The 72,089-nt window shown below is 39.0% G+C and overlaps 2 protein-coding genes and 1 pseudogene across 2 annotated transcripts; all 3 read left to right on the forward strand.

The window, feature by feature from the left end:
* Positions 1–15,380: 15,380 nt before the first annotated feature.
* On the forward strand, positions 15,381–16,603 carry LOC102406983 (olfactory receptor 2A2-like). The gene has a single exon (XM_006073344.4). The coding sequence runs from the start codon at positions 15,671–15,673 to the stop codon at positions 16,601–16,603; it is 933 nt and encodes a 310-aa protein (XP_006073406.3). The 5' UTR covers positions 15,381–15,670.
* Positions 16,604–37,123: 20,520 nt separating this feature from the next.
* On the forward strand, positions 37,124–38,054 carry LOC102412562 (annotated as a pseudogene).
* Positions 38,055–54,807: 16,753 nt separating this feature from the next.
* LOC102412229 (olfactory receptor 2A1/2A42) lies at positions 54,808–55,749 on the forward strand. The gene is given in 3 exon segments (XM_025290755.3): positions 54,808–55,087; positions 55,090–55,376; positions 55,378–55,749. Coding segments are annotated over 3 exon segments (939 nt in total).
* Positions 55,750–72,089: the final 16,340 nt, after the last annotated feature.

A 72,089-nucleotide genomic window follows, 5' to 3' on the forward strand; every position in this document is an offset into this window, starting at 1 on the left:
TATCCCTACTATAAAACCAATTTCTTAGTTTGAAATGTGTTTGTACCTGGCAGATTTTCAGTGAATGTTTTTGCTTTTATTCTCTTCACATTTATTTAAGTCAATTTTTTAAAATAATGAAAAATGAAAATATATAATTTTTAAATTTTGCTAAATGCAAAATAAAGTCAGGAGAATCCTGTCAGTGTTTATGTTACAGAAAACACAGGACTTCCACAGACTTTCTCTAAGCTGCAGTAATTTGGTTATTTTCATCCATATTTCAGCATTCTAATCTTAGGATTCAAGTTAATATTACTGAGGCTAACAGAGTCTTCATATTCATGCTAATCTGGTTTGTGCTGTGTAAAAGTGGAGAACTGATGGTTTTCTGACAGGAAGTTACTGGAAGGGCATTCTAAGTATCCCTGACTTGAGTTTGTAAGTGGTCAGAGTCCACTGAGGTATGAGGTATTGGAGCAAAGGGTATCACTTCTGCAGCAGGTCAGAGAAAGCAGTGATCTCTCTCTGTAGACATCAAAGAAGGTGGGAGATGTTCTAAGACTAATGCAGATAAGGATATAGCCCTCTGATAATCATCTTGCAATATGTTTATTAATGTTGTTTATTATTTTCTTACTAAATAAACCTTTCTAAACATATATATAATTGTATAGAAATTTAAATGGATTAACTGACTCTTCTCAATGGCATATTACTATATGATGTAGAATGTGACAAATATTTTCATTTAAATTACAATAACAACATGCCTAGACTGTAGAATTAACTTTAGATATATTGAATCTCTTGGAAGCTAGACTTAGAAGCTAATAGCAGATAACTGGGCTTCTTGGAGAGATGATGAAAAAAGGCATTCGTGAGCACAAGTCTGGAAGCCAAAGACTCAGGCAGTGTTACCAGGGAATGACTACTTGCAAAATTACACTGGCTAATGGAGATTAGATTGATCTGCAAATGCATGAATTTGTTTAGGAGGCAGATTCTTCATAAACTCAGTTACTAAGTCCCTCAGCAGACAACTCGGGACAGGAGAGCAGACCAGAGCTAGCAGTTAAACCAGCAGCCACCATGTAAGCTCTTAATGCTTTTGCTGACATTTATAACATTTGATGTTTATGCTAAGGTTAGTTGTAACATTAGGACCTAAAACTTGGGTGTTAGAGACGTGCACTAAAAATGGATGCAGGCCTTGAAGTCATTTTTACTAGCTGGCTGACAACTTGCTTGAGAGCCTCGTCAACAGTCATTCAGTAGAGAAATCTCTGGTTAATTCTGCCTGGTACACACAGAGACTTGTCACTCTAAGAAGTTAGTAAATCGATGCCTGAAATATGCTGTATTTGCCCATTTGTTTCCTTTTAATTAATTTATTTATGTTAATTGAAGGATGATTACACTATGATATTGTGGTGGATTTTGCCATCCATCAACATGAATCAGCCACGGGTGACCATTTGATTTTTAACTTAGGGTTTGTTTTTTAAATCAGTGTCTGATTATCTGTTTGTTTTACTCCAACAGCAGTGATTAAAAATAAGACTTTTCTGCAGTTTCAGGCTTTGAAGGATGACTGTATTCCTTGGTGAGTGTCCCTGAAACGACTTTGTACAGATTATATAGCTTACCTCCCATCCTCAATGTGCCTTCCTGTTGTTAAAAATATGCTGAGCACTTTTCATGTGGTAAATGTGCCAGAAATTTTAATTCATTTACATAGATTTACCACATAATTCTCAATACATAGTGATGCACTTAAATATTTTTCCTTTTTATTTATGGTGAACAACAGAGCTAATATTTGATAATATCCCCTAGATTATATTTTATCCAAATACAGAAATTTCATCAAATTCCTTCAGGTGCAAGATAGATAAAGTAGGCTAGTAGGTTGAATGTAAGTAAAGTCAACTTTTTAAATTAAAAAATTAAACTTTCTTTTTGCTTAGCTATGGATAAATATCTGTGTTGCTATAAATTTAAAAATCATTAGAAAATATTTTTTCTAAAAGTTTGGCAATCGCCCACTTCATTTAGAACCAGAAATTCACACCTGTTCCTCTGCCTAAGTATGTTCATCAAATTTTGGATTTCAGAATGATGAATAAAGACTTTATAGCTGATGCCGTGGGTGCCCTGTCCATAACACCTGCCCTCCCACTTCAGTGCACACTACCCTATTTCCCAATGCCAGCACCTCTATTTGTTTGCCTGGACAGGTTCCTGAAAACCAGAGACACTTTACTACCTTCTTAAACAGGGAAAAGGAGCCCTAATATCAATACTTGATCCACCCACCTCAAGGCACTTATCCAATAACAGATACTAGTAGATATATAAACATCCTAGCTCCCTTTCAACTAAAGGTAGGTTAACACTGAGAAACATATTCTACTCTGGCTCCAAGACTTTCCCATTGGGATCTCACTTCAGTTACAACAATTTGATCTACTTGGTCATCCAAACTTCAGTGACTGCATTTTTCAGTTGTCCCCCTTTGCCAGTCTTCTACCTGTGTTTCCTGGGATTCAGTTCAGTTCAGTCGCTCAGTCATGTCCGACTGTTTGCGACACCATGAACCACAGCACACCAGGCCTCCCTGTCCATCACCAACTCCCGGAGTCCACCCAAACCCTTGTCCATTGAGTCAGTGATGACATCCAACCATCTCATCCTCTGTCGTCCCCTTCTCCTTCTGCCCTCAATCTTTCCCAGCTTCAGGCTCTTTTCAAATGAGTCAGCTCTTCGTATCAGGTGGCCAAAGTATTGGAGTTTCAGCTTCAAAATCAGTCCTACCAATGAACACCCAGGACTGATCTCCTTTAGGATGGACTGATTGGATCTCCTAGCAGTCCAAAGGACTCTCAAGAGTCTTCTCCAATACCACAGTTCAAAAGCATCCATTCTCCAGCTCTCAGCTTTCTTTATAGTCCAATTCTCACATCCATACATGACCACAGGAAAATCAGTAGCCTTGACTAGATGGACCTTTGTTGGCAAAGTAATGTCTCTGCTTTTCAATATATGCTATCTAGGTTGGTCATAACTTTTCTTCCAATGAGTAAGCGTCTTTTAATTTCATGGCTGCAGTCACCATCTGCAGTGATTTGGGAGCCCCCCAAAATAAAGCCAGCCACTGTTTCCACTGTTTCCCCATCTATTTGCCATGAAGTTATGGGACCAGATGCCATGATCTTCGTTTTATGACTGTTGAGATTTAAGCCAACCTTTTCACTCTCCTCTTTCACTTTCATCAATAGGCTTTTTAGTTCCTCTTCACTTTCTGCCATAAGGGTGGTGTCATCTGTATATCTGAGGTTATTGATATTTCTCCCGGCAATCTTGATTCCAGCTTGTGCTTCCTCCAGCCCAGGGTTTCTCATGATGTACTCTGCATAGAAGTTAAATAAGCAGGGTGACAATATACAGCCTTGACATCCTCCTTTTCCTATTTGGAACCAGTCTGTTGTTCCATGTCCAGTTCTAACTGTTGCTTCCTGACCTGCATACAGGTTTCTCAAGAGGCAGGTCAGGTGGTCTGGTATTCCCATCTCTTTCAGACTTTTCCACAGTTTACTGTGATCCACACAGTAAATGTTTTTCTGGAACTCTCTTGCTTTTTTGGTGATCCAGTGGATGTTGGCAGTTTGATCTCTTGTTCCTCTGCCTTTTCTAAAACCAGCTTGAACATCTGCAAGTTCATGGTTCACCTACTGCTAAAGCCTGGCTTGGAAAATTTTGAGCATTACTAGCATGTGAGATGAGTGCAATTTTGTGGTTTTGAGCATTCTTTGGCATTGCCTTTCTTTGGGATTGGAATGAAAACTGAACTTTTCCAGTCCTGTGGCCACTGCTGAGTTTTCCAAATTTGCTGGCATATTGAGTCCTGGGATTACTTCCTAAGAACTGCTTGTAGTGGAATAACTACCTCAGGGGTTGGCCTCTGTAGGATCCCAACCAATGCTTCTCTTAACTGGACCGATGTTTATATCTATTTAATGCATAATGGGAAGTGATATTCACAAACACTGGTAATTTTGAACATGGAGAGAAAATTGACATGGTGAATTTTATGTTTACATATATTAAAGATATTTATAGAAGACTTATTATTTAGCCACAAAATGCTTTGTTGTCAGAATATATTGCACTACAAGTTCAAATTCTTTTGTATCATTTCATTTATATTACAAAGACTAAATAGTGTTAATTGATGGTCATAGATTTTGAAATCAGAGCACCTTTTATAAAAATCCTTAATGACTATATAATTTGGGGAATGTGCCTTTGACTCATTTTTTTTTATTTCTAGAGAAAAATTTTGCATATCCAAATAGGCCCATTGTTTTCATTGAGTAGTTTTCCAAAACATATATTCTGTTAGAAATAATTAAATTAAATCATTTATTTCTAAAACTAATTATAGGAGTCCTGCAATAAATATTTATGTGGTCATATGGGTTGTAAAGTCAAGCAAAAAGATAAGTCCTTGTTTCAATCTTCTCTTACAAGCAATGATAGAGTTTTCCTTTGGAAGGTATGAAAAAAAGTAATTATAATTATTTTAAGAATATTTATATGTAAACTTTATATATCAATCTAAATATGTGTATGACATATGTATGTATCTATGGGGGGACATATCTGAAGATAGAATCCATGGGCCATTGTTATGTATATGTTCAAATATAGTCAGTTCTTCTTGACTTTTCCAAAACGGGGGCACTATATTATGTTCTCAGTAGTAATGTATCCCTGTTTCATATCCTTGCCAAGTCCTTGTAGTTTCAAACCTTTCAATAATGTCCATCAGTGTGTTTTGCATTTTAATTTCTTTTTTTCCCCAGATTTAAAAATTTTCCTTTTATTTTATTTTTTTTAATTTAAATTTATTTATTTTAATTGGAGGCTACTTTAAAATATTGTATGGGTTTTGCCATACATCAACATGAATCCACCATGGGTGTACACGTGCTCCCCATCCTGAACCCCCCTCCCACCTCCCTTCCTGTACCATCCCCCTGGGTCATGCCAGTGCACCAGCCCCAAGCATCCTGTATCCTGCATTGAACCTGGACTGGCGATTCATTTCTTATATGATATTATACATGTTTCAATGCCATTCTCCCAAATCATCCCCCCTCCCTCTCCCACAGAGTCCAAAAGACTATTCTATACATCTGTGTCTCTTTTGCTGTCTCGCATACAGGGTTATTGTTACCATCTTTCTATCTGTTTGGAGACCTAGGAAGGTTAGTACCTCTTAATCTTTTAATGTGCTCAGAGGTTATTCAGATATTCTTTCATGTGAAATGTTTGTTCAAGTATTTCACCCAGTTTAATTTGGGTTATCTATCTTTTCATTAAAAATGTACAGAAAATCTTTAAGTATTCTGAATATGAGCCCTGTATTGGTTATGTGTTAGTTGCTCAGGCTTGTCCGACTCTTTGCGAACTGTAGCCCACCAGGCTCGTCTGTCCAATTCTTAAGGAAAGAATTTTGGAGTGGGTTGCCATTCCCATCTCCAGGGGATCGACCTGACATCAGGGATCGAACTGTGTCTCTCGGCAGATAGATTCTTTACTACTGGCGCAACCTGTATATGTTATATATGTTGTAAATATTTCCTTCCACTCTGTGGATTTCATTTTTGCTCTCTTAATGATGGCTCTTGATAAACACAAGTTAGGTTCTTAATTTTATCAATCTATTCTTTCAGTTCAGTTCATTTCAGTCACTCAGTCATGTCCGACTCTTTGCGACTCCATGAATCGCAACACGCCAGGCCTCCCTGTCCATCACCAACTCCTGGAGTTTACTCAAACTCATGTCCATTGAGTCGATGATACCATCCAGCCATCTCATCCTCTGTCATCCCCTTATCCTCCTGCCCCAATCCCTCCCAGCATCAGGGTCTTTTCCAATGAGTCAACTCTTCGCTTGAGGTGGCCAAAGTATTGGAGTTTCAGCTTTAGCATCAGTCCTTCCAATGAACACCCGGGACTGATCTCCTTTAGGATGGACTGGTTGGATCTCCTTGCAGTCCAAGGGACTCTCAAGAGTCTTCTCCAACACCACAGTTCAAAAGCATCATTTCTTCGGTGCTCAGCTTTCTTCACAGTCCAACTCTCACATCCATACATGACCACTGGAAAAACCATAGCCTTGACTAGATGGACCTTTGTTGGCAAGGTAATATCTCTGCTTTTCAATATGCTATCTAGGTTGGTCATAACTTTCCTTCCAAGGAGTAAGTGTCTTTTAATTTCATGGCTGCAATCACCATCTACAGTGATTTTGGAGCCCCAAAAAATAAAGTCTGACACTGTTTCTACTGTTTCCCCATCTATTTCCCATGAAGTGATGGGACCAGATCTTTAATACTGTTTTAATTCTGTTTCAGAACTTTTTTCTCCCTCTGACGTTTTCACTATAAGTCACTAATATTCTACAAAGCTTTTTTAATATGTGATGCTTATATCTAAAATCCATCCGATTTTTTTTAGTGTGTTGGGAGAAGTCATGGTTCATTTTTATCCCAATAGCTAGCCAACTGATTCAGCATTATTTATTAAAAACACTGGTGCCTTTATCTTGGTTCAAGTATGTATGTGTGTGTGCATGTGTGTGTACACATTTCTGAATTTCTGAGTTAAACATGCTATTTCTTGTGTTTGTTTATCCTTGTTCCAATACAACATTGATCGAAAATGTAAAGTCACTGTAACCTTGTAGGTATCAATATTCCAGAGTGGGTCATTTTATTGATACATCATTCTTCTTCAAGATTGCTCTGTCTCTTCTTGAACTTTGATAATTTCACATCAAACTTATAATGAGATTCTCAGTTTCTATATGTGAAATTTCTTCTTGGATTCTGGTTTTGACTTTATTGACCCAAAAGAACAGTTTGAATAGATTTGCAGTCTTTACAAAATGCTCATTCCATAAACAGGGTATGTAAGTCCTCCCAGTTTGTACATCATCCTTGAATGCTGATTTTTTTGAGTGTACACCTGTAATAATAGATCATCCATAAAGATTCTGTTCTTAACATAAACAAGTTTCATCAGTAATTATATTTTATTTTCCACTTTAAATCCTAGCCCTTCTTTTTCTTCCTGTTGCATTATTGACAGCTAGTTCTTAGGTCACATTAAAAAGAAGTGGTTTTAGGGGAGCATGTTAAAATCACATCCTAACTCTAAAGGAAAACTTTTAAAGTTTTACTGTTAATAAAAAAGTAATGTTTTTGTTTGAATAGATAAAAAAACTTGTCTTCTATATAAAATTTGCTAAATTGTTTTATAATGAATTTTCTTCTTTTGGCAAATTGTTCATTTTATTACAACTTTGTACTATCTTATATGGGTTTCCCTGGTGGTTCAGACAGTAAAGAATTCGATCCTTAGTTCGATCCTTGGGTTGGGAAGATCCTCTGAAGGAGGGTATGGCAACTCAACCCAGTATTCTTGCCTGGAGAATCCTCATGGACAGAGGAGCTTGGTGGGCTACAGTCCATGGGGTCTCAAAGAGTTGGGCACGACTTAGCAACTAAGTACAGCGCAGTATCTTATGTATATCCTTCTATCCTTTGGTCTGATATCAATATTGCTATTACCAGTCACTATTGGCATGAAACATTTTTTTTCATCATTTTACCATCAATCATCTTTTTTGGTTTTGAGTTTACGTGTATGTCTCTGTGTATTTGTGTTTAAAAGTGACTCTTGTAAAGGTTTGTAGGTGGATTTTCTGTTTTTAATCTGATATGACCATCTCTATCTTGATGAATATATTCAATTCATTTACATTTAATACATTAATGGATACACTTATTTTTGTTATTGTATTTTGTGTTTTCTGAATATCAACCATTTTTTTCTTTTTCTGATTTTTTCTTGCACTCTGCCTTCTTTTTTGATTGACAATGCTTTAATGCTTCATTTGTTTGAACTATAATTTTAAAAATCATTGATTCCATCATTTTTTGATTCCTGGTTTTTTGAAGTGTTAACATAAAAATGCATGATGTACAGTAATAAATTTAGTATCATTCAGTATTTTGAGCCTCTTCAAGCCTCTTTATTTTTAAATAGTCTCTTTTCCTTCATTTATGTTTTTCAAATTTTACTTTTACCCTTTTTAAATATAAAAATAATTATTTCATACCCCATAAGTTATTAAATATAAGATTATATTTTATTACTTTGTTCAGTATTATTTGTATGTGTTTGATTCATTCTGAATTCACTTCTACTGTAGTGGGGAATACTTTTTATTGGTATGCTAAATAGTTATAGGCTCTAAACATTTGTAATTTACATGTGAAATAATTTCATTTTGTTCTCATTCATTCAAGAGAGTTCTTGCAGTTACAAAACTCTTGACTGACAACATCTCTGCTTCTTGAGACATTAAAGATATTACCTTTTTGTCTTCAGATCTCGCTGATAAGAAATTTACTGTTCGTCAAATTGTTGATCCTATATAGACACTTTTATCTCTAATGTTGTTAATATTTCCTTTGGATCTTGGGACAATAGTGCAACAAAATATTTTAAGAGACAAATGAAACTATCGCTTTTAATAAAAATTGCAAAACTTAGTAAATAAAAACTAAGATTGTGTTATGGCAGCCCTAGGCAACTATTTTTTGTAAAGAGGAAAAAGATAGGCAAACATTTGTTAATTTATATTTATTGAGAATTTATTCTTAACCAATCTTAACCTCAAATTGTTGATCTAAAGATTTATTTTATCTTTAATTATTAGAAGGTCTTCAAGTCCTTATGTGTGCATTTACCTTTACTGTTTTGTTTCAGAATGCATTTTTATCAATTTGGAAATTAAGTCTTTGTTCAATTTGGAACATTTTTGGTAAAATCTCTTCAAATATTGCCTTTTTTTAAAATCACATCCCTTATTATCTCTCTGGAAATTTTATCTTGTTTATGTTTCACCTCTCCGTTTTTATCATGCCTATAAATTAGATTTTCAAGAAGGTCTCCCTCTGTTTTCTACCTGGCACTAATGTAGTGTTACAGGTCAATTTTACTTCAAATAACAAAAAAGCAAAGTCGTAGAAAAAGACATCAGATTTGTAGGACTGAAGGTGAGGAATAGTTGAGGGGGACTTGAATGAAGGTGATCTAAAGGTACAAACTCTTAGTTATAGGATAAGTAAGTCTTCTAGGAATGTAATGTACATGAAGAATATAATTAACACAGCTGTATACTACATGTGAATGGGAATAAGAGAGTTAATCCCAAGATTCTCACAAGAAAAAAATAGCTTTATGTCTATATGAGAGGCTGGATGTATACTGTGCTTATCATGGTCATCAGGTCACAAGGTATGTAAGTCTAATTGTTATGCTGTACACCTTAAACTTATAGAGTGTTGCATGTCAGCTGTAACTCGATACAATTAGAAGGGAATAAATGAATAAAATAAAATATCCAAATGAAGAAGCTACCCCTTGTCTATACATGTTGAGATCTAGGTAGATTCTTTTTAATATAAATTTATTTATTTTTAATTGTAGGATAATTGCTTTACAGTATTGTGTTGGTTTCTGCCAAACATTAACATGGATCAGCCATAGGTATTAAATATAATCTTTCAGTGCATTATTTCCCTCTTTTAATCTCCAGTATTTTATCCTCTTTATTGAGTTTTAAAAACTGAATGACACTGCTTATTTCCTGAATGCCTCATAGATTCTTTTTTCATGTGCAGTGACTATTTTGTACCTCCATTTTCTTTACTACTTATAATTTATTGAAACTTTAGTAAATGCAAGACTTTCATTGAGCTATTGGAATATTTAATCATGCTTAATTAGAGTCTTTATAAGACTGTTCAACACATTCAGTTACAACTTGGGTGAACATAAGGTTTCACTGTTTAACGCATACACCTTTAGCACTAACTGGTTTGTATTTGAATATTGTTTTTTTAATCACATACTGAGTAGGAGAGTTTTATTAGTATTATTCAAAATTAATTTGATTTTTCATCCTGTCTTCTCCCTGTTTTGTGATGATGACTTTTTGTTTTTCTTCCTTCTATTTCATAATCTCCTAATAGAGAACCGGATCTCATAAGGCATTTCAGGCTCTGATAAACCAATGAGAAAACAAGCATATTGAATATTATATATATATGCCTTTAATTCAGCAACTCTATAGGTATTTTCAACCTCCCTTCATATTTTTATAAATGGATCTCTTTATGTGTTGGGACTTGCCTTCACCCCTCATCCAGGTCACTTACAACTCTGACAGCTTTCTGCCTGTGCAGAGTCTGGACTTTAGACAGAGGCAAGGCATCAGGACCTTTTCAGATTCCCTCTGAGCATTTACCCAGCCCTGGTCATGTATGTCAGATCAGATTAGATCAGATTAGATCAGATCAGTCGCTCTGTCGTGTCCGACTCTTTGTGACCCCATGAATCGCAGCATGCCAGGCCTCCCTGTCCATCACCAACTCCCAGAGTTCACTCAGACTCACGTCCATCAAGTCAGTGATGCCATCCAGCCATCTCATCCTCTGTCATCCCCTTCTCCTCCTGCCCCCAATCCCTCCCAGCATCAGAGTCTTTTCCAGTGAGTCAACTCTTCACATGAGGTGGCCAAAGTACTGGAGTTTCAGCTTTAGCATCATTCCCTCCAAAGAAATCCCAGGGCTTATCTCCTTCAGAATGGACTGGTTGGATCTCCTTGCAGTTCAAGGGACTCTCAAGAGTCTTCTCCAACACCACAGTTCAAAAGCATCAATTCTTTGGCACTCAGCCTTCTTCACAGTCCAACTCTCACATCCATACATGACCACAGGAAAAACCATAGCCTTGACTAGACGAACCTTTGTTGACAAAGTAATGTCTCTGCTTTTCAATATGCTATCTAGGTTGGTCATAACTTTCCTTCCAAGGAGTAAGCGTCTTTTAATTTCATGGCTGCAGTCACCATCTGCAGTGATTTTGGAGCCCAGAAGCCTTCTAGTTTCCCAGCAGTATCTGGGAGCTATTCAAATCATCTATTTACCAAATCATCTTATTTCCAGTTCTTCCACTCAGGGTGTTATGTTAGTCTATAGTTTACCCCACCTTTTATTACTTGCCTCATGTGGCAGCAGCTGATAGTTTTGCCTTCAAAGGCTTTCAGCAATTGCCTCTGGGTAGCCACCTCAGCGGTGGGAGAGTTTTGAGTTTATTATATAAAGAAAGTTCTTTGAGTGTATCCTTTCAGGACAGGCCAAATCCAACATCTAGAATTCTGTGAGTATAAAGTATGTTCTGCTCCTTTTGGTAGTGAGTGTACATCAGAAGGGCAGACTATCTTGTTTAGATCTGCTCCTGAGTTAGGGAGTAGGGGATGGTATCAGGGCAAGTTAAAATGCTACCAATCTTTCCGGTTGATTTTCAGGTTTGTTTTCCATATTAAGCAAGTGTGTGGTTGCTATAGCTTTTGATTAGATTCCAGAAATCCAAAGAGGATTATTTTGACAGATTTTTCCATTTTATATGTTGCTTTTCTAGAGAGAACTACTTCTAATTCTTCTATTCCATTTTTCTCTTACCTGTGTCCCTCCACAGAGTTAATGTTTTCTTGATCTTCTTACTCAGATGTACATTTAACATGTTGATTTATAAAGACATGTGACAGGCTTTAATCCCATACAATTTTTTAAAAGAAGAATCCTTACATTTTTGAATAGGAATATGAACTGCTCATGGGCTAAATTTATCAGTACAATTAAGTAATTAATACTGAGTAGAAAGAAAGTCTAATGAAAGTCAGTAGTTACACTTTTCTGTCAAAACACATGGAAATTAGAACCTTTTAACTTCTATCAGCCTATGCCCCACATGTGTGCTATTGTTATGTATTTAGTTCAGTCTTATTCTAGGTACCAGAGAACACCACCAGTATTCTTACCATCAATATCTGCTTATTTTACAAATATATGCACTACCTTCTTTGCTCTTTATTTCTTTTTACACTGTGAACTTTCTTTCTGGGATTACTTCTTTTCTTCTTGAAATGAAATATTAGAATTTCCTTCAGTCAGAAGAGTTGAATCCAGGCTGGCTCTGCTCAAGAGTAGTGTTAGTTGTTTTTAATAGATGAGTATGGTGTAGGGTATGTAGTCTCTCATTTTGCCAGAAACTCAAGTCTAAATCTCAGAGTTTGTAAACTGTATCCTTCAAATTTGAACCTTTGGTTTTTAACTTTCTACTTCAAAAATGGGGAGATTTTGTTTTCTTATGATTTTTCATACTTCTCCAACAGCTGGTTTTTTCAGTTTTTGTAATACTATTTTTACATTGTAAGTGAAAGAAAGTGAAAGTGCTAGTCACTCACTTGTGTCTGAGTCTTGGCAGCCCCATGGACTGTAGCCCACCAGGATCCTCTGTACATGGGGATTCTCCAGGAAAGAATACTGGAGTGGGTTACCATTCCCTTCTCCAGGGGATCATCCCAATCCAGGGTTTGAACCCAGGTCTCCTGCATCGCAGGCAGATTCTTTACTGTCTGAACCACCAGGATTTGGGTTATTTGTGTTCTGTTTATCCACCATCATGCTCACAGTTTTGACTGTTTCTTCTCTATTTAAATGAATAATGTTGCACAATAGTCCTGCTCTCACAGTTTATGTACATATCTGTAATTTACAATTGATTGAGAAATAATTTTTCAGAATATCTAATTGGGCATATTTTACAAATTCCTGTGTATATATGTATTTATTTAATAACTATTATTGTAATCATATTACTAAATATATTACAGTAATGACTACCCCCACCCAGCTCCTAGAGCTTCTGCCTGCTGGGCTGTGGCAGGTGGCTTCTTTTCCTCAGCAGCTTTCTTGACATCGCTTCCCAGTGTGGTTGAGTGGTGTTCCTTCTCAGCCAATAGACCAAATCTATTGTTTTGAGAATAACCTGGCTACAGGCTCCATATACAGATATTTCTTCTGAATAAGGCTCTGACATGGCCAAAAAAAACAAAAGGACCTTATAACCTAATAGATAAATGTATTCATAGAGTAATGACTGATACTGGAAAACAGAATTCGGATAACAGTTATAGTAAACTCTTTGCCAAAACAGTGTAAGAGCTTTGTAATATAGTTATTTCTTACTAGATCTTTCCTACACTATCATCTAATATGCATAATTATTAGACTCAGGGTTACTGATCTGATAGAAAATTTGTCCCAACACAAAATAGGATAGAATGAGTGCCAATCCACTTAATAAACGCACCCCACTCCAGTACTCTTGCCTGGAAAATCCCATGGATGGAGGAGCCTGGTAGGCTGCAGTCCATGGGGTCGCTAAGAGGCGGAGGCAACTGAGCGACTTCACTTTCACTTTTCACTTTCCTGCATTGGAGAAGGAAATGGCAACCCACTCCAGTGTTCTTGCCTGGAGAATCCCAGGGACGGGGGAGCCTGGTGAGCTGCCGTCTATGGGGTCACACAGAGTCGGACACAACTGAAGTGACTTAGCTGCAGCAGCAGCTCAGTTACTGAACTGCCCCAGTAAAGAATAGCATATCCTTTGTTTACTGAGCTGCTATTATTTTAATGACTCTGTTGGAAAGAAGAAATTTTATTTAGGCTATTTTAAACTAGATAGGTAAACAGAAAGATAGATAAATAGCTAGGTAGAAAGAAAGAAAGAATGAAAGGAAGCATGGAAGGGAAGGAAGAAAGGAAGGAATAGATTTGACCAAGAATTTCCATGTCCTGGAAATTAGTATAAGAAAAGAAAATATACGTAAAAAATATATATATAAAATTTAGTCACTGTAACATTATAATCCAAACAACCTAGTTAGAAGGTGATATACTAAATAAAATGTTCATATGCAACAAAATAGTTACAGATGTTTAAAGTATATTGCAAAAAAATTATTGATATGAAAAAATGTACCTGATGTTATTCTAAATTAAAGAAGACAGAGGATAAGATGGCTGGATGGCATCACCAACTTGATGGACATGAGTTTGGGTGAACTCCGGAAGCTGGTGATGGACAGGGAGGCCTAGCGTGCTGCGATTCATGGGGTCGCAAAGAGTCGGACACGACTGAGTGACTGGACTGAACTGAACTGAACTGAGATACACAGTATTGTTCATATAATTTTAAATATATATGTGAAAATATAGGTACAGTGAAAAATGGAAAATTGTTTATAGAAATTATTAACAATCATCAGCTTTGGACATATATTTCACATATGTATTTTCTCTTCAATGTTTTATGAATTTTTATGTTTCTCTAAGATACTTAGAAAACTTGATGCTAGAATCTCATATGATGTAGATGCCTCTTTACCCATAGTGTAAACCAGATGATTGAAACATTAATTTATAGGTCTAAAATTTCCAAAAGACTATAATTACCTGAAAACCAAGAAAATCAAAAATGGTTAGCAGGATAATTACTATGATTTGAGGATACTAAATCTACATTGCCAAAAAAACTACTGTATAAGATTGAGATCACTCTTTATGATGTAATGTTAACTTAGTAAAATAGATTTTGTTCTCCAAAAGAAGTCAGTAAATGTGTTAGGATTAAACAAGTCAAGGTAAGAATCCATTATCCATTTAGCAATCTATATACTGTCCCAAATTATATTTATCCCTATTGCATGGGGATATCAGAAATGTGGCAAAAGTGATGATAAAAAATTATTATTAAACACCCAATATAAGCAGATATTTTTAATGATTCTTCAATACAAGAAGACATTTTTTAAGTGAAATAATTGCTTCCAAGCTGAAGTGGGAAATGTACAAAATGAGTATAGGATAGTTTGTTAAGCCAGAAGAAAGAAAGTACTTAAAATTTTATGGATTAAAAACTTTATAATGGAAATAACGTGGAGGCACCACCTTAGCCAATGATCCACAACAACATCAACGTTACTGGGACAAATTATCATTATCTGTGTATTAATGGAGGGCATTAAGAAGGACACTTTTTTGTGCTAAAAAATGTTTAATCTGAATTACAACATGGACAATAAATGGAAAAAATGCATTGAGAAACACTTTACAAAACAAGAACTCATACTCTTCAAACATATCACCATCAAGACAAGAAATGCAAAGAATGTAAAATTAGAAGAAATGATTAGTATATGTGATGTTGAATTTGAACCTTAGACTACAAGGGCAGGAAATACTGTATTTAAAGTAGTGAATCATGTTAATGTTACATCTCCTGTTTTCGGTAATTATACTGAGAATACATTAGCAAGTATACATGTTATAGAGAAAATATTCCAAAGGGTTTAGATGTAAATTGCCAATAGGTGAATAAGGTTTCCCATTAGTCTTATGTAGTCTCCAGAAAATTAATACTATGTGCACACAGAGAAAATAAATGATAAGGCAAAATTGAAAAAACAATTTGGTAAAATCTATACAGTAGTATAGTTTATAGTCCCTGATACTTATCTGAAATTTTGGATTACTTCACATTAAAAAAAAAAGGCGAAGAAACTTAGAAAAAACATCAGTAATGCAGGGATAAGCATACCAGCTTCCTCTTCATTCCTTTCAGATAAATAACTCCTATTTTCATTGTTATCCAGCTGTGACCTTACCGTCACACTTCACTCCTTGACAGACTGTCTTTAGGAATGGAGGGTAATCAATCATGGATTGCAGAATTCATCCTGGTAGGATTCCAACTCAATGAAGATTTGGAATTGGTCCTGTTTGGTACCTTCTCCCTGTTATATACCTTCAACCTGCTGGCGAATGGCATGATCTTGGGTCTCATCTGCCTTGACCCTAGACTGCACACCCCCATGTACTACTTCCTGTCTCATCTGGCCATCATTGACATATCCTATGCTTCTAGCAATTTGCCCAATTTGCTGGCAAATCTAGTGAAACACACAAAAAACATCTCCTTTGTCTTATGTACTTTGCAGATGATTTTTAATTTGACTTTTGCTTCAATAGAGTGTTTGATTTTGGTGGTGATGTCCTATGACAGGTTTGTGGCAATCTGCCATCCCCTGCAGTACACGGTCATCATGAACTGGAGGGTCTGCACGTTTCTGGCCATCGCTTGCTGGGCATGTGGATTTTCCCTGGCCATAGTACAAGTAAGTCTGTTTCTAAGGCTGCCTTTCTGTGGGCCCCAGAAGGTGAACCACTTTTTCTGTGAGATTCAATCTGTTCTCAAAGTGACCTGTGGTGACATCTGGATCAATGAAATGTTCCTCTTTGCTGAAGGTGTGTTTATTTTAGTTGGGCCCCTTTCCCTGATGTTGGTCTCCTATGTGCACATCCTCTGGGCAATCCTGAAGATCCAGTCAAAGGAGGGCCGCAAGAAAGCCTTCTCCACCTGCTCCTCCCACCTCTGTGTGGTTGGGTTCTACTTTGGCATAGCCATGATGGTGTACTTGGCCCCTGACAGTAACCACCGAGAGGAACAGAAGAAAATCCTTTTCCTGTTTTACACTCTATTCAACCCATTGCTGAACCCTCTTGTCTACAGTGTAAGGAATGCTCAAGTGAAGGCTGCCTTCCACAGAGTATTGCAGAAGAAAAGGACAGTGTGAGGGAGAGTATAGTTTTGGTTCAGTGCATGTTTCCCCCAGTGAGATGTGATTGCTGGTATAAAAAACTCAAGAAAATTTCCCAAGAAGATGCACGATTTCATGATGACAATTACTCAAGAGGAACATCAACATGATGGCAGAGTAAGATTCCCTAAGCCATTGTTCCTCCATGAAGATGGGAATATAGAGGCCATATTTCCTTTGTGAAAATAACAGAAGTCAGATAATAGGTGTCAGCACTCCAGACAAGCACAACGCCAAGAAGAGATACAGTAAGTGAAGTGTTTACGCAAATTGATGACACTTACCTCCCATAGCTACCTCCTCTTTCTACCACCATGTGTGCAGATCAGGAGAAAATTCCCAACTCCCATCTCTTCTTCAAGAGGGAAAAAGAAAAATGGACAATGGAGACTATTTTGTAGCTTTTTGGAGAGTGGCCTGAAGTTAGTTGTCTCCCTTGTTTCAGAGCACTGATGGGAATGCCAATCTGGATTCCTTGTAGGTGCCACTGAGAAACATCGCAAGCATTCCAACTCTTTATAGCTATATAGAGATTGTAGCATGTCAGACAAACACCAGGTAGAGCAAGTCTGTACAGGCTTCAGGAAAAAAAAAAATGGGCAAATCTCTTTAACTGAGAAAATACATAAACCAATTCAGAGAAGCTGCATCCACAGACAAGGCGAGGAGGTCCCCAGAGTCTCTAGGGGAGCTTGTTGCTGAAGATCTTCCCCTTCTCAAAGTCAGTCAATAGACTGGGAGAAGTAGCTGTTTTTCCAAACACCCACATCTCAGCTAAAGTTCACAAGATATACAGTGAAACAGGGAAAACATGGACCAATTAAAGGAGCAAACTAAATCTCAAGAAACTATCCCTAATGAAATGTAGATATGAGTCACCTGGTGAAAATCCAGGATCATCATCTTAACAATATTGAATAATCTATAAAACATATAGACAACAAATAAAGCAAATGATACATGAACAAAATGAAAATATCACAAAGAGATAAAAACTATAAGAAGAACCAAACATAAATTCTTGGACTGGGTTGAAAAATTGATTAAAGGGCTTCAAGTGAGAAATTAGGAACTGGTTGGAGACTGATGAAAACAAGACACAACATGCCAAAAATGTGTGGCTGCAAAAACAGTACTACAGACTTCGTTTTCAGTAACATATCCTCATGCCTTTAAAAAGAGAAAAGATGGAAAATCAACACCCTCACTTTACATCTGAACTAGAAATAGAAGACAAATCAACCCTAATATGGCATAAATAAGAAAGTAATAAATACTGGAATGTATATAAGCAAAGTAGAGAATAGAAAACAGCCAACTGGCAGAAAAAGAAGTCAATGAAACTAAGAAATGATATCCTGAGAAATTCAAAATATTGGCAAACCCTTATCTAAACTGAAATAAAAAGAGATATATGTAGGATATTCAGAGATACCTAGAAACATGAAGTAGAATAGTGGTTACAAGTGACTGGGAGACAAGAAAGAGAAATTGTTTAATTGGTACAAAGTCTCAGTTTGAGGTGGGAAAGTTCTGGAGATGAATATTGATGATGGGTCCACACAGTGTTATTGACAATGTCATTGAAGTGTACATTTAAAAATTTTAGAAGACAAGTTCAAGACAGAAGAGTGGTAAGACCCTGAGTATATCTCCCATGAATATACTAAAGCTAAAACTACATATAAAAGAGCTCTCTTTGAGAACTAAAGTAGAACAACAACTTTTGTACAATCATGAATACAAAAGAACAAATAATTCCACACCAAACATATAGGAGAGGGAGAGAAGCAATCTGGTTGGGACCCACACACCCATTGAGCATCCTGGAAGGGGAGGAGGTTATCCCAAGACAGGCATCCTCCCCAAGGACCAAGGAGTTCAAGCACCATGTTGGGTACCCAAGCCCTGGGGCCCAGCACTAGCAAGACAAAATGCTTTTGCTGGTTTTGAAGCCAGTGAGGCTTATAACTGAGAGAGCCCAAGGGCTGTTAGAAGTCTAAATTTCCCTGTTAATGGGTGTACACATGGACTTGCTTCCTCCAAAGTCCTGTGCAGAAACAGCAAGATGAAAAGTACCTGCTGCTATGGCCAGCTTGCCAAGACCACCCCGGTGGGCCCCACCTCCCAGCCAGCATGGAGTGTAGCTCTAGCCCCTCTGGCTCTGGCCATATATCCCACTAAGGCAGTGGCCACCAATACCCCTGCCCCCAGGAGAAGCAGCAGCTCTTCTCAGGCTCCAGCCCCAGCCACTCCATCTTTGGTCACACTCCCAGTCAAGGTAGTGGCCACAAGCCCACACTGGTGGCTATCAGGTAATGGCTCCAATCTCTCTGGCTCCAGCTCTACAGCCACCAAAATGGTTATTTCACTGTGACCCAGGAGAAGCCTCAGCCCACAACGAATCCTAGGTCTAGTCCCCTGTATCAGCTCACTGCTCACTGAAGCAGGGCTCCCAATGTGCCCTCAAAAGGGCCTCAGCCCATGTCAGACTCTAGCTCTAGCCCCACCCAGCCCTGGCTCCAGTTCTGACCCCTACAAGTGGAGGTCCCAGCAGGCCCTAAAAAAAGCCTCAGCCCAGATTTGCATCACTTCCAGATCTTGCCCAAAGGCACTGGGCACATGTAGACTATATAAGGAGTCTCCCACACAAGACATGCCTTTAAGACTGAGATAGGAAATGATTCTGCCTAATTTGAAAGACAAAGTCGAACAAAATGAGAAGACAAAGAAATATGTTCCAAATGAGAGAACAAGATGAAAAACCAAAGGAAATCTTAATGACATGGAGATAAATACTTACCCCAAAAAAGAATTCAAACACTGGCTATAAAAATGGTCATTGAGCTCAGGAATAGAATAGAGGAACACTGTGAGAACTTACAAAAAAAAAAAAAAAAAAAGAATAATATAAGAAATACAAATCAGAGCTGAAGAACACAATGCCTGAAATAAAAAATACACTAGGAGGAATCAACAGCACATTAGTAAATAGATTAGGTAATATAGATGCATAAGTGATCTGCAAGGTTGATTGAGAAATCACTCAACCAGAACAAAAACAAAGATAATTAAATCAGGATAGTTTAAGGGACCTGTGAAACAACAATAACCATACTAACATTTGCATTATAGGAGTCCCAGAAGGTGAAGAGAGAAAGGGGTAGAAAATGTACTTGATGACATAATGGCTGAAACATTCCCTAACCTAAAGGAACTAGATATACAGGTTCAGGTACCACAGAGCAATATACACCAAGACATATCAATATTAAAATAGCAAAACTTAAAGAATCTCAAAGGCAACAAGAGAAAAACAAAGAGTCACATATAAAGGAAACTCCATAAGGCTATCAGTTGATTTTTCAGCAGAAAATTTGCAGGCCAGAAGGGAGTGGCATTATATAACGCGCTGAATAAAAACCTCTATGACCAAGGATCCTCTACCCAGCAAGGTTATCATTGATTTGAAGAAAAGAGTTTGTAGGATTGGGGGCAGGAGGAGAAGGGGACAACAGAGGATGAGATGGCTGGATTATATCACCAACTTGATGGACATGAGTCTGAGTGAACTCTGCGAGTTGGTGGTAGACAGGGAGGCCTGGCGTGCCGTGATTCATGGGGTCGCAAAGAGTCGGACACGACTGAGCAACTGAACTGAACTGAACTGAACTGAACTGAGGCAAACAAAAACTGAGTTCATCACTACTGAACCAACCTTATAAGAAATGTTAAATGGCCTTCAAGTGAAAACAAAAAGACCATAACAAGAAATAAGAAAATACATGTATGAAAAATCTCCCTGATAGACGTAAATACACAGTAAAGACAGTGTATCAACCACTCAAACAAGGTAGTGTAAAACTCGAGAGACAAAAGCTATAAAATCAGCTGTACATATACACAATGGAGTATTACTCAGCCATTAAGAAGAATACATTTGAATCAGTTCTAATGAGGTGGATGAAACTGGAGCCTATTATACAGAGTGAAGTAAGCCAGAAGGAAAAACACCAATACAGTATACTAACGCATATATATGGAATTTAGAAAGCAAAAGAGACACTGATGTATAGAACAGTCTTTTGGACTCTGTGGGAGAGGGAGAGGGTGGGATGATTTGGGAGAATGGCATTGAAACATGTATAATATCGTATATGAAACGAGTCGCCAGTCCAGGTTCAATGCATGATACTGGATGCTTGGGGCTGGTGCACTGGGACGACCCAGAGGGATGGTACAGGGAGGGAGGAGGGTTCAGGATGGGGAACACGTGTATACCTGTGGCAGATTCATGTTGATATATAGCAAAACCAATACAATATTGTAAAGTTAAAAAATAAAAAAAAATAAAATCAACTATAATTAAAATAATCAATTAAGGGATGTGAAAAAACTTGTAAAATATGATACCAAAAGGCAAAACTTGTGGGAAAGGGAGTAAGTATGTAGAACCTTTAAAATGTTCAAACTTGAACAGCTATCAATATAAATATTGAAACATATTTTAAGCCCAAACATATATTTTGAGCCCAAAAAATAAAGTCTCTCACAGTTTCCATTGTTTCCCCATCTATTAGCCATATCTCCATAGTTTTACCTTTTCCGGAATGTCATATAGTTGGAATCATCCAATGTATATAGCATTTTCAATGTGACTTCTTTTACACAGCAATATTCATTTAAGGTTTCTCCATATTTTGGGGACTTAATAGGCCATTTCTTTTTATCACTGAATAATACGACTGATAAAGTATTATTGTATTGGTGTACAGTTTGTTTATCCATTCACCTGTTGAAGGACATCATTGTTACTCCCAAGTTTGTTTGTTTTTTTTTTTAACTTTACAATATTGTATTGGTTTTGCCATACATCAACATGAATCTGCCACAGGTAAACACGTGTTCCCCATCCTGAACCCTCCCTCCCCGTACCATTCCTCTGGGTCGTCCCAGTGCACCAGCCCCAAGCATCCAGTATCGTGCATCGAACCTGGACTGCTGACTCGTTTCATATATGATATTATTAATTGTGAATAATGTTGCTATAAACATTTGTTTCTAGGGTTTGTGTGGACATATTTTCACCTCCTTTGAATGAATGAAAACCAAGTAGGGTGATTGGTAGTTCGTATAGTAAGAGTATGTTTAGTACTTTAAGAAACTATTAAACTGCCTTCCAAACTGACTCTACCAGGTTGCAGTGAATGAAAATGAATTCCCTTAGTAATGGATAAAGATTCCTGTTGGTCCACATCCTAAACAGTGTTTGATATTGTCCATGTTTGGATTGTAGCCATTCTACTAAATCTATAGAGATGTCCCAGTCTTATTTCAATTTGCATTTCCGTGATGACATGGATGTGGAATATCATTTCATATGCTTATTTACCATCTGTATATTTTCTTTAAAGGAGTGTCTGTTAGGGACTTGACCCATTTCTAAATTGAGTTGTTCATTTTCTTATTGTGTTTTAGGGTTATTTGTGTATTTTGGAATCAAGTCATTTTTCCAACATGTGAACAGATTTTCTCATCTTTGGCTCAATGTTTAATATTTTTTCACAATGTCTTTCACAGAGCAAAAGCTTTTTTTTTTATTTTAATGAAGTGCAGGTTATCAATTTTTTTAAATGATGAAGTGCTTTTCATTTTTTAGTTTCATTGTGTTTTAGCAAAGCTATATAGAATCAACTGTTATGTACTATGAATTGTGATATTTACCTCATGTTATAGCCTTTGAGATGTTTGAAAAATCTTCTTACAATCTGTGATAACATGTCTTCTCCTGACCTTCATTCGAATATTTCCTGCACAGACAGTCAAACACAGGCAATCTCTGTTTTCCTCCAGGGAGAATGTTCAGGAAAATATTTTCTCTCAGGAAAGGTGTAATAATTAATGGGGCCCCTTAGAAAATCTAAATTCTCAAGAGAGTCATGAGAATTGTTTGTTTCAAACGGATGGTAAATACAAACTTTGGTAGATCTAAAACATTACATTTAGAATGGATAAGCAATAAGTTCTACAATATAGCACAAGCGGAGAAGGCAATGGCAAGCCACTTCAGTACTCTTGCCTAGAAAATCCCATGGATGGAGGAACCTGGTGGGCTGCAGTCCATGGGGTCGCTAGAGTCAGACGCAACTGAGCGACTTCACTTTCACTTTTCACTTTCACACAATGGAGAAGGCAATGGCAACCTACTCCAGTGTTCTTGCATGGAGAATCCCAGGGACAGCAGAGCCTGGTGGGCTGCCGTCTATGGGGTCGCACAGAGTCAGACACGACTGAAGCGACTTAGCAGCAGCAGCAGCAGCAGCAGCATATAGCACAAGGAACTGTATTCCATCCCCAGGGATAAACCATAATGGAAAGCAACATTTAAAAAAAGGATTTATGTGTCTGTAACTGAGTCACTTTGCTGTACAACAGAGATTGGCAAAATACTGTAAATCAGCTATCAGTTCAGTTCAGTTCAGTTGCTCAGTCGTGTCCGACTCTTTGCGACCCCATGAATCGCAGCACGCCAGGCCTCCCTGTCCATCACCAACTCCCGGAGTTCACCCAGACTCACGTCCATCGAGTCAGTGATGCCATCCAGCCATCTCATCCTCTGTCGTCCCCTTTTCCTCCTGCCCCCAATCCCTCCCAGCATCAGAGTCTTTTCCAATGAATCAACTCTTTGCATCAGGTGGCCAAAGTACTGGAGTTTCAGCTTTAGCATCATTCCTTCCAAAGAACACCCAGGACTGATCTCCTTTAGAATGACTGGTTGAATCCCCTTGCAGTCCAAGCCCCCTGTCCATCACCAACTCCCAGAGATCACGCAGACTCATGTCCATCGAGTCAGTGATGCCATCCAGCCATCTCATCCTCTGTCGTCCCCTTCTCCTCTTGCCCCCATCCCTCCCAGCATTAGAGTCTTTTCCAATGAGTCAACTCTTCACATGAGGTGGCCAAAGTACTGGAGTTTCAGCTTTAGTATCATTCCTTCCAAAGAAATCCCAGGGCTGATCTCCTTCAGAATGGACTGGTTGGATCTCCTTGCAGTCCAAGGGACTCTCAAGAGTCTTCTCCAACACCACAGTTCAAAAGCATCAATTCTTCGGCACTCAGCCGTCTTCACAGTCCAACTCTCACATCCATACATGACCACAGGAAAAACCATAGCCTTGACTAGACGAACCTTTGTTGGCAAAGTAATGTCTCTGCTTTTCAATATGCTATCTAGGTTAGTCATAACTTTCCTTCCAAGGAGTAAGCGTCTTTTAATTTCATGGCTGCAGTCACTATCTGCAGTGATTTTGGAGCCCAAAAAAATAAAGTCTGACACTGTTTCCACTGTTTCCGCATCTATCTCCCATGAAGTGATGGGACCAGATGCCATGATCTTTGTTTTCTGAATGTTGAAGCTTTAAGCCAACTTTTTCACTCTCCTCTTTCACTTTCATCAAGAGGTTCTGTAGTTCTTCTTTGCTTTCTGCCATAAGGGTGGTGTCATCTGCATATCTGAAGTTATTGGTATTTCTCCCGGCAATCTTGATTCCAGCTTGTGCTTCTTCCAGTCCAGCGTTTCTCATGATGTACTCTGCATAGAAGTTAAATAAACAGGGTGACAATATACAGCCTTGACGTACTCCTTTTCCTATTTGGAACCAGTCTGTTGTTCCATGTCCAGTTCTAACTGTTGCTTCCTGACCTGCATAAAAATTTCTCAAGAGGCAGATCAGGTGGTCTGGTATTCCCATCTCTTTCAGAATGTTCCACAGTTGATTGTGATCCACACAGTAAAAGGCTTTGGCATAGTCAATAAAGCAGAAATAGATGTTTTTCTGGAACTCTCTTGCTTTTTTCATGATCCAGCAGATGTTGGCAATTTGATCTCTGGTTCCTCTGCCTTTTCTAAAACCAGCTTGAACATCAGGAAGTTCATGGTTCATATATTGCTGAAGCCTGGCTTGGAGAATTTTAAGCATTACTTTACTAGCGTGTGAGATGAGTGCAATTGTGCGGTAGTTTGGGCATTCTTTGGCATTGCCTTTCTTTGGGATTGGAATGAAAACTGACCTTTTCCAGTCCTGTGGCCACTGCTGAGTTTTCCAAATTTGCTGGCATATTGAGTGAAGCACTTTCACAGCATCATCTTTCAGGATTTGGAATAGTTCAACTGGAATTCTATCACCTCCACTAGCTTTGTTCGTAGTGATGCTATCTAAGGCCCACTTGACTTCACATTCCAGGATGTCTGGCTCTAGGTCAGTGATCACACCATTGTGATTATCTGGGTTGTGAAGATCTTTTTTGTACAGTTCTTCTGTGCATCAGTCCTGTCCAACTCTTTATGACCTCATGGCAGATCCACCAGGGCTATTAGAAGAAGGAACAGTCTACCTTCTGTGGGATTGTCTCAAGGTTAAAGCAGACTATTAAGGTAACAGCCTACCCCTAACACCATCATGCATAGCTGAGATCTGTCTGCCCTGATAAGTGGTTTGGGATAAGGATTATTGCATTAGGATGAGGGCTATGGTGAGAGAAAGATTATGTCCTGGGTGTCTATCTTTCTGAGCCAGAGTTTGTATTCAGTGCAACTGGATTGGCAAATAAAGATGCTGTCATGGGGAGCTCTTCTTACCTGAGCTGTAAACATGACCCTCTTGGACCTGGTTTCCATCTTTCTCCACATTACTTCAATAATGTGATTAAGGATGGAGGCCAGAGCTGGCACTAATGAAAGGAAACAAAGAAAATGAGAGCCTCCTTGCCCAGGCTGTGACCTATGCATGTGGCTTTCTGAACTCAGCCACAGAGGGAAAAGACTCTTTTAGGACTATGTTAAATACTTTTTACTTCCTTTATAAATGTAATTAAAATACTTGCTACATTCGGTTCAGTTCAGTTCAGTCACTCAGTCCTGTCTGACTCTTTGTGACCCCATGAACTGCAGCACACAGGCCTCCCTGTCCATCACCAACAGCTGGAGTTTACTCAGACTCATATGCATTGAGTCAGTGACGCCATCCAACCATCTCATCCTCTGTCATCCCTGTCTCCTCCCACCTTCAATCTTTTCCAGCATCACAGTCTTTTCCAATGAGTCAGTTTTTCACATCAGGTGGCCAAACTATTGGAGTTTCAGCTTCAGCATCAGTCCTTCCAATGATATTCAGGACTAATTTCCTTTAGGATTGACCGGTTGGATCTTCTTGCAGTCCAAGGGACTCTCAAGAGTCCTCTCCAACACTACAGTTCAAAAACATCAATTCTTCAGCTCTCAGCTTTCTTTATACTCCAACTCTCACATCCATACATGACTACTGGAAAAACCATAGCTTTGATTAGACGGACCTTTGTCGGCAAAGTAATGTCTCTGCTTTTTTTTTTTTTTTTAATTTTATTTTATTTTTTAAACTTTACACTAGGAGGTTATGGTCACTGAAGAATTGACTGACTTTAACATAACTCATGACATAATCATGTTTAATGTGTATGTCAATTTGAACCTTTATAATGATGGATATTTCTTCTCAGGAAAAGAATTACCTATACCCATTATCCAAGATCCTCCAGTTTTACTTTCAAAAATGTGAGAAATGAATAAGAAATATCATGCTTCAATAAGCCTGGAGTCAGAGCTAATGCATTTCAATAATACTGAAGGGTATTTTCTAAAATTAGAATGTTGTTCAGTTGCTCAGTCATGTCTGACTCTTTGCATACAATGGACTGCAACAAGTATTCTCTGTCCTTCACCATCTCCCAAGTCAGTGATGCCATCTTGTCCTCTGTCATCCCCTTCTCCTCCTGCCTTCAATCTTTACCAGCATCAGGGTCTTTTCAATGAGTTGGCTCTTCAAATCAGGTGTCCAAAGTACTGGAGTTTCAGCTTCAGCATCAGTCCTTCCAATGAATATTCAGGACTGATTTCTTTTAGGATTGACTCCTTTGATCTCCTTGTAGTCCAAGGGACTCTCATCAACACTATAGTTCAAAAGCATCAGTTCTTCAGCACTCAGCCTTCTTTATGGTCCAACTCTCACATCCATACATAACTACTGGAAAAACCATAGCTTTGACTATACAGATCTTTTTCGGCAAAGTAATGTTCCTGCTTTTGAATACACTGTCTAGGTTCGTCATAACTTTTCTTCCAAGGAGAAAGCATCTTTTAATTTCATAGATGCAGTCACCATCTGCAGTGATTTTGGAGTCCAAGAAAATAAAGTCTGTCACTGTTTCTACTATTTCCCCATCTATTTCCCATGAAGTGATGGGGCCAGATGCCATGATCATAGTTTTTTAAATGTTGAGTTTTAAGGCAGCTTGTTCACTCTCCTTTCACTTTCATCAAAGGGTTCTTTAGTTCTTCTTGGCTTTCTGCCATAAGGGTGGTGTCATCTGCATATCTGTGGTTATTGATATTTCTCCCAGCAATCTTGATTCTGGCTTGTGCTTCACCCAGCCTGGCATTTTGCATGATGTACTCTTCATGTATGTTAAATAAACAGGATGACAATATACAGCCTTAAGGTACTCCTTTCCCAGTTTGGAACCAGTCCATTTTTCCATATCTGGTTCTAACTGTTGCTTCTTGACCTGCAACAGTTTTCTCAGGAGGCAGGTCAGGAGGCATTCCCATCTCTTGAAAAATTTCCCACAGTTTGTTGTGATCCACACAGTCAAAGGCATTAGCATAGACAATGAAGCAGAAGTAGATGTTTTTCTTGAATTCCCTTGCTTTTTCTGTAATCCAACAGATGTTGACAATTTGATCTCTGGTTCCTCTGCCACTTCTAAATCCAGGTTGTTCATCTGGATGTTCTCGGTTCACATACTGTTAAGGCCTAGCTTTAAGTATTTTGAGCATTACTTTGCAAGCATGTGGAATGAGCACAATTGTATGATAACTTGAACATGTCTACTTTGCATATGAGAACTTGTCACACCTGGCAATGTATTTTTGGCATGTTTATCATACATGGTGGAATTCTCCATGCAAGAATGCTGGAGTAGGTAGCCATTCCCTTCTCTAGGTGTTCTTCCCAACCCAGGGATTGAACCGTCATCTCCTGCATTGCAGGCAGTTTCTTTGCCATCTGAGCCACCTGGGAAGCCCAAATTTAGAAGAAATTGTGCCAAATAGGTCACAATTCTCATAATCAAATAGCAGTATCTACTAAGTAAACTTTCTCTTTCTTGCGCAGTGATCAGTAAGCAAATTCTGCTTTAAATTCTCATTTTTTAGTATTCCAAATGATACATTGAACTTTTGATCTTTCAACACATAATTACTCCAGAAATACACTTAATAAAAATATTTTACAATTGTCATTCTCCATGAATTACAATTCCAAGACTTTGATGACTTTCTGAAGATAGGTTCATCCTTGACTTGGATATTTATTTTATCAATTAAAAGCCACTAGTGGAGATTCCTTAAAAAACTGGAAATAGACATGCCTTATGATCCAGCAATCCCACTGCTGGGCATACACACTGAGAAAACCAGAAGGGAAAGAGACACGAGTACCCCAATGTTCATCGCAGCACTGTTTATAATAGCCAGGACATGGAAGCAACCTAGATGTCCATCAGCAGATGAATGGATAAGAAAGCTGTGGTACATATACACAATGGAGTATTATTCAGCCATTAAAAAGAATACATTTGAATCAGTTCTAATGAGGTGGATGAAACTGGAGCCTATTATACAGAGTGAAGTAAGCCAGAAAGAAAAACACCAATACAGTATACTAACGCATATATATGGAATTTAGAAAGATGGTAACAATAACCCTGTGTACGAGACAGCAGAAGAGACATTGATGTATAGAACAGTCTTATGGACTCTGTGGGAGAGGGAGAGGGTGGGAAGATTTGGGAGAATGGCATTGAAACATGTAAAATATCATGTATGAAATGAGTTGCCAGTCCAGGTTCGATGCACGATACTGGATGCTTGGGGCTGGTGCACTGGGACGACCCAGAGGGATGGAATGGGGAGGGAGGAGGGCGGAGGGTTCAGGATGGGGAACACATGTATACCTGTGGCAGATTCATTTTGATATTTGGCAAATCTAATACAGTTATGTTCAGTTTAAAAATAAAATAAAATTAAAAAAAAAAAAAAGCCACTAGTTATTTTTTTAAAAGCCACTAATTTGCAAACCAATTTTTAAGATAATTTGGGAGGTGTTTATATTATCAATGTGTTTATTTTTATTTAGTCTACTTTCAAATGGAAATTATCTTCAAATCTCAGTGGACCTTCTTATAACCATAATAGTTATTGTTGCTGTTCAGTTGTAAGTTGAGTGCTACTCTTTGCGACCCCATGAACTGCAACGTCCCAGGCTTCCTGGTCCTTCACTATCTCCAGGAGTTTGCTCACACTCATGTCCATTGAGTCGATTATGCCATCCAACCATCTCATCCTCTGTCGCCCCCTTCTTCTCCTACCCTCAGTCTTTCCCAGCATCAGAATCTTAAGCTCAGTGATTATATAAAATGCCCAGTGCTGACAGATAATGTAAATATTTGAAAACATGTTTATTGTAATTAAAAGGTAACTATATTATGTATGTTATTTTCCTTTGTATGCATTTATGTTTTGTATATGGTAACTCTGATCACCTTTAGAAGTTGTCCATGCGTTAAAAGCTATGTCACCTTGATATGTAGAAAAAAATTATAATTTTGGAATGATACATTTCCCTATTTCCCCATCTATTTGCCATGAAGTGATGGGGTTCAGTATCATAAACATTTATATTTATTATTGTCTTAGTTAAATTTTAGTTAGTTAAATTTTTTAGTTAAATTTTTTACTTTTCATAATGGTCAAAAGAACATAGAAAACTATGTCCTAATCTGTTGTTTCCACAGTATTTTCATTTTTCTTTTATGTATTAGTTTCCTGATTTCCACATTTCTCCAGAGCAAATGAACACATAAACCATGTCGTAATCTAGTGTTTTCACAATATTTGGGTTTTTATTTTATGTGTTGGTTTCCTGATTTCCACATTTCTGCAAGTCATCAAGAACATTAAAAGAAAGAAAGAAAAGTTCCAATATTTATGGATTGCCTAATATGCACCTGGAATTTCACACAAATAGGAGCCAGCTTTGGTATCCTCACATGTGTGTTACTTCTCACAGTAGGTCCGTAGAGCAGGAACACAGGTGGACACATTCTCAAAACTTGGTAACTGTGCCCACTTCACCCAAGTTTATGTCATGATCCTAGCAAGTTAGGAATCATGCTATGGTGCACTTATTAGTTCTTAAATTGCCTGATTGATTGATGTGAAATTTAAAAAATAGCATTTTAACTCCTTTATGTTCAGTAAAAGAATGCAGCAAAATACAAATAAATATGACAACATCTGAGATACAAAATATTCTCTAACTCCCAGAAGAGGCAGGAGATTGCTAAGGGAAGCTGTCTGGGGGAGGATCCTTTCCTCCACTCTTAGGGACTGGACTCTGAATGGAGATTAGAGATTCTCAGAAAATCCTCCCTTAGGTGGCATCTAATAAGTCCCTTGGGACACCTTGCCCCTTTGGACTCCTCAATCCATTCCCTGCCTCCATAACCAGCTCTCAGCAGCATCTCCACACCTTGATTTGTTACTTGGAATCAGCTGCTTTTTCAGGGTGCTTTTCCGCCCACCTCTCCTCAACACAAGGGACCCAGATCACACTGGGGAGAAGAGAAGCTGAACTACAGAGGTTAATGCCAGGAGCTTATTCCATGTCACACTGCTTCTGCTTCCTTATGGATTCAGCTGAACCATCTGGAGATTTGAGAACCACGGCAGTGCTGGGATTCATGAAATCCAAATAATGCCAAGTATTCAGGGACTGTAAGGAGTGCTGTTTTCTCAGGGGTGTGCCCTGGGGCTCTCTGTGTTTCCTAATCTTGTCCTGCTGGGGACGAGAAGGGAAACAGAAGAGGAGAGTGAGTTGCTCTGTCCCCCTCCCAGTGGAGGTGGTCATGCGCTACATGTCACAGCCACTCCTTCCAGTGAGCCCTCAAGAGCTACAGCCAGGTTGAGCCCATCAGAGAATAAACCTCCTTTTCTTAGGATCTGGTCTCATTTCCAATCTGGAACAGAGGTGAGGGCTCTACAGCTCCCATAGAAGCTCGCCAAGGCAGGACCCCATCCAGCCTTCAGGTACTTTCCTCTTCTGAGGTCTTGAGTTCAAATGGGGGTGCTAACCAGGTTGCCTTATTTTATTTTACCATTTATTTCTCTTAGGTCTGCTATGGCATGTGGTTTTTTTTATTATTATTATTAGCTATCATTGTTACCACTACAAGTCTCAGAGAAATAAATATTCTCTGTTAATGCTAAAAATACATGCTCATCATTCATATTCTGTATGAGTAATTAGGTGCACATTTTATAAACCAAATATGCAAAGGTGTTTAGGATTTAGTTATTTTTGTGTTATTGGTGGAGAAATAGCCATGCAATAAAGATTTACTTGAAAAGAAAGAAGTTTCTGTATTGTGGATTTAAATGGAACATTTGGAAATTTTCCAAGCCAAAGGAAACCATTGTAGGTATATTATGGAAAGGTGTTGCATTTCAGGATTATCAGCATATTAGTTATTGTATAAATTATGCACTTATATTATGGCAGGCATAGTCACAATATATACTAAATCTATGAGAACATATTTATTACAGTGTGTTATGAAACCAAATGGACACTAAATCCATGTCTTATATTTATTTTTCATTAAGTGTAGCATTAAAAACTACCAGGCATCTAGAATGTACTCAATAAATATGAGTAACTTACATTTTCTGTAGGTTGGAGGATAAGTTTTTGTGATGGGGATGGAAAGAGTAAAGAAAGGAACCAAGATGTTAAGAAGTAGAATAGCAAGGAAGGAGAAGAATGAGATCATCAATAATTCTTTACCTTTTCTTTTTATAGGATGTTTCCATTTTATGTGCACATTTTTAATATATATCCCCACTCTTCCTCCTGAAGCATATTTTCAGTCATGTCTTCACAGAGCCCAGAACCATCAGCCTGCTTCACTATGTACTTCCACAGTATCTGGTATATCGGAAGCACTCAGTAGTATGATCAATTATTATTAACCTTTAACAGATTCTCAAATAGCCTTTCATTACAGGAAACTGACAGTCCTTTGTGCTCAGCAGTAGTTCTTATATCTGGGAAAAGTCACTTATCAGTCCTTACCCCATACAACAACTTTGCGAAGTCTTGGCTTAGCCCTACATAAGTACTAAGATGAATTAGCTTTCAGTTCGTTCTTATTACGTGCAAGTGAACACCCTTACAGTTCAACTGAACTGTGGATAGACATGGGTGATCATCTTAGGAGTTCTTCTTCACACATGCCTACTACTTTAGAAAAGAAATTTCCAGCTCCCTATTGCTTCGAGATTTATTTTTTAGGATACAGGTTTCATCAGATTCTGATGTTTTATTTATATATGAAATGATTTCCTTCTTAAATATTTACTTTAGAACTTTAGAGTTGCCTGATTATTTATTAACCAGATAATAATTTGCCATTTTTTAACTCTGGAACAATACATATATGAATTATAGACATCACTATGCTTATAAGGTATGCTTGGAACTATGATACTTCCCCTTTAACCACACCAGCAGTTTAAGTTTAATCTGTTTGCATTCCATTTGACTGTTTTTAACTAATATTAGATATGTAGATAGTAAATAAAAATAAGAAAAAATAAAGAAGTCTATCCAAAATTTAATTACTTAAAACAATTTATAAATTCTTTAGTTATTCTTATTAACGTTTTAAAATCCTATTTTAGTCCAAATCATCAGAGTGAAATTCTTTTGAATTTCTATACTTTGTTTGGGACTAATGAGCTGAACTTGAAATAGTCATAGTAGAACGCATTTTAAAAGACACCAGACCTGAGATAAGGACATCACAATGTAGATGTTTACTCATTTGTTTATTAACTGCCAGGGGTATAAAAATGAACAAGCCTATTGCTGTGCTTTAAAATAAATCAAATCTGAAATAAATATGGCTGCTGTGCTTTAAAGAATATACATGCATTCTGACCTTTTTCATCTGTCTTTCAATTTCACTAAAAAAATCATGATTTGTACTGTATTTCTTTTTCCATTTATATTTTCCTGTGAAGGAAAATTGGAAAAGGAAATTGCTGTTTTAGGAGGGGATGGATTCAAATATATTGTATATCTTTCACAGTCAAATATTCTTACATGTTTTATGTGCTTAAAAAATATAGAAACTTTGTTACGCATAGAAATATATAATATTAACCTAAAGTCAAATAATCCCTGGTAATATATAACGACTTTTTATTGTATTAGTTAGATTACTTTTGTGTCCAGGCAATGTGACAACTTATGAATAATGTTTAGGAGGAAACAGACATCTCATCTGTTGTTGTTAGAAAGGGATCCATTTCTTTCCAAGTTTTGCTTTAGTGAGGTTACCTTGGTCTGGGGTCTAGTCCTCACTTTTTAGATCCAGCTTTGGAAAGTGTTCAGGAACTACATCACGCTATGTAAATCACAATTGGATAATGCATAAACCAGAACATCTAAATGTTCATTCATTTAGAATTTGAAATGCAATTGCATAATAAGCAAACAACTTTGCTGATTGATGCCTTCATCTTATTCCCTGGTCAGCTGGTAAAGAATCCACCTGCAATGTGGAAGACCTGGGTTTGATCCCTGGCTTGGGAAGATCCCCTGGAGAAGGGAAAGGCTTCCCACTCCAGTATTCTGGCCTGGAGAATTCCATGGACTGAATTCCATGGGGTCCATGGGGTCATAAAGAGTCGGACACAACTGAGCATTCTCTTAAGTGTTAAGTTAAATGATGAATTGGTGAACACAAAATCAGAGCAGGAGGGCTAATCAGGGATCTTACTGACTAGCATTATTGAGTACTGGTCATCCAAACCATCCATCTAGACTGTGGACATAGAATTGCCTGATGCGTAGAATCCTGTGTGAACTGGTCAGGCTTCCCCTTCCCTGAAGGTCTTTAAGACGCACAGACAGTGCTGCCTCTCTGACCTTATATCTGTGCTCTGTACTGAGCAGCTCCTTTCTTTCACCCAGTCTTTCTCTAACACATAACTCACTCAACTGAGTACATTTGGGTTCAAGCGCATCTTTCTGTCCTGTCTCCCTGATACTGTTTCAAAGTACCTTAGGTGGACTTCTGGATATTCCCAAAACTCTTAAGTCACGTGTTTCTTGATATTATCTTGTTTTCAACCTATGGGTTCTTATTCTCATCACTTCGGTTTATGTTTCCAAGTTTCTCTCTCAAAATTCAATTCTGTCTCTTACATCCATGTTGCACTAGAAATAATGTTGAATTTTGACATAGTGTATAGAGGAAACTATCATCCAAGATACAAGGTAGGAAAAAAAAGTTTAATTTACCAAACCACAAATTCATAGACTAGATACCTTACCACTAACATACTAATGCTGCCATTTGTCAAGAGGCAAGCTGAATTTATCATTGTTTCTGTTAGATACTTGTAAAGTATGTATTAATCTTTACTGCTGATTTCAGTCACTATTTTTTTTGTTTAAATGGTAATATGTTTTGGATTTCAGATATAAAACATTTCCCAAATATGAAGGATTGAATCAATAGTAAGATGGGTCTAGTTCCTGATTCTAGGCTATGATCAATCTTATTCTCTTTTAAAAACTGTTTTCCAGTTTTATTGAGATATCATTAACATACAGTATTATCTAAATTTAAGGTATACACTGTAATGATTTGACTTGCAAATATTGTACAATGATCACCACAATAAATCTAGTAAATATCTATCATAGCATATAGCTAATTGGTACTCTAGCATAAATTTTTTTTTAATTTTAAAATTAAAAAATAAATTTAAAAATCCATCTCACATATTAATAACCATAAAAAGAGAAACTGCTTTTTTTTTCTTGTGGTTAGAAGTCATAGGGTCATTACTCTCTTACACCTTTTAAATATACCATAGAGTAATGTTAATTATATTCATTATGTTAGCTATAGTCACTAGTACTTATTTACCTTATAACTAGAAGTTTGTCCCTTTTGAGTATGTTGATCTAGTTTCCGCTCCATACGTACCCTTCAATCCTTAACCACAAATTTAATTCCTGTCTATAAGTTTGGTGTTTGGTTTTTAGCTCCCACATATAAATGAGATCATGCAGTATTTGTCTTTCTCTGTCTCATTTATCTCACTAAGCAGAATGCCCTCCAGGTCCGTTCATGTCACAAATGTCAGGACTCCCTTCTTTTTGTGGCTGAACACACACACACACTCTCTACTTCTTATCCTCTCGTCTGCTGGTGAACACTTAGGTGGTTTCCTTTTCTTGACTATTGTGAGTAATGCTGGTATGAACATGGGGGCACAGATAACTTTTTGAGTTAGTGTTTATTTTCCTTCAGATAAATGCCCAGGAGAAATTGCTAGATCGTATGGTAATTCCGTTTTTATTTTCAGGGAAAACTTCCATATTGTTTTTCACATTAACTGTAACAATTTTCACTTCCACCAACAGTGTAAAAGGGTTCCCTTTTCTTCACATCTTTGTCAACATTTGTCATCTCTTATCTTTTTGATCATAACCATTCTAACAGGCATGATGTGATATGTCACTGTGATATTGATTTGCATTTGTCTGATATTGAGTGATACTGAGTAACTTGTCAGGTGCCTTTGGTTATCTGTATGTATTCTTTGAGTAGATGTCCATTCAGATTGTTTATTCACATTTAGATTGGATTATTGGCAACAAAGGTCCATCTAGTCATGGCTTTGGTTTTTCCAGTAGTCATGTATGGATGTGAGAGTTGGACTATAAAGAAAGCTGAGTGCCGAAGAATTGATGCTTTTGAACTGTAGTATTGGAGAAGATTCTTAAGAGTCACTTGAACTGCAAGGAGATCCAACCAGTCCATCCTAGGAGATCAGTCCTGGGTGTTCATTGGAAGGACTGATGTTGAAGCTGAAACTCCAATACTTTGGCCACCTGATGTGAAGAGCTGACTCATTTGAGAAGACCCTGATGCTGGGAAAGATTGAGGGCAGGAGGAGAAGGGGATGACAGAGGATGAGATGGTTGGATGGCATCATCAACTCAATGGACATGAGTTTGGGTAGGCTCCTGGAGTTGGTGATGGACAGGGAGGCCTGGCATGCTGCAGTTCATGGGGTCACAAAGAGTTGGACATGACTGAGCAACTGAACTGATTGGCTTTTTTGCTGCTGAGTTGTATGGGTTTTTTAAAATCTATATTTTGAATATTAACCTCTTGTTCAATATATATGGTTTCCAAGTATCTTTTCCCATGCCTTATGTTGTCTTTTCATTGTGTTAATTTTTTTTACTTCTTTGCTGTGCAGAACCTTTTTAGTTGAGGTAGTTCCACTTGTTTATTTTTTATTTTGTTAGATGTTATGTCAAAAAATTCATTTCCAAGAGCCAGGTCAAGGATCGTTTATGTTTTATTTATCTCTTTGTAGTTTCAGTTCTTTTGTTTAAGACTTTAATCCACTGTGTGCTAATTTTTGTGAGTGGTGTAAGATAGGAGTCTAATTTCATTCTTTTATATATGAATATCCAATGTGCACATTTACTGAAGAGACTGTCCTTTCTCCACTGAGTATTCTTGGCTCCCTTGTTAAATATTAGTTGAACATATTTGCAGGGATTTATTTCTGTGCCCTGAATCCTGTTTAATTGGCCTGTGTTTCTGTTTTTATGCCAGTAATGTATTGTTTTGACTACTGTAACTTTGTAATACAGCTTGAGATCTAGAAGTAGAAAGCCTGAAGCTTTGATCTTCTTTCTCAGGATTGCCTTGGCTCTTCTGGGATCTTGGTGATTCCTTAAAAATCTAGGATTATTTTTCTAGTTCTGTTAGAAATACCATGGGAATTTTGATAGGGGTTCCATTGAATCCATCTATGGCTTTTGGCAGCATGTACTAATTCTTCCAATCTGTGAACATGGGCTTTAAATACCAGTTACTTCTGATTCTTTCTACTACTGGGTGGCTCTCCCACTGATTTGGACATAAGCAGCTCTTAGACAATCCATATTCCATGATTGTTTTCTCATAATCTGGTTTGATATTTCTTAATTTCAGGACAGTGTCAGTGGCTCTAGGTAAGTCTTTATTGATGACATATTTCTCCTCTGTAAAATTGAATATTGGATAGAAATTTAGTTTATTGAACACTTAACTTTATTTAGATAGACAAGTCTGTCTGTCTTTCTTTTTTGCTTCCTTCTTCCTTCCTTTCCCCTTCCCTAGCCTTTCTATTCTTTCTTTCCTTATTTATAATTCAATGAGTTCTTAAAGATGTTTATTAATAGTTATCCATATACCAAAAATATATAAAGTATTAAATAAAATCGATGTCACATAGCTGTCTGGTTCTCTCTTAATAGTGAAATGGAGAAAAATCAGATGATGGTTACAGAGTTCATCCTACTAGGGTTTTGTCTTTGTCCAAGGATCCACTTATTCCCTTTTGGGCTCTTCTCCCTGTTCTATGTTCTCACCCTGCTGGGGAACGGGGTCATTCTGGGGCTCATCTCACTGGACTTCAGACTGCACACCCCCATGTACTTCTTCCTGTCACACCTGGCCATCATTGACATGGCCTACGCCTGCAGCACAGTGCCCCAGATGCTGGTCAACCTCCTGAGTCCAGCCAAGCCCATCTCCTTTGCTGGCTGCATCACACAGACCTTTCTCTTTTTGAGTTTCGCTCATACCGAATGTCTGCTCCTGGTGGTGATGTCCTATGATCGGTGTGTGGCCATCTGCCACCCACTCCGATATTCTGTCATTGTGAGCTGGAGAGTTGGCATCAGCCTGGTGGGGACTTCCTGGGCATGTGGCTTCCTCCTGGCCCTGGTCCACATGGGTCTTGTCCTGAGGCTGCCCTTCTGTGGGCCTCATGAAATCAACTACTTCTTCTGTGAAATCCTGTCTGTTCTCAAGCTGGCCTGTGCTGACACTAAGCTCAACCAACTTGTCATTTTTGCTGCTTCAGTGTTTGTCTTCATCTGGCCCCTCTGCCTGCTGCTGGGCTCCTATGTGTGCATCCTGGCCACCATCCTGAGGATCCAGTCAGCTGAGGGCCCAGGAAGGCCTTCTCCACCTGCTCCTCCCACCTCTGCATGGTCGGGCTCTTCTTTGGCAGTGCCATCATCATGTCCATGACCCCCAAGTCCCTCCACCCTGAGAAGCAGCAGAAGACCCTTTTTCTGTTTTATAGTCTTCTCAACCCCATGATGAACCTGCTGATCTACAGCCTTAGGAACAAAGAGGTCAAGGGTGCCCTGGGAGAGCACTGTTCAAGGAGAGTCATTTCTAACTGGTGATATTTGAATCCAAAAAAGTTCTCTGCTCTCTTATGTATGCCTTGATGACACAAGAATAAAGCTTCTTTCTTCCTTTGAAGGAAAATTTTTAGCTATACTGCATTCATTGATTTTTCTTTCAGATGTGATTTTATTGTTATTGTTAAGTCACTAAGCATGTTCCGTGAATTTCATGAACTGCACTCCAGGCTTCCCTGTCTTTCACTATCTCCCAGAGTTTGCTTAAGTTCATATTCATTGAGTCAGTGATGCTATCCCACCATCTCATCTCTGTCGCCCACTTCTCCTATCCTCAGTCTCTCCCAGCATCAGAGTCTTCCAATGAGTCAGCTCTTCACATCAGGTGGCCAAAGTATTGGAGTTTCAACTTCAGCATCAGTGCTTCCAGTCAATATTCAAGGTTGATTTCCTTTGGGATTTACTGGTTTGATCTCCTTGCAGTCCAAGGGACTCTCCAGAGTTTTCTCTAGCAACACTCTTCAAAAACATCAGTTCTTTGGCAGTCACCCTTCTTTATGGTTCAACGTTCATATCAGTACATGACTACTGGAAAACCCATAGCTTGGATTATACTATGATTTTTGGTTTGATTGCTCTGAATTTAATATTTCTGAAATTAACATTTATTTAAATTGATTTCCTGAGTCTACACAGTTCAATACATTCTTTCTGCTTTCCTGCCCAATTGTATAGGTCACAAGATTTGAAAGAAAATAGAAAGTTATAAAGGGAAGTGATCTTCAAAAGCCTAGAAGCACACTTGTCCACTCTCAAAAATTGCACTCCCCCTGCTCAAGAGTAAGTCAGAGATATCTAGCTAGTTGTGCTCCATAATGTTGAAAAATCTCATATGAAAATTGTTGAGTCATATTAGAGAGCAGGCTGATTGAAGGAACATAATTAATACAAGGTATTTTGGAGATCCAAACCAGTCAATCCAAAAGGAATTGGACTGCACGGAGATCCAACTAGTCAATCCTAAAGGAAATCAGCCCTGAATATTCATTGGAAGGATTGATGCTGAAGCTAAAACTCCAATACTTTGGCTACCTGATGTGAAGAACTAACTCCTTGGGAAAGACCCTGATGCTGGGAAAGATTGAAGGCAGGAGAAAGGGACAACAGAGGATGAGATGGTTGGATCGCATCACCTACACGATGGACATGAGTTTGAGCAAGCTCTGGGAGTTAGTGATGGGCAGGGAAGCCTGGAGTGCTGCAGTCCATGGGGTCACAAAGAGTCAAACACGACTGAGTGACTAAACTGAACTGAACTGATTTTGGAGAAAGCAGGGAAGATAAAGGAAAAGCTTGCTGATGGGGTGGAAATAATATGTTGTTTATAGCTTTGGGGGTAAACTGATTAGCTCATGGCTACTAAAAGAATAAAACTGGGTGGAAAATGGGTACAAACAAATATTTTCTGTTGTTTTTTAGATTCCCAGAAAATTTTGTGTGTTGAATGTAAGTTATGTAGATGTACAGACTGTCTCTGTATATTATTTTCTAGTGTCTTTTCAACAGTAATTTCATAGGAAATTTTACCTGATAGTATAAGTGGCTAGTATGGTATGACTGGCTCTTCTGCCTTGTGGTAATTAATTCTGTTTTACAAACCCAATGGTCAGAGTTGAGTCCCATATGTTTGAAATAATTTTTTCAGAGTGTTACTTTTACATCCACTTTATAACTTGCCCTGAGACAAGGATGGCCACTTTCCTCCAGACTCTTCCTCAATTTCACAGTAACAGTGAACAGGAGGGTTGTTCAGTAGAATAAGGGTGTGTCCTTCATTTGGGGTTTAGTAACTTCTCAACCCTACTCTTAATCACTGTGAGTGGGCAACAGCGCTTACTGAATGTAGAAACAAAATGGGTTTTTACAAAAAGAGTTAAGGTTTGAATTAATCACTCAGTGCTGTACACTTCGTATTTATATCGATCATTTACATGGATCATCTCATTCAGTCATCATAACATATCCCAGAAGAGGGTCCTATTATCGGTCTATTTTATGTATGCATGTACCAGAAAAACAGCATCAGACTTTAACCTGGACAGTCTGACTCCCAAGCCTTGTGTACTTAACTATAACAATGTCATAGGTCAATATCATTGTAATTCAATAAAGAAGAAGTCTAAGATATCTCAAGGAAGAATATGTTAACTGAAGAAGTATCTCTGCACTGTCTCACATATGCAAAGTGAGCTACTCTTTGCTCTCCAATGCCTGGAAGATCAGAGACCATTTATGAGAGGTCGGTTGTTCTGGACAGTAAAACCTATGGACAGAGTTGCAAAAGGTATTGCAGTTCTAGAGGAATAAAGACTATAAAGAAGGTAAGAATTAAGTCTACTCTCACTGAGATTGGTGATTTAGTTCAGCTAAGATCAAAAGCAGTTTTTCAAGCTGGTTTTAGAAAAGGCAGAGGAACCAGAGATCAAATTGCCAACATCCGCTGGATCATCAAAAAAGCAAGAGAGTTCCAGAAAAACATCTATTTCTGCTTTATTGACTATGCCAAAGCCTTTGACTGTGTGGATCACAATAAACTGTGGAAAATTCTGAAAGAGATGGAAATACCAGACCACCTGACCTGCCTCTTGAGAAACCTATATGTAGGTCAGGAAGCCACAGCTAGAACTGGACATGGAAAAACAGACTGGTTCCAAATAGGAAAAGGAGTACTTCAAGGCTGTATATTGTCACCCTGCTTATGCAACTTCTATGCAGAGTACATCATGAGAAATGCTGGACTGGAAGAAGCACAAGCTGGAATCAAGATTGCCGGGAGAAATATCAATAACCTCAGATATGCAGATGACACCACCCTTATGGCAGAAAGTGAAGAGGAAATAAAAAGCCACTTGATGAAAGTGAAAGAGGAGAGTGAAAAAGGTGGCTTAAAGCTTAACATTCAGAAAACTAAGATCATGGCATCTGGTCCTATCACTTCATGGGAAATAGATGGGGAAACAGTGGAAACAGTGTCAGACTTTATCTTTTGGGGCTTCAAAATCACTGCAGATGGTGACTGCAGCCATGAAATTAAAAGACCCTTACTCCTTGGAAGAAAAGTTATGACCAACCTAGATAGCATATTGAAAAGCAGAGACATTACTTTGCCAACAAAGGTCCGTCTAGTCAAGGCTCTGGTTTTTCCAGTGGTCATTTATTGATGCGAGAGTTGGACTGTGAAGAAAGCTGAGTGCCAAAGAATTGATGCTTTTGAATTGTGGTGTTGGAGAAGACTCTTGAGAGTCCTTTGGACTGCAAGGAGATCCAACTAGTCCATTCTGAAGGAGATCAGCCCTGGGATTTCTTTGGAAGGAATCATGCTAAAGCTGAAACTCCAGTACTTTGGCCACCTCATACCAAGAGTTGACTCATTGGAAAAGACTCTGATGTTGGGAGGGATTGGGGGCAGGAGGAGAAGGTGACGACAGAGGATGAGATGGATGGATGGCATCACCGACTCGATGGACGTGAGTTTGAGTGAACTCCAGGAGATGGTGACAGACAGGGAGGCCTGGCATGCTGCAATTCATGGGGTCACAAAGAGTCGGACACGAACTGAGCGACTGAACTGAACTGAAGATCAAAAATCATTACAAAGACATCAACACCCTCTGTCTTTCTCTCTCTCTATCTCCATCTCTGATTTTGTCTCTCTGTTTCTCTCACTACAGGCCAGGCACTGCACTTTACAAGAATTATTTCATTTCATCCTCAAAATAGCCCTTTCAGGCAAGAGACAATCCCCATTTTACACATAAGGAAATGGAGGCAGAGGGACTGAGTAACTCACCCAGTTCACAGCGAATGACAATCCAGTTCAGGATTGTACTAAGGCAGTCTGATTCTTGACCCTATAATCATTACCACTGGGTAATGGCCTCTTTAGAGCATACCTATGGGAGAAGGCAATGGCACCCCACTCCAGTACTCTTGCCTGGAAAATCCCATGGATGGAGGAGTCCTGTCTGACTGAGCAACTTCACTTTCACTTTTCACTTTCATGCATTGGAGAAGGAAATGGCAACCTACTCCAGTGTTCTTACCTGGAGAATCCCAGGGACAGGGGAGCCTGTTGGGCTGTGGTTTTCGGACGTGACTGACATGACTTAGCAGCAGCATGGGTAAAAATCAGGGAAATTGAGAGGCTGAATCAAAGCAAGTGACTCAAACCAGTGAGGGCACTGGGCTTTCGAAAGAAAGGACTTGCATTTGCTAGAGATAGCAGCTTGACTCCAAAGTGAGATGTGAACAGTGGGTGTAGTAACAAGAAGAACTGTGGCTCCAAGGGTCAGAGAAGGAGGCGGTTCTCTGGAAATGAGCTGAGAAGTGAAAGAGAACCAGTGCAAGAGAAGACTGATGCCACAGTTTCTCACTGGTTCCTCACCAGCAGAGGACAGGCAGAATGGATGTTTGATAGTATTTTGTCTAAAAAGAGCCTTTTCCCAAGACAAAGGAATCCAGATTTCATTTGTGGCATTCCCAGTGGTTAAAAGGGTGGTATTTACAGAACCTTGCTCAGGTAGGTATCATGTTTCACCTGTAAGATGAAGAGCTCCCCAAGGGCAGGAACTGGACTCTGCTTATCACTTTTCACCAACACTAGCGCCCTGCCTAGCACAGAGTGAGTACTCTACAATCGCCGTTCATGCGAATTTATAAGCCTTATCAGTTAACGACTTACACATAATTTTCAGTGTTAAACTATCTTCTCATTTTTTTTTTTTACATTTTAAAATTGTTCTCATTTGCAGAACATAGTATGTAGAAAATAATTATAGCTAAAATGTATTTAGTACTGCCTGTGTACCAAACACTATATTAAAATCTTTAGATTGTAATCATCACATCAAATTGTGAAGTAAGTACTAAGTGTATCTCAGTTATAAAAATTGAAGTTTAGAGAGTCAACACATTCATTGTCACTAATAATCAAAACGTGAAATCAGAATTCAAATTGAGTCAATCTGATCTAGAGGAGGGGCACAGTGGTAAAGAATCTGCCTGCCAAGGCAGGAGATGCAAGTTCGATACCTGGGTTGGGAAGACCTCCTGGAGAAGGAAATGGCAACCCACTCCAGTCTTCTTGCCTGGAGAATCCCATGGGCAGATGAGCCTGGTGGGCTACAGTCCAGGAATTTGCAAAGTGCTGGACATGACTGAGCAACTGAGCACACACAATCCAGATTAATTGCAAACCATTCTTTTGTAAGGGACCTTCTGATATTTACATCTTCGATGGCTTTACCAGTCCTGTTCTATAGTAGACACTCAGGAAATGACTAAATAAAATATGATCATTTAGTCAAAACTCCTATCCAAAAAAAGGTAAGTACCTCCATAAAACATGTGCCTTAAATATGGCAACCATTAATCTTTCAAAGTTAGATATCTTACTGACCATTAAATAATTTTAGTTCCATATGCACTTTGTTCTTGCAAAAGTTTCTTATGGGAAGAATATGAATAATTACATCCCATTTGCCAGTGATTCAGAGCTATTGCCAATATATTAAGATTGCCTAATTTAAAAAGAGCTGTGTATATTCATTTCTATCATGTAGAACAAAGGTTATGTCCCTTTCAAAAAGAGCACGCCAAATAGCTAAACCAGGATGGTGCTTATACTATAGCACAGTAGATACACAGAATGTGTTAACCCTTCTGTGTCTTGTGTGATATGGTGAAGAATTAGGGGCTATAACTACTGCAGGTGATAGGGATGGGACATGTGGGGTGGAAAAAAGTTCAGAAGCCACTAGAAATTGGAAAGCCTTGGTGTCCTTGGCATATCACATGGGCACTGTCAACTACTGACCGATAGGACACTGTTCATTGCTAGGTATATAGATTTGTGCTTCTCTGGTGTCAATGTTGATACAAGTCATCTGTTGTGGTTCAGTTGCTCAGTCATGTCCAACACTTTGTGACCCCATGGAGTGCAGCATGCCAGGCTTCCTTGTCCTTCACCATCTCCCAGAGCTTGCTCACTCATGTCCATTAAGTTGGTAATGCCATCCAACCATCTCATCCTCTGTCATCCCCTTCTCCTCCTACCTTCAGTCTTTCCCAACATCAGCATCTTTTCAAATGAGTCAGTTCTTCACATCAGGTGGCCAAAGTATTGGAACTTCAGCTTCAGCATCAGTCCTTCCAATGAATATTCAGAGTTGATTTCCTTTGGAATTGACTGTTGGATCTCCCTGAAGTCCAAAGGACTGTCAAGAATCTTCTCCAACATCACAGTTAAAAAGCATCAGTTCTTCAGTGCTCAGCCTTCTTTATGGTTGAACTCTTACATCAGTACATGACTACTAGAAAAACCATAACTTTGACTAGACAGACCTGTTCCAGCAAAATGTTTCTGTTTTTGAATATGATGTATAGGTTTGTCATAGCTTTTCTTCCAAGGAGAAAACCTCTTTTAATTTCATGGCTGCAGTCAGCATACACCATGATTTTGGAACCCAAGTATATAAAGTCTGTCACTGTTTCCATTGTTTCCCCATCTATTGCCATGAAATTATGGGACTGGATGGCATGGACTTAGTAATTTGAAAGTTGAGTTTTAAGCCAGCTTTTTCACTCTCTTCATCAAGAGGCTCTTTAGTTCCTCTTTGCTTTCTGCCATAAGGTTGGTGCCATCTACATATCTGAGGTTACTCATATTTCTCCCTGCAATTTTGATTCCAGTTTTTGCTTCATCCAGCCCAGCATTTTGAACGATGTACCCTACATATAAGTTAAATATACAGCCTTGACATATACTCCTTGACAAGAAGTCTGAGCATCTTGAATAAATACTGGTTCTGATTCAGCAGGTGTGAATGTGATGGGCAGAGATTGCATTTCTGACAACTTCTCCTATCTTGCTGATGGTGCTGATCTACAGACCACTTTGAATATTTATGATATGGAGAAGCTTTGGTAAATCTATGGTTCCTAGGAGGAAGAGGGAGAAAAATGAAAGAAGAGATTGAAGATGGTCTCACAGGATGTTATGGTTGTGATGCTTTATCACAGATTACGGGAAGACATCATTTGCCTTGCTTTCTTGATGAACTTTGACGAGAGCTCTGGACTCACTTTGGTCTAGTTCATTTGTTTTATTTTATGCTTGTTCTCTGTTGTTTGTTTTTAATTTGGGTAACCGTTTTAGGCCAGGGAGCAAGGTGCATCGTTGAGCATAGTCTGGTTTAGTCCTCAGAGGCCTGACTCACAGCCAGGACATCTAGCTTCTTATGCCAATTCTACCAGGCCACTGTGTGCCTTTCAGAAAGTCACTTAATTGCCATGGACATCGGTTTCCCACTGTAAGATGAAATGTTGGACCAGATGACCTATAAGTTCCTCCCAGATCTCTAATTTTATGCCTTTCTGCTAGCTTTCTAGAATGAAGGGTTTTTTTTTTTTTTCTTTTACATGAAAACAAAATAAAGTCAATTATCTTGAGAATTGAATAAATTTAATTCCTGAGCCTTACACATAGTAGAAGTTCAAAAGTAACCACCAACTTAAGAATACTAATACATATCTAAGAACTATGAATGGCATAATGTGTGGAGAATTAAGATATAAGATATTCCACATGAACTGTCCTCCCTAAGAAAAAAAGGATTTTGATAGTCTGTTTACAAAGGATTAAAATATCATTTATTTGCAAAGCATCCCAGATCTCTAAGTCTGCTGATGTTGCATCACAAGTATTAATAGTTTGCATTTATTGAGTGCTTATTCCATATCAAGTACTGTTCTATGAGGACACAGCCATTAATACCAATCTAATCTTCACAACAATTGCCGGAGGAAGGTTTTACTACTATATTCAGTTTATACTTTGAAAAGAATCAAGGCACAGAGAAGTTCAGTACCCCTCAGGGATCACATGGTTACTGAGTGGCAGAGTAGGACTCGCCCAGATCCTCCAAAGGCAGTGACTGTGTCTGTAAAGTAAGAGGCTGGGGGATGCAGCCATGTGCTGGCAGTTACATCCCAGAGACAACTGCATAAGGAAGAAACTCACACATCTTCTACTGTCTTAGTTAAGGGAAGTGCTGTGCTGTGCTGTGCTGTACTTAGTCATTCAGACGTGTCCAACTCTGCAACCCCATGGACTGTGGCCCACCAGGCTCTGTCTGTGGGGATTCTCTAGGCAAGAATACTGGAGTGGGTTGCCATGCCCTCCTCCAGGGGATCTTCCCAACCCAGGTCTCCCATATTGCAGGTGGATTATTTACCATCTGACCCTAAGGTAACACTAGTAGCTGACATTAAAAAAACAAAAACCTATCAATAGTCTTATTAAATTCTGCCTCTTCCTTCTCTGTTGTTAAGGATCCCAAACAAATTCTGTCCCTTTAATTCATAATTACTTAAGAAATATACTTCGGAGCATTGTCATTTTCATTCTTTGCCATCCGTTTCTGTCGCAACCCCGAAGATACATTCACTGGTGTCTTGGGTAGTTTTCACAATTTAGTTTCTGCTCTTTTATAGATTTACTTTGAAAGGCAATGGAATCCACCCATTTTATGCTGATCTTTATCTGTATTGTGTTCAACTGAACTCTAAAATCGAATGCCAGCAGCATATTTATTGTAGGCATCAAATTATAAATTTATAAACTTTATAAATCAAGTTATAAAATTATAAATGTCTAATGAAATCAATGCCCAATGCTAACAAATAATGTAAATGTTTTCATTTCACCTAATACTGACTGTGTTGTCTGTCTGCTGAGTTCTATCATACACTTACATCATTTTTACTCTCTTTAAACAATAAACACTATAAAGATAGTTACTACAGTTTAATTTTAACAGAATATAGACAATTTTGAGCTGTAGATATTTATCTTTATGTTCCTAACAGACTTTTAGAAGTTTTAATTTTTGTGAAAATCCCAAATCTTATATTTAATTACTGGTTGTCTTACTTTTAAGTTTTATTTTTTATGAAAATGTCCATTTATAACCAATATTTCTAAGTTTAGATATATTTCTCTAAACTGTTCTTTACACAAGTTTATAGTTTACTACTTGTTCATGAAAGGCGGTTTCCTGATTTCTACATGCTGACATAGAGTGTAAACATTTGAGAGCATATCCATGTCAAATAAGATATGACCAATCTCACTGTATTATTAATAGGCTCTTTTGTATACATTTATCTGGGCTTCCCTGGTGGTTCAGTTGGTAAAGAATCTACCTGCAATGCGGGAGACCTGGGTTTGATTCCTGGGTTGTGAAGATTCCTTAGAGGAGGGCATTGCAACCCACTCCAGTATTCTTGCCTGGAGAATCCCATGGACAGAGGAGCCTGGCAGGCTACATACAGGCTATGGGGTCGCAAGGAGTCTGACACGACTGCGCAACTAAGTACACACATTTATGTCTTGTATTTGTTCACATTTCACTCTGACCACTTTTACAAGCTGTCCACAGGTTAAAAGTTGTATCAACTTAACATGTAATAGAAAATACTGTATTTTGAAGTGATGTATTTCCAAAATTTTATACTTCTAATTATTACTTAAAAGTTTTTGTCTTTATATCCTAAACTGACTTTTTATAAGTGATGTTTATGTGATGTTAAATATTGAAAGACATGTCCTAAAACATTATTTTCATGAAATTTAGCAGGATTTTTGTAGTTTACATTACTTCTCCATTTTTCAGATGTTCTGCAGTTCACCTGGAGAAAGGAAAGGAGAAATCAAGAAGAAAGTAGTCTTAATATTTATGGGTTGCCTGCTATGTACCAACTTTATTATATAATCAGGAGCACTTACCCCGTCCCTAAATAAATACATGGTTCTTCTCATAATGGACACACACCTGTGGAGCACAGGTAAGCATGTTTTCAAAATGTGATAATCTGTGAAAGATTATGTTTATGCCTCACTCCCAGCATATCAGAGGTCACGCTATAAAAACTCATTCATTTGTAAATTTCACAATTGCTTGATATGAAATTCATAAACTCAAATGTCCAGTATAAGACAAAAGGACAAATAAACATGAGGATACCTTAGGCAACAGTTGTCTCCACGCTCCTGGAAGAGGTGATGGTTTCTGGAGAAAGCCCAAGTCCTCCCCCTTCTCCTGAAGGAGAAGACTCTTCAGCACCTCTTCAGAGCAGAGACTAGAAAGTAATTCCAGTGGTCGACCTACTTTGATGGCTTGTGTCTTAGAAAATCCTTCCCTAAGCAGTGTCTAATAAGCCCCCCTAGGACACCTTGCCTCTTTGGACCTCCTAATCCATTTCCTGCCTCTATAAGCAACTCTCAGCAGCATCTACACGTCTTGAGTTGTTACTTGGAATCAGCTGCTTTTTTCAGGGTGCTTTCTGCTCACCTCTGCTAACACAAGGGACCCAGATCACACTGGGGAGAAGAGAAACTATACAACTTAATGCCAGGAGCTTATTCGATGTCTTACTGGTTCAGGTTCCTTATAGGTTCAGCTGAACCATCTGGAGATTTGAGAACCACGGCAGTGCTGGGATTCATGAAATCCAAATAATGCCAAGTATTCAGGGACTGTAAGGAGTGCTGTTTTCTCAGGGGTGTGCCCTGGGGCTGTCTGTGTTTCCTAATCTTATCCTGCTGGGGACGAGAAGGGAAACAGAAGAGGAGAGTTGCTCTGTCCCCCTCCCAGTGGAGGTGGATATGCGCTACATGTCACAGCCACTCCTTCCAGTGAGCCCTCAAGAGCTACAGCCAGGTTGAGCCCATCAGAGAATAAACCTCCTTTTCTTAGGATCTGGTCTCATTTCCAATCTGGAACAGAGGTGAGGGCTCTACAGCTCCCGTAGAAGCTCGCCAAGGCAGGACCCCATCCAGCCTTCAGGTGCTTTTCTCTTCTGAGACCCTGAGTCCAAATATGGGTGTGAACCAGGTGGCTGTATTTTATTTTACCATCAATTCCTCTTGCACATGTATAACATCTAGTATTTTGGTTTTGTTTTTTAATCTGATTTTTATTTTATATTAGTGTATAGTTGATTTACAATTTGTGTTCATTTTAGGTGTACAGCAACGTGATTCAGTTATACATATATCTATTCTTTTTCAGATTCATTTCCCATATAGGTTATTGCAAAATATTGAGTAGAATCCCCTGTGCTATACAGCAGGTCCTTGTTGGTTATCTGTCTTATATACAGTAATGTGTATATGTTAATCCCAAATTCTGAACTCTCACTTTTATACTGCTCTTCTTTTTAAGCACAGATAAGGAAATTCAGTCTTCTATAAATATGGGCTAATAATTATTCTTCTATAAATATGGGCTAATAATTATTCTGCTGTGGGGATAGTTTGAAGAAAAATTAATGCTAACTTTTTAACATATTCCTCACAAATAGTGTAAGTATATATTTAATTCGGTTAATTTCATTCTATACAGTGGATAAGTAGCTGTATGAAACCTATAACTTCGCTAGAAGTTGCAAACCTCTGATGCTAGATAAAAGAATAAGAAAATCCTGGGTGTTGGATTTAGGTTAAATATATGGAATAATTTTTATAAACAGATTTTTCTAGGATATATTAGGGTGTGATCTTTCATTTCAGGGAAACTGACCTTACTTCAGTCTTTATGTTTATGTCTCATCAATAGAACCACAATATATAATCTATGAAGCCCATACATATCTCATCCATTACCCATAACTTGGAGAACAGTGTCAGGCACACAGAAAACACTTTATATATTAGACTTTCCCAAATCTAGAGTGTACATGAATGAAAGTGAATGTATGTGTGTGTGGTTGTGTGTGTATATGTATATGTGTGGTTGAGGAAAATGCAGAAAAGCAAGAGTTGCTACTTACAGGATAATCTCTTTAGTTTTTAATAGAATTGTCAGCTTTAAGCCCTTTTTAATCCCCAATATCTCTTAAACTAATCATGCACTTTCCAAATAAAGATATTGAAGGTCAGAAGCCAAAACCTGCCCTACTGATCCTTCAACTGTATATTATCCACAAAAGGACATTGTTGACTTACACTGTAATACAGTCACTGTTTAGTAGAAATATGCTTAATTTTTACCTCAATTAATTCATTTAACTATTTAACGTGTATTACCCCAATTTTCACAACAACCTCATGTAATAGATACTGTCACTTTTCTTTCAAAAATTTTAATACTAGGGCTTGAGAGGTTAAGAACTCAGAATCATACAAGTAGTAAATGCATGTCTGATCCTTAAATTTATGCTCTTTAATTACTACTCCATCTTGCTTTTCTATGATAAATGATCAATCCAGAGGTTAGAAAATCTGTAAGGATATAGCTGAACACCATCCACCAACTAGACACCTAGAGACTACTTCATCCACAGCAAAATACACATTCTTCTCAAGCTCACATGTAACATTCACCAAGATAGAGCACATTTAGGGCCAAAAAATACACCTGAACAAATTTAAAAGAATAGAAATCACACAATGACTGTTCTTAGATCAAAACAGAATTAAAATGGAAATCATTAACAGATTTAGCTGGAAAATCCCCCAAATATTTGGGGATTACACAATCACTTTCTAAGTAACACATGGGTCAAGGAAGAAAGATCAACAGAAATGCTAAAATATTTTGATCTAGAAAAGAATCAAAGAAGGGCTCTACTGAGTACGTTAACTGTAACAGATATTTCTTATAACTTGGAAGTAAGCACGCAGCACTTCGGTTGCAGTGGGGGTTTAAAAATAGCTTTCGTTTTTAGGAATGCTCTGTGACTCACACCCACAACATTAGAAAAGAGTTTGTCAGCCCACCAGATCTTAAATTTTACTTTTTGAAACAGAGGCCCCATATAGTGCTGACAGGTTTGTTCATGTATAAAGAAATGATTCCAATCTTAGATATTTACTTTGAAACCACAGAGATCCTGGATAATGTATTAGTCATCAAACAATTTGCCAGTTTTTAAATTGCTAACTTGTACATACATATCAGATGCATCATTATAGCATAAAATGATGCTTGAATGTTGTATTTGAAATTGGGATGTATTTCATTTCTTTCTTAGTCTCATCTTTCAGTTCTCATAATCTTTAGTAAACTAATCCATTTGAGTTCAGGTAAGAGACTTCTAATGCCATGTAGAATGAAAATAGGGCTTTCCTGGTGGCTCAATTGGTAAAGAATCTGCCTGCAAGGCAGGAGACGCAGGTTCAACCCTTGGGTTGGAAGATCCCCTGGAGAAAGAAATGGCAACCCACCCCAGTATTCTTGCCTGGATATCCAATGAACAGAGGAGACTGGCAGGCTGTAGTACATGGGGTCATAAAGAGTTGGACACAACTTAGTGATTAAACCACCACCAGCATAAAATATGAGGGAAAAAATAAAGTAGAAGTGTTTTTCAGGTGTTCAATGCTTAAATATTTTGGAGATTCTACACTTGTTATTACCAAACTTCAGACAGCATTCTTTTTGGCCTTGGGAAGAATGTCCTTAATTTGGTATGATTATTCTCAACGCCAGAGGATGAGATGGTTGGATGGCATCACCAACTCCATGGACATGAGTTTGAGCAAGCTCTGGGAGTTGGTGATGGACAGGGAAGCCTGGCGTGCTGCAGTCCATGGGATCACAAAGAGTTGGACATAACTGAGTGACTGAACTGAACTGATGCTCAGAAAAATTTAAGCAAGTCTGAAGTACCAGACCCACTTCAAGGATGGTCCAAGCATTCAATATTTAGGCATTCATTCACTCATGTGTCTCATTGATTCATTTGTTCACTCAGTAAACATTTGCTAAGTGCCAGAATTTAAAAAATGGATACACCTGTTCTTTGTTCACAAGGGATGTGTTACAATCCAGTTAACAACTCTTCATAAAGAATTTTAATATAGTCAATAGGCCTCCTTCCTCCTGTGTCTGCCTTTAGGTTTCAAAGAGATTCCTACTTTGTAAGCAGTGTTTCTTTTTTCTTTATGTAATTAACTTGGAAGTTATAAAAGGAAATAAAAGAGGACTTTAAAAAGAGATTAAGCATTTTATAAGAGGTAGATTCAGATGCATTTTCACAGCTAAATGTTTTATTATGTTTTATGTATTTTCCAAATAAATTTAAAAGGTTGTCCTAAAACAATGATTTTTAATATAATCCTGAAAAAAATAAGCCTTCATTATGTGTTAGAAATTCATAGTACAGTTGATTTAATTGTGTCTTGCTAATAACTTATTGATGTGTTAGTTGGTCAGTCATGTCAGACTCTCTGCGACCCCATGGACTGTAGCCCACCAGGCTCCTCTTTCCATGGGATTTTCCAGGCATAAATAACCCTGAATGGAATTATTTGTTATAACAAATTGGCAAGAACTTTGATTATCAGCACATCCTCTTTGTCAAAATGTCTGCATAAGAAGGCAAATCAATATCTCCTGGTTGGTTGGTAAGCATGGAATCAGGGTGGGAGGTGGGGAGGTGCTTAACTGGAGGTCTTACCAGTGATAGTATTGATCCCTGATCACTGAAGCCATCTGACCTGTAGACACAGACCTGCCTCAGGACAGCACGCTCATCCCATCAGGCCAGACACCCCAGGACACTGCTGAAGATGTGCTGATAACCACTGTCCCATGGATCACTGCCTGCTTTATTCCTCAGTCTTTCCACAGACAAGGACCTCACACAATTGTTATATTTGGATTCCTGAGTCACAGTCAGATCCTCTCTTCCTTCTTCCATGAAAAATAATGAAGTGAAAGTGTTAGTCGCTCAGTTGTGTCCTACTCTTTGCCACCCCATGGACTGTAGCTTACCAGCCTCCTCTGAAAATGGGACCGAGGCAAGAATACTGGAGTGGGTTACCATTTCTGTTTCCAGGAGATCTTCCCGACCCAGGAACTGAACCCAGGTCTCTTGCATTGCATGCAGATTCTTTACCACACAGAGCCACCAGGGAAGCCCTTCCTCCAAGAGATTGCATCAAAGCTCCTTGAGTGGAGTTTTTTGCATGCACTTAGAATTCTCCAGTTATATATCTACACAGTTCTCTTGTTTTCCTTCTCCAGTTCTCTCCATTCACGATGAGTGGACTTTACAAGTTTTATTCCTCTTTTTTCCGAGTTCCTCAAGGAGTATCTCATTATTGTCTCCATTGGTATTAATGACTGGTGTTAATTTATATTAATGACAACTAGACCAGGATATTATCAACAAAAGCACCTTTCTGTACATTAATCCTGGAGAAGCTGCTTCTTCCAAAATAAGCAGGCCCAAGTTCAATAGATCAGCCTCAGGTCATGTTTGCCTAGCAGTAAGGTGCTAACTAAATGTTTGCACCAGCAAAGATGTTATATTTGTACATGGTATTTTGCAGAAGCTGTAATCCAGGACTTAGGACAAATAAACATCACCAGTTCACAGAAGCATCAAATACTGAACCACCAAATGAATGCTATACACATCTCTAAAATGACAAATTCACTAAATTACTTTTCAAAAACAATTGGCTATCTGTAAAGCAGATATCAGTTCTTGTGTTGCTGAAGTAGGACCAAGTTGATTTTTTAATGAATTGTCATGTCTTGTCTTTTTGAATTTCACATATGGTACATGATGCAAATGCTAAACCATCACACAAACACTGAAGCCTACCACACACTTGTTCCAGGTATGGCCTTTCCCACTTATCCTATGACCTAGATTTTCTCTTTTAATAGGAGTAGAGTAGTAGGGTTACAGGTAGCACATGGGAAGCTACATCTTCAAGTGTTTCACCTGCATCCACACACACTTATCACAGCCTTCAAAGCAACGTGTGAGTGCTGACTTTACGGTGATTTACACCCTTGCACAAAAGGTCTAGATTCACAATACACAAATGCCATGCAGCACTCCCAAACCCAATTCCTACAAATTGTAGAGGTTGTTATTCAAAACAGTTGCTTGGTAAATTAGTAACTATGATGGCATCAGTACATTCACAGCCAATGGTTGGTTTGATTTCATCACTCATTGTAACATACAGGTATTCACTAGAGTTCATGTGGAGCATATCCACTGATTCCTTCTTAGCAACTTAAACAATCACATTGTCATAAAAGTTGCCCTTTATCTTTTCGTTCCTCCTGTTATCATGTAAACTACTCTACATCTAGAGAGCAAAGGTTGATTTGCTGAAGGCAACACAGTTGATATTTCTGTTGAGAAACTGGAATTACATTTCCTCTCTAGGACTACTCTAATTCTCACCTTTGGTGTTCTTCCTTTACTGATTACTTCTACATTCCAGAAATTCTCTTAGTAACAGATGTGCAGCTTAGCAACTTGTCATCATTTAGGAATGTGCCTTAGTAACTTGACACATGCAGCTTCAGAAGGATTCCTATGTCGTGGTTATTTTATCTTCTCTTTTGATTGGACATTCTTTCTGCCCATCACGCATCAGTGGCTCTAGGTAACCTATCATGGTGACACAATCCCTTTCTGTAAAACTGTATGTCAGGTTATATGATTAACTTAATGTATAACTAGTCATCATCTTAACCCACTCCAGTGTTCTTGCCTGGAGAATCCCAGGGACGGGGGAGCCTGGTGGGCTGCCGTCTATGGGGTCGCACAGAATGGGACACGACTGACGCGACTTAGCAGCAGCAGTCATCATCTTGAAATCATGTCCCTTAACAATGCTATTCTTTGAAATAATGTCTAAGGTTTTCAACAATTCTGTTCTAAGTGATCCTGTTTTATAGTTTTCATAGTGAAATGGGAGGAAATCAGACAATAGTTACAGAGTTCATTCTACTGGGACTTTGTCTTGGCCCAAGGATTCAGATGCTCCTCTTTGGGCTCTTCTCCCTGTTCTATGTCCTCACCCTGCTGGGGAACGGGGTCATCCTGGGGCTCACCTCACTGGACTGCAGACTGCACACCCCCATGTCCTTCTTCCTGTCACACCTGGCCATCGCTGACATGGCCTACGCCTGCAGCACGGTGCCCCAGATGCTGGTTAGCCTCCTGAGTCCAGCCAAGCCCATCTCCTTTCTGGCTGCATCACACAGACCTTTCTCTTTGTGAGTTTCGCTCACACCAAGTGTCTGCTCCTGGTGGTGATGTCCTATGATTGGTGTGTAGCCATCTGCCACCCCCTCCGATATTCTGTCATTGTGAGCTGGAGAGTTGGCATCAGCCTGGTGGGGACTTCCTGGGCATGTGGCTCCCTCCTGGTCCTGGTCCATGTGGGTCTCGTCCTGAGGCTACCCTACTGTGGGCCTCATGAAATCAACCACTTCTTCTGTGAAATCCTGTCTGTCCTAAAGCTGGCCTGTGCTGATATCGGGGCTCAACCAATTTGTCCTCTTTGTTGTCTGCATGTTTGTCTTAGTCGGGCCCCTCTGCCTGCTGCTGGGCTCCTACGTGCGCATCCTGGCGGCCATCCTGAGGATCCAGTCCACTGAGGGCCGCAGCAAGGCCTTCTCCACCTGCTCCTCCCACCTCTGCGTGGTCGGGCTCTTCTTTGGCAGTGCCATCATCATGTCCATGACCCCCAAGTCCCGCCACCCTGAGGAGCAGCAGAAGAGCCTTTCCCTGTTTCACAGTTTCTTCAACCCCATGCTGAACCCACTCATCTACAGCCTGAGGAATGCAGAGGTCAAGGGTGCCCTGAGGAGAGTGCTGTTCAAGGAGAGTCATTTCCTGTTGGAGTGACATTTGAATCACTGCCCCCGCCTGAAGAGTTCACTTGGAACTTCGGTACTGAGTATCTACCAAAGCTCATCACTCTGTGTCTCCGAGACTAAGTCATCCAAGACACTCTGTAAAGAACTCTCTTTTCCTCCCCATAAATTAGTTAGGTTTTGCTGCATTCATTATATTTAATTCTATCAACCGTATTTACTTTTTCATTTAATTACTTATTTACTTTTTCATTTAACTACTTGGTGAATTAAGATGATCCAGAGGGGGGAAAAATTATTTTATCCACTGCTAAGGAGCCCAAAAGGTTAAAATAGACACTCTACCTCTGACTCCACCGGGCGTGTGCAATAATAGCAGAACAACAGGCGTTAGTGATATAACCACATTCATAACAATTTTTAAAATACTGTTGCTACAGCCAGAGACGCAGAATCCATGAATAACTTGTCCATTTTCATCCCACGCTCAGATGTTTCCTCTCAATTGTAAATCCTCTTAGAAATAGTGAAGTGTAGTTTGTCACTCATGTACGACTCTTTGCGATCCCACTGACTGTAGTCTACCACACTCCTCCAACCATGGAATTTTCCAGGCAAGAGTACTGGAGTGGATTGTCATTTCCTTCTCCAAGGGATACCCAGGGATTGAACCCAGTTCTCCTGCATTGCATACAGACACTTTACCCTCTGAGCCACCAGGGAAGCTGTACCAAAATGCCTACTTAGACTTAGGGGAAATTGATTTTGCTGATCAAATCCTGTAATCTGCCTTACAATTTCTGTGATCAGAAATTGAGTCTCATATATAGCTGGCATCCCAGGGAACTGCCCAACAAAACCCATTGTCCAGTCTCTGCTGGTCTTTTGATGGCCACTTATTTCCAAACTCTCCTCATCTTCTCAATAAAAATATCTATGATTCTCTCTGAATTATACACTCTTCACTAAGGAGGAGTTAGCAAGTGCTGCAGCCCAACTTTCAATTGCTGGATATGAACGGAGAGCCCTACACAGAGGAAACTGAATGGAAAAAGGGGTGTAATAACAATAGTTAAAAGTATTATTAAGTACTCCATGCCACCTGCTTCACATTGATTGATACTTTATAGAGACCATCTCCTTTTATCACCATAACAAATGCATTTTTCATTATCATCCCATTTTATAGATGCAAACATTAAGGCAATGGCAAATGTGAGACTCATATCCCAACAATATGACTCCCAAGTCTTTTCTACTAACAGGACAATGTAGTGCCTCACTATCAGTTATTAAATTAAGAATAAGGTGAACCTTATTCTTAGGATATGTTGGGAAGCTTTGTGTTTCTTCTCAGCCCAATGTGTGCCACAGTGAATCTGGGAGAGCTAGGTATTATTTATTGAAGGCTTCTGGTCCTGGTCAGAGAGTTCTGTGGGTATAGTTGCTAAAAATGTTCAAAATTTTGTAGCAACACAAAGAGGGTGGGAATGGAGGCTATTGAAATTAGAGGTTTGGTTTAGACTTGCATGGTGTGAAGACCCAGAACTAGGACATTCCTAGTGTCACATACACCACTCACGTGTTCATACACATGTGTGTACATGTATGCACACATATTTACTGAGTGTTCACTATGGTGAGGCTCTGTTCTAAGCATCTTATGAGTATTACCTTTTCAAATCTTCATAGTAGCCCTATAAGATAGAGACTATTCACCACTTCTTAGATGAAGAAACAGAGGCACAAAGAGATTAAGTAACTTAACTAAAGTCTCACAGCTAATAAGTACCTAGTCCAGAATCAGACCTAGGCAATCTGATTACCAAACCCAGAGACATACCTATATATAAAAATCAAATAGTGTGTAATATTCCGGGAGAAGGAGGAAGCGGAGGAAAAGAAAAACTTTCAATATCCAGTCAAAGATAGGCCTTGAGCTTCACGAAGAAAAAGTACTTAAGTTTGTTAAAGAAAGCAATTTCACTTTATACTGGTGTGAAAATGAGGGAGCAAGAAAGGATTGGGACTCCAAGGGTCCAGGGTAGAGGAAGAGCCTGTCAACTAGGATAGTGAAACAGAGAAAAGCACAAGAAAGAGGTAACAATGAAGCTTTAAACTGATGGCTCACCAAATTCAAGAGCATTAGAAAGAGTGCTTGTAATTTGTCCAACATGGATATAATTTTTAGTTCCAATAATTCCTAACACAGTCTTTAAATGGTTGTTTCTTTTCATGACGGATGTTGCATACTACATTGCCATGTGCAGAAGCATATCCCCTTTAGCAGCAGAGGGGACCACTCAGCCTTGGAGGGAACAACGTGATAAGGGGTCCCAGCCAGAGCTCAGATTCAGCGGCCCCTTAATGAGTCAGTTGGCAGAGGCTCCAGGGGACTGACATCTCTCCCTTTGAACCTGTTCCTAGACAACCAAATACTAAGAAAACACGTGAGACCTTCCCTTGAGCAAAGAGATTCACATTTTGTTTTTTTATTTCCAACATTTTCTGATCTTTCACCTGGGATCTACAGAACATTTCTCAATTATATATCACCTCTTCATGTGGGGAAGGACAAGTATCAGTTTCTCTCTTTATCCTTACTGCCTTAATGCTCCTAACACAGAATAAGCACTCAGCAATCAGCTGCATTTCCAAATTTTAGTGGAGTATCTTCTGATTGCTAATCTTCCTAAAGTCTCTAATTGTGAGTTATAGTTACAAAGTTTAATCGTATCTGATAATTATGAAGTGCTTACTCTATGGTAAGAGCTATATAAAATACTTTCAAATAATCTTTGCATCAAAATCTGTAGAGTGGGTACAATTGTTATCCTTATATAATGATGAGGAAAATGAACTTCAGGAAAGTGAATTGATTTACTCAAGGACACAAAATAAAATAAATAAATAAATTTTATTTCCTTTAATTTTATTTATTTTAAAATTCAAGGAAATAAAATTCAAGGTCAGGCAGTTTGGCTTTAAAATAATTCTAAACCACTCTTTTGTAGAGGATCTGCTGATATTCATAAACTGAATGGCTGGCATCATAGTAGACCCTCAGTAAACTGAATGAACAAATCATAGTCCCTGTGTCCAAATTTCTACCCATATCTTACAGGCCTGGGAATGTGTTACCTTGTATCTGTTTAAGTCAAAGATCATACTATCCCTTAGATTTATCCAGTTCTTATTTTTAGTGTATTCTTATTTGATGAATATTAATAATCAAGAATGTAGTATTGGTCTAGGATCACAGATAGGAAAGGAAACACATTTGGGTAGAAATTTAGCATTTAGTTGGAGAAGGAAATGGCAACCCACTCCAGTACTCTTGGAGAATCCCATGGATGGAGGAGCCTGATGGGCTACAGTCCATGGGGTGGCAAAGAGTCGGACACAACTGAGCGACTTGCTTTGCCTTTAGCATTTACTGTAAAAACTTCTAGTACTGTTTCTTCATTTCTATCACAGGAAACAGTGGTTATTCGCTTTGCAGAGGAGCATATCCACCTGCTGAACCTGTGATTCTGGAAGGCCAGGATGAGACTGATGCTGGATGGAAAGGAATGGGAGGTGCTGTCCTTAAAAAACCCAGGCAAGAGGGTGGAGACTGTTATCAGTAATAGCTGCAGTAATGATAGGAACGGGAATTCATGTGTGGCGGCGGGCTCATTTGCAGCCTGAAATTGGCACCTGCAGCATATTTGGCATGTGGACTGGGGACTGCCAACCACAGACCTGTAGGATTGCTGTTTACCACTTACTGTAAATGTAGATTATCGTTGTTAATATGGGCTGTTGAGAGAGGGCAAAAACAAATGAGCGGAGAGCTGGAATGCTGTCCGACTGGGTGAAAACATGGCTATGTTTTTCCAACCAGCAAGGGGAGTGTCTTATACTTCTTATTTTCTTGACAAACTTTGAATAGCATTGGCTCATTTTGATCTTTCTTTAACCTGTGTTTCTCTTTGTTTCTAATTTTTGAAGTTTGTGTTGGGCCAAAAGTAGAGGTGGATCCTTGAATACAGTGTGATTCAGTCAACAGAGCACTGGCTTAGATTCAGGACATCCCAGTTCCCCCACTGACTCACTTGTGACCTTAGAGAAGTTTTTCACTCCTTTGGCCTATAGTTTCCTCATCTATAAAATGAGAAGTTGAACTAGACAATCTTTGCGGGTCTTTCTGATTTTCTACTTCCTGTCTCTCTGTTAGTTTTCTCACATTTCACTGAAATTTGGATGTTCAATTTTCCCAAAGGAATACAGAATGAGTTCCATGCAGAGAAAATGAAGTGGATTCTTAAGATAATTGAATATCTTGGGCTCTAAACATAGTAGGAACACAAGAGTAACGGCTGAATTAATAAATGAGTTGAACATTTTAGTGTTCCAGGAAATAGGAATTGTATAAGGCTGGCTGAAGCATAAGGTGAAATGCCCACTCTAAGAAAAGTTAAATTTTATTAGCCTTCTCAGATGTTGTTAAGAGTAATTTCACTGGATAGGTTCTGGGACCTAGAATAAACTTAAATAATGTCTAATTTTGTATCTCTAAAATAATAATTTTAATTTATAATATTTATTGAGCATTATTAAGTTTCAGGTATTGTGGTGACATGCATGCATTGTGTTTTTTATGGCTGAGCACCTTTGCTGTCCACCTGAAACTATCACAACAGTGTTTTTTTAATTTATTTATTTTTTAATTGAAGGATAATTCCTTTACAGAATTGTGTTGCTTTCTGCCAAACATCAACAGAGATACGTGCATTATTATCTTGTCTAAGCTTCGTAACAGTTCTGAGTTTAGTACTTTTATTACAGTCATTTTTAAAAAGAAGAAATGGAGGCACAGGGATGGTAAGAGTTATAGGAAAGTGTATGACACAACCTGAGTTCTAATCTAGGTCAGCCTGACACCACGACCACACCCGTAATCACTAAGCAGGCTGCCTCCCTGTAGCCTGGACTTCGGGAATCTTTCTCTACATACAGTAAACTTAGACTCAAGAAAATCACCCTGAATATTCTGAAATTCCTTTTTAAGAAAAAGATAAAAATATAGCTAACAGAGTTTCAAAATAAATATAACAAACAAAGTAGTAATATACAAACAAATTGTTTAACTGAGCAAAAATTCCTGGATACAGTAGAGACAAATGAACCATACAGAGGATAACAAGTGAAAACCACTAATGAATATGATGAGAGATGTGCAGCCTCTCTAGTGATTAGAGAAATTTATTTTAAAGCATGGGATACCATTTGTTTGCCCATCAGCTGGACAAAAAGAAAAAGATTGATATGTTATAGTGTGGCTGAGCATATGGGCAATTAGGAATTTCCCCATAGTCTTGGTGGAAGTATAAATTGATTTCATGGTTATTTGGGAATATGTCTTCCAAAATTAAAATTTGCACACCTGGTATGCAGCAATTCCAATTCTAGAAACACATCCTATAGAAATATTCACATATACATGTTAAAAATATGTATGTGTAAATTTATTTTAAATTGAAAATTTTGTAATAGCAAAATGCCACAAATAACCTTATATCCTTCAACAGTCCAGTTGTTAAACATTATATAAGTCTACATTATGAAATATTTTATAACTATTATAATAAACAAGTTTTAGTAATTAAGTTTAGTATGGTTAAACAAGTAATATTTGGAAGATTCTCATAAGTAAGAAAAAGTCATATTGATATAGTACTTGATCATAAAAAAACACAAAGAAGTCTGGGATATATGGTCAGCGTATGTTATTTCCCAGGAATAATAGGAAATGGTTTTGTTAACCATCTAGCAGTCTCTGCCACAAGTAATCAGAGGCTCTGAGTTCCTAACTCTCTGGCCCTTTAGGACATCAGTGAAATTTGAGAGACCTGGTGGTACTAAAGGCTGGAGAAGAGAGACTTGAGCCTCCTCCCAGGTCCTCAGCAGCAGCACTGCCAGTGATACAGATGGATTTGTGTTTAATGTCATGTGAAATACAATCCAAATAAAGCTTCAAGGCAAATCCTCTAGGTCCTACTACAGCAGACATTCTGAACTGCTAATACTCCCCAGATCACTTCCTGGTATCAGCCTTGATCATCAAATCTTTAGATAGTAGGAAATCCCATGGACCTGAGTTCAAGTATACCATGATCAGTTTTTTTTTTTTTTTTTTCGGGGGTGGGGGGGTTGCCCCATCTTTTTTTTGTTTTGTTTTGTTTTTGTTTTGTTTTTTAAATTTTATTTTTAAACTTAACATAACTGTATTAGATTTGCCAAATATCAAATGAATCCGCCACAGGTATACATGTGTTCCCCATCCTGAACCCTCCTCCCTCCTCCCTCCCCATTCCATCCCTCTGGGTCGTCCCAGTGCCCCATCTTTGAAGTGTTAATAAGATGCCACCCACCCTGTCTGTTCCAAAGAGGAGCTGGAAATTCCAAAATGGTAATATACATATCAACAATTTTTAAGCTGAAAAGTACTAAACATTATTTTTAGATCTATAAAATTGAAAATCATTAGTTCTTTCCTCTCACCTTATTTCTTTTCTCCTCCCCCACTTTCTCTATGTACTTTTTCAGTTCAGTCGCTCAGTTGTGTCTGACTCTTTGTACCCCATGGACTGCAGCACACCAGGCTTCCCTGTCCATCACCAAACTCAGAGCTTGCTCAAACTCATGTCCATAGAGTTGGTGATGCCATCCAACCATCTCATCCTCTGTCGTCCCCTTCTCCTCCCACCTTCAATCTTTCCAGCATCAGGGTCTTTTCCAATGAGTCAATTCTTTGCATCAGGTGGCCAAAGTATTGGAGTTTCAGCTTCAACATCAGTTCTTCCAATGAATATTCAGGACTGATTTCCTTTAGGATGGACTGGTTGGATCTCCTTGCAGTCCAAGGGACTCTCAAGAGTCTTCTCCAACATCACAGTTCAAAAGCATCAATTCTTGGCTCTCAGCTTTCTTTGTAGTCCAACTCTCACATGCATAGTGGAAAAAACCATAGTTTTGACCAGATGGACCTTTGTCGGCAAAGTAATGTCTCTGCTTTAGGCATCAGTACTTTTTACCTGACCCCTTATAAAACACACAGGATTTAAAATGTGCTGTCTTTAACTAAAACCCACTATAATTCACTTCCATAGAAGATATTGGGGAAGATCCAAAGAAGATTGTCTGAACAAAAGCTATAACTGGGCAAAGGGTTAGATTTGGGATAACCCATTAGACAGATAAATGATACTTTCTTCCCAGAAGGCAGGATATAATAGGAGATTGGACACTCATGCTTGAAGATGGTGGAGAGAATGGAGAAGTCTGCATTTCCGGTTATCCAAAATGCTTTTCCCATGTTGTTTGTATTGAACTGGAAGAGCAGAAAGGAACTAGAGAGTGAAGTTGGTAAAAAGTCAAGATGCTAAATGATTGAATCTTCCAGTGTTCAGTAGTCATCCAGTACTCCGTGCCTGGATCCCTCTCCATGGAATTCAGCAGAACAAATTATTAGTGTGTGTGCAGTGGGAATCTTTCTGTGGGCTTCAGTAATGCTACTGATAGAGTAATATGGACTTCCTGAGCTATTTTTCCTTTTATGAAGCCAAGGCCTACCCAGTAGGATTTTAGAGGCACCCTAGGCTTACAATGATCTCTTCCTCTTGCCTTCAGATACTCAGAATTTCTTTACCAAGACTGTCCTTTGTTTCACAATCACAAATAAGCATGCAGATGCATATATTCATGCTAGATTGTAAATAGTAGGTATTAGGGAACCTGTTTTGTTAAGAGTTACAGTCCTGGATACCTAGAGACTAACACTCCTCTTGCCAATTTCACCTATTTTAATCCTCACCTCTTCTGAAACCAGTGGCCACAGGAGATTTTCAGCTACCATCTAAGTCCAGCCTAGACAGCATATTAAAAAGCAGAGACATTACTTTGCCAACAAAGGTCCATCTAGTCAAAGCTATGGTTTTTCCAGTGGTCATGTATGGATGTGAGCGTTGGACTATAAAGAAAGCTGAGAGCTAAAGAATTCATGCTTTTGAACTGTGGTATTGGAGGAGACTCTTGAGAGTCCTTTAGACTGCAAGGAGATTCAACCAGCCCATCCTAAAGGAAATCAGTCCTGAATATTCATTGGAAGGACTGAAGCTGAAGCTCCAATACTTTGGCCACCTGATGCGAATAACTGACTCACTGGAAAAGAGCCTGATGCTGGGAGGTATTGGGGGCAGGAGAAGAAGGGGAAGACAGAGGATGAGATGGTTGGAAGGCATCACTGACTCGATGGACATGAGTTTGAGCAAGCTCCGGGAGTTGGTGATGGACAGGAAAGCTTGGTGTGCTTCAGTCCATGGGGTCACAAAGAGTCGGACACGACTGAGTGACTGAACTGAACTGAAGTCTCTAAAGTCTCTGAAACCTGCAAGAAGACAAGAAAATGGCAAAAACAAAACCACACAAAACAAATATCCATTAAGTTTCACAAGTGGGGGCCAATTACATAAAGAGCAGTAACCCCCACCCCCATACAATGGAAGGTCATGCAGTTAGCACCAAACAAAAAACAATGTGGAGGAACTTGCCTGGTGGTCCAGTGGCTAAGAGTCTCTGCTCCCAATGCAGGGGGCCCAGGTTCAGTCCCTGGTCAGGGAACTAGATTCCACATGCCACAATAAGACCTGGCATGGCAAAAAATAGAACAAACAATGTGGATGCTCTTCTGTATCTTATATAGAAAAATCTCCAAGATACATTAAGAAAAGCAAGTAATAGGAGGTGTGGATAATCTATGGCCATATGTGCTTATATGTACATAAAATAACTCTGGAGGGATACATAAGAGACCAAAGAGAGAGGCTGGAAACTGGAATGATGGTGACAAGCAACAGCATAACTAGGCTGAAGTTTATAAAACTTCAACCTCTTTAGGAAAAAGAACACACATTTATGACTATAAAATTAGTTCTGGCCTTGAAAGGGGCCCTTGGTAGGGACACTGAAGCTTAAGTTTCACCAGCATCACAGTAAATCTACCTCTTAAAACAAGTAAAGGAAGCAGAATGTCAAGAAAAACTTTTGAAAGCTGTTTGCCATTTGAGCCACTTTTACCTACTGAACAGCTAAATTAACAAAACAATCTATAAATTGTAGCAATATTTCCTCAGATCAGTCTCCCAAGGCAAAAGAATTAAAAGTAAAATAAACAAATGGGACCAAATCAACTTATAAGCTTTTGCGCAGCACAGGAAACCATCAACAAAATTAAAAGACAACCTACACAATGGGAGAAAATATTTGCAAAAAATGAAACCAAGTGGTTAACATCCAAAATACATAAATAGCTCCTACAGCTCAATATCAAGAAAAAACAAGCAACCCATCAAAAAACAGGTAGAAGACCTAAATAGGCATTTCTCCAAAGAAGATATCAGTTCAGTTCAGTTCAGTCGCTCAGTCGTGTCTGACTCTTTGTGACCCCATGAATCACAGCACATCAGGCCTCCCTGTCCATCACCAACTCCCAGAGTTCACTCAGCTCATGTCCATCGAGTTGATGATGCCATCCAGCCATCTCATCCTCTGTCCATCCCCTTTTCCTCCTGCCCCCAATCCCTCCCAGCATCAGAGTCTTTTCCAATGAGTCAACTCTTCACATGAGTTGGCCAAAGTACTGGAGTTTCAGCTTTAGCATCATTCCTTCCAAAGAAATCCCAGGACAGATCTCCTTTAGAATGGACGGGTTGGATCTCCTTGCAATCCAAGGGACTCTCAAGAGTCTTCTCCAACACCACAGTTCAAAAGCATCAATTCTTTGGTGCTCAGCTTTCTTCACAGTCCAAGTCTCACATCCATACATGACCACTGGAGAAACCATAGCCTTGACTAGACGGACCTTTGTTGGCAAAGTAATGTCTCTGCTTTTCAATATGCTATTTAGGTTGGTCATAATTTTCCTTCCAAGGAGTAAGCGTCTTTTAATTTCATGGCTGCAATCACCATCTGCAGTGATTTTGGAGCCCCCCAAAAAATAAAGTCTGACACTGTTTCCACTGTTTCCCCATCTATTTCCCATGAAGTGATGGGACCAGATGCCATGATTTTCATTTTCTGAATGTTGAGCTTTAAGCCAACTTTTTCACTCTCCTCTTTCACTTTCATCAAGAGGCTTTTTAGTTCCTCTTCACTTTCTGCCATAAGGGTCGTGTCATCTGCATATCTGAAGTTACTGATATTTCTCGAAGATATACAGATGGCCAAAAGCACATGAAAAGGTGCTCAACTAATTATTAAATCAAAATTACAATGATGTATCACCTCACCAATCAGACTTGCTATCGAGTCTAAAAGTCTACAAATAATAGATGTTGGAGAGGGCATGGAGAAAAAGGATCCCTCCTCCACTGTTGGTGAAAATGTAAACTGCTGTAACCACTATGGATTATAGGACTATAGAGTTTCCTTAGAAAACTAAAAATAGAGCGACCGTGTAATCTAGCAATCCCACTCCTGGTCATTTAACCAGGACTTATATAAAAGGAGGGGCTTGCAGGTGGCTCTAGTGGAAGCGCACCTGCCTGCCAACGACACAAAGGCATAAAAGACGCAGGTTCCATCCCTGGGTCAAGACGATCCCCTGGAGAAGGCATGGCAACCCACTCCAGTGTTCTTGCCTGGAGAATTCCATGGGCAGAGGAGCCTGGCAGGCTACGGACCATAGGGTCGCACAAAGTCGGACATAACTGAAGCAACTTAGCATGCAAAGTATATCAAAGGATAAGTTTTATACCTTTAAATTTCAAAACATGTCAATGTGTCACACATGATTTTTTAAAAATCATATTTTGAGAAAGTTATGACAGATTTTTACACAAAATTCACACTAACCTAAAACTCTAAAGCAGCCTGAAACTGTTTAGAGGACAGCCTGTTGAAGTCCCAAACCTTTACAGGGAGAATCAAATCCATATTTGATGTAGACCAAACCAGAGTAAAGAGAGATTGAGAAGCAGAATTCTCACATTCAAAAGTTTCAGTAGTTATTCAATGTTGCAATGCATTTATTCTTTGAATTAAAACATAGTCCCAGGGATTTTTTTTTTTTTTTTTAGTGGAACCAATAAAATTTCTAGAAAACGATTCTGTAAGCTCCTGGCAACTATTAATTCTTCCATGAGCTCACCATCACAATGTTTTAGCTCCTTTACTATAAGGGACCTCCTTTTTCCAACTCCTCTGGAGAAGACTGAAAAGAGCCATTCAGTCAGCGTTTCTTCCTTTTATTTTCTTTGGGGATTTAGAGTTGCTTTGGTAAATTCAAAGAGGACAGGATCCCTTGTTGTTCAGTGGCTAAGTATGTCTGACTCTGTGACTCCATGAACTGCAGCGTTCCAGGCTTCCATGTCCTTCACTATCTCCTGGAGTTTACTCAAACTTATGTCTATTGAGTTAGTGATGCCATCCAACCATCTCATCCTCTGTCACTTCCTTCTCCTCTTGCCCTCAATCTTTCCCATGAACACAATGAAAAGGATCCCTTGGGACATGTTTAAAACCCAAATCTGAGGATGCAGAGCCTAAAAGAAACAATTCTGAGATAAGAGAACGGTGGTGGTGGTGGTGGTTTAGTTGCTAAGTCGTGTCCGACTCTTGCGACCCCGTGGACTGTAGCCTGCCAGCCTCCTCTGTCCATGGGGATTCTCTAGGCAAGAATACTGGAGTGGGTTGCCAGTTCCTCCTCCAGGGGCTTCCCAACCCAGGAATCGAACCCAGGTCTTCTGCATTGCAGGCAGATTCTTTACCAACTGAGCTATGAAGGAAGCTAAGAGTATAGTGAACCCTATGGTATGGAATTATTATACCCTGCTGCTACTGCTAAGTCACTTCAGTCGTGTCCGACTCTGTGCAACCCCATAGATGGCAGCCCACCAGGCTCTGCTGTCCCTGGGATTCTCCAAGCAAGAACACTGAAGTGGGTTGCCATTTCCTTAAGTATATGGAATTATTCTGAAAATGAGAAAGCTGCCACTGATTAAGAGCTGATAACTTAACCATTAGAATATATGAGATCAAGATTTAGAATACATGAGAAACCTTTTGTTACTTAAAAATGGTGTGTTCCTAGCATGATTTAGAGCCAAGATAGCATTTCAAGATTGATCTGTGCAAAGACAGCTTCTGTGACCAGAAAGACTTGTGACCTAAAGCATTTATTTCCACCAGATGGTGCTATAGCTTCTGCCAAGCAGAAGATTCAGGTTTCCTTCAGGAGCTAAGAATCCTAAGTATGCTGGGACTGGGGACCAAATTGGTTGATGAGTCTTTCAAAGAAACACTTGGTAGAAAGACATTCTGGTGGAGCTTGATGCGTGCTACGAGGGTGAAGGTTGTTTCAGACGATCATGGTTCCACCACCTCCACACATACCCGGGTCAATGTCTCAGGGCTCATGCTCACCTGCTGCCCACGCCTTTCCAAAATGCTGCTCTAACCCCTCTTAGGCCTGTGTCAGGAATGGAACGTGCGTATTAAGGACTGGTGTAGAGTGTCAGCGATCATGGGAATCTATCTCCCACACCCACCCACACTTTCTATCCAGGGGCAGCTCAAGACTCAGCCTTTCTTTACCACTTTACTCATACTTTCCTTTAAGTTTCCCTGGGTTGGTATTTGTAATCTCTCTTTGGGCTTATCAGAGGCTGCTTTAGAATATTATCATTTGCATCTAAATTCACCAACTTCTTCTGGGACAGAGTCCACGTCATAATCACCCTTTGCCTATCCCACAATGAGTACCTTACCTTGAATTCATGCACAGTCGTCATACACGAATGCAGACCGTCTAAAGAAAGTGCCCCGTTGCCTTGGCAGCCTGAGTAATCAGGTGGATGCGAACCACCTGGCCACTACCTAGGAGCTAGGGGTGTGATGTCTTAAGTCACAACCTCTCTGGAACTCTTTGATCACCACCAAAAGGATAGGATTGAACTTTCCACCTAACTCTCAAATGTTTTACTTCCGTATTTTTAATGGCTTCAGTATCCCTGTCTTGAGGGAGCCATGGAAGCAGGACTGTCTGTATCATAAGGGAATTAGGACTTTTCTGCTAAAGTGAATAGCATCTCTCTCTCCATCTTTATTCTCGTCTCCATTTTTCTGTCTCCCATTCCGTGCCTTGGCAACCAAAACTGGGACACAGCAATACATGGCTGGTCACTCCCTCTCCCTCTTGTTGCCGCAACCTCTCTGCCCCCACAGGGAGTTACAGGCAGGTAAGTGGGAACCTAGGGGTGCAATGTCAACAGGATGCTCTGGGTCTGCTCTTAGGAGTAAGACAGAAAAACTGCTGTGCGGCTAAAGGAGTCTTGGCTGCCTTCTGAAGAAGAATGGAATAATATGAGTAAAGGTAGAAGAGTTACACTTACACCTAAGGACAATCTCTGGGGACTTTGAGACCTGGAGCAAGATACTTCGAGAATTAGACATTAAGGACTTGAGATTAAGAATGAGGCCAATAACAAGGTTATCAGTTTTTACCGTCAGAAGGAGAGGTGATACACAAAAACCCAACTCTTTCTTTCAATAATATGATGAGATTTTCATCTAAAAAAGACAAAATATAAAAAAAAGATACAATGCACATTTCCCAGCTTCTCCTAAATAAGAAAAAAAATCAAATATATATCTACAAAATGATAGAAGAAATATTTGACTTTAAGCCCACATCACAGGAATTCTTGGGACCCTAAGTCCCTCATCCTGCCACTGTTAAGAGCTGTATAAAAATTTATGTACATATGAGCACGTATTTGTATACACATGTACAAAAAGAATATAATATGGCTCATAAACATATATATGCACACACACATTCACACAAAAGGTAAAATTAAAGGTGGGTAAAAGAATAGGGCTAAAGCAAAATAAAAGTAGAAAGGATCAGTTCAGTCTAGTCGCTCAGTCGTGTCCGACTCTTTGCGACCCCATGAACTGCACCACGCCAGGCCTCCCTGTCCATCAACAATTCCCAGAGTTTACCCAAACTCATGTCCATTGAGTCTGTGATGCCATCTAATCATCTCATCCTCTGTCATCCCCTTCTCTGCCTGCCCTCAATTTTTCCCAGCATCAGGGTCTTTTCAAATGAGTCAGCTCTTTGCATCAGGTGGCCAAAGTATTGCAGTTTCAGCTTCAGCATCATTCCTTCCAAAGAACACCCAGGACTGATCTCCTTTAGGATGGACTGGATTGATCTCTTTGCAGCCCAAGGGACTCTCAAGAGTCTTCTCCAACACCACAATTCAAAAGCATCAATTCTTCGGTGCTCAGCTTTCTTTATAGTCTAACTCTCACATGCATACACGACCACTGGAAAAACCATAGCCTTGACTAGACTGATCTTTGTTGACAAAGTAATGTCTCTGTTTTTTAAAATGCTGTCTAGGTTGGTCATAACTTTCCTTCCAAGAAGTAAGCGTCTTTTAACTTTGTGGCTGCAATCACCATCTGCAGTGATTTTGGAGCCCCAAAAAATAAAGTTAGCTGCTGTTTCCACTGTTTCCCCATCTATTTGCCATGAAGTGATGGGACTGGCTGCCATGATCTACGTTTTCTGAATGTTGAGCTTTAAGCTAACTTTTTCCCTCTCCTCTTTCGCCTTCATCAAGAGGCTCTTTAGTTCCTCTTCACTTTCTGCCATAAGGGTGGTGTAAGGGTTCACAAAGAAAAATGACTAGACCTTCAAAATTTATTCTGATTGGGAAAAGTGAAAATCATAAAGAGTTGATAGCACAACAGCATTTATGTAAACTAAAAATACCAACAACACAGAGTTCATTTCTATAATACAAAAGGAGTAAAGATTCAAAACAAAGGAGGAAACTCGAAACCAAAGGAACAAGAGGAGACAGTGTGCCTTGAAGAGTGTAATCAATCCACTTTCTGCACCCGCCCACCCCAAATCAAAGTTAAACAGGTAAATTATAGTAAAAGAAACTTAGGAAGTGCCATTATGGAGATTAGCTCCAAAGGGTGTGGAAGTTTGGAATAGAGAAGAGGGAAACTTCACCAAATAAAGTGACCTTAATGTTGAATCTTGAAAGGATGTGTAAGAGTTTGCAAAAAGTAGGAGAAGGGAAAGTATAAGCTAAGGGCGATGGAAAAGCAGGTTTCTAAGTACAATCAAAAGATAAGAAAGGAAAGATTAGAGATCATTTGTTATACTCTTTTTTTTTCTTTTTAATATTTATTTGCGCCAGGGCTTAGTTGTGTCATGTTGGATCTCCGATCTTGTTTATAGGATGTGGGATCTCTAGTCGGTTGGCTTATGGGATCTAGTTCCCTGACCAGGGATCAAACCTGGGCCCCCTGCACTGGGAGTGCAGAGTCTTAGCCACTGGATCACCAGGGAAGTCTCAGTTTGTTATACTCTTAAGTGACCATGTTGAGATGCAGATCTGGCCCTTAATCCCTGCTTTAGATCCTTCCATGGCTTCCCCTGCCGTCAGGATAAAGACTCAGATCCTAACTGTGATCCAGCCAGGCACCCCAGGATCTCTGGTCTCCACTCACATCACAGTTTCATTTTGTGCCAGTGTCCCCCCCCCATCCTCTAGATCAGAAACACTCTAGCTTTTGTTCAGTTCCTAAAATGAGCCAGTGACCTTCCAGCCTTGGGGTTTTCAAATCCTTCACCTCCACCTGAAACCCTCTTCCCCATCTTCTTTGCCTAGTTCCTTTCTTTTCATCCTTCAGAGTCAGCTGAAGTATTACTCCCAAACTATTGATTTCTCCAACTCCACAGACTTATTCTCTTAAGTTAAACATATAAACATTCTGCACCAATTAAAATTATAATAGCCATTAAGTAATCACTTGTTTAATGTTTATGTGCTGTCGTAATATAAGCTGATCAAATTTGCCTGTTATTCCAGGTATCTCTTGACTTCCTACTTTTGCATTCTAATCCCTGATGATGAAAAGGGCATCTTTTTTTTTTTTTTTTTTGGTGTTCTAGAGGTGTAGGTCTTCATAGAACCATTCAACTTCAGCTTCTTCAGCATTAGTGGTTGGGGCAGAGACTTGGATCACCGCAATGTTGAATGGTTTGCCTTGCTAGCGAAACAGGATCATTCTGTTGTTTTTGAGATTGCATCCAAGTACTACATTTCAGACTCTTTCACTAACTACGAGAGCTGCTCTATTTCTTCTAAGGGATTCTTGCCCACAGTAGTAGATATAATGGTCATCTGAATTAAATTTGCCTGCTCCCATCCATTTTAGTTCACTGACTCCTAAGATGTCAGTGTTCATTCTTGCCATCTCCTGCTTGAACACATCCAATTTACATTAATTCATGGAGTT

Source organism: Bubalus bubalis, chromosome 8 (assembly GCF_019923935.1).
Source record: "Bubalus bubalis isolate 160015118507 breed Murrah chromosome 8, NDDB_SH_1, whole genome shotgun sequence".
NCBI classification, from domain to species: Eukaryota; Metazoa; Chordata; class Mammalia; order Artiodactyla; family Bovidae; genus Bubalus; species Bubalus bubalis.

Excerpts from the sequence above, each read along its gene's own strand:
- LOC102406983 (XM_006073344.4), top strand. The coding sequence starts at position 15,671 with ATGGAGGGTAATCAATCATGGATTGCAGAATTCATCCTGGTAGGATTC.